The 72089-nt window shown below is 45.7% G+C and overlaps 2 protein-coding genes and 1 pseudogene across 3 annotated transcripts; 1 reads left to right on the forward strand and 2 right to left on the reverse strand.

The window, feature by feature from the left end:
- The first annotated feature begins 4298 nt into the window (after nucleotides 1–4298).
- LOC119292916 lies at nucleotides 4299–15872 on the forward strand (annotated as a pseudogene).
- Nucleotides 15873–15956: 84 nt separating this feature from the next.
- Nucleotides 15957–24474, reverse strand: LOC119291866. 2 transcript variants are annotated; one of them, XM_037570677.1, is made up of 6 exons: nucleotides 23025–24474; nucleotides 19689–19854; nucleotides 19476–19555; nucleotides 17180–19000; nucleotides 16944–17106; nucleotides 15957–16853 (listed from the first exon to the last, which is right to left on the reverse strand). In XM_037570677.1, the coding sequence occupies exons 2-6, from the start codon at nucleotides 19765–19767 to the stop codon at nucleotides 16222–16224; spliced, it is 2775 nt and encodes a 924-aa protein (XP_037426574.1). In that variant the 5' UTR covers nucleotides 19768–19854; nucleotides 23025–24474; the 3' UTR covers nucleotides 15957–16221. The 2 variants fall into 2 exon arrangements, with proteins under 2 accessions (XP_037426574.1, XP_037426573.1); XM_037570676.1 differs by lacking the exon at nucleotides 23025–24474 and adding an exon at nucleotides 20369–20635.
- Nucleotides 24475–24578: 104 nt separating this feature from the next.
- LOC119291868 (cancer-related nucleoside-triphosphatase) lies at nucleotides 24579–26961 on the reverse strand. The gene is made up of 6 exons (XM_037570678.1): nucleotides 26822–26961; nucleotides 26655–26742; nucleotides 26473–26563; nucleotides 25714–25798; nucleotides 25383–25539; nucleotides 24579–25089 (listed from the first exon to the last, which is right to left on the reverse strand). Exons 1-6 carry the CDS (start codon nucleotides 26864–26866, stop codon nucleotides 24974–24976), a joined length of 582 nt encoding a protein of 193 aa, XP_037426575.1. The 5' UTR covers nucleotides 26867–26961; the 3' UTR covers nucleotides 24579–24973.
- Between the last annotated feature and the right edge of the window lie 45128 nt (nucleotides 26962–72089).

A 72089-nucleotide genomic window follows, 5' to 3' on the forward strand; every position in this document is an offset into this window, starting at 1 on the left:
TACCTTAATTTGTTTACACAGGCATATTAGACCAAATAGAAGTATCATGCTAAATTTTGGAATTATTCCGGGTTCGTTTGGCCGTTTTTGTACATTAATATAATTTTTGGGCATTTAATGTGCATAATTCAAATTTGAACTACAAGCACATGCTTCAGTGCACCAAAGTTGGTTGAAAAATCACATGTGTGTCCTTGGGTGAATTTCTAGGTCACATGTAAGAAATGAGAATGAAATTCAAACATCTGGGTGTTGTGGCTCGGCCGAAAAGATTGAGAAACTTCGTTTTTAATTCCTATAAATCCAAAACACGCCTGAAAATCATGAAACTTGGCATGGTGTCATGATATGGCACCAACATGTTGTGGTAATTTTTCTGTCCAATTTGCGAAGGTGCGCACATTAAAAATCAACAAAGTAATTTTGGAACAAGTGTTGTCACGTTACAAATTGGAAACACAACTATTATTGAAACCGTGGGGGTTCTACTTACCAATTATGTGTTGCCACGTGTCCCTTTTTTATTGGCTAGAGGTGCCGTGCGGGGTAGCTATTTGAGTATGGGGGCCGTGCGATCAGACCCCTGCGTGTGCTCATCGGGAGGAGAGCCCCACACACCTCCCTCCCAATGTCTCCATTAATGGCGCCCGAGCCCCTGTTTCACGGCGTGACTATGTCTCACTGGACTGAGATTTAAGAGAGAAAAGTGAAAATCTAAAAAGAAAGTTTTACACGGATCTAGATGTAAGATCCAACGGACCTATATAGCATCGACTGCGACTTATAGCAAGCATGATGAATATAAGGACGATGATAGTGGATAGTAATTGTCTTACATATCTAGGAAGATAACTAAAAAAGCCACATGCGGCTATGCCTGAAATACACAAGGGCAAAAGAAGAAGGAAGACGCATACAACGGTCTAGCTCGCTGATCTCTACTTTCTTGATGCGCTGCAGGTCGCGGAGACTAGTTCTCGCCGCGAGCGGTGATGATCTCTTTCATCAGTTTCATGTCCTTAATACGCTGCTCGGAAGCAACCGCGGATTCCTCCACCAGCCTTTCACGCTCGATGCGAAGCATGGCATTCTCGTCCATAAGTTTCTTGACGATGACGCCCGTCCTCTTCAACAAGGCAGCGGTCTCCTCCGCCTGCTCCACCCTTCCGGCGATCTTCGCCCTCAGCAGGTCGCGGTCAGCCCAGAGTTGTTCAAACGAGGCATTCAACTCGTCCTGCAGCGTTATCCAGCCGGAGATCTGATCCATCTAGCTATGGACTATCACATGCATGCACCTGTACGAGTCCTCGCCTGCCCGCGAGAGATTTTCCCAGGCCGCCGCGGCGCGGGAGGACATCTCTACTGCATTCACAGCGCGGCAGGACATCTCTGCTGCTTCCACGGCGCGACAAGACTAGTCTGCTGCATCGACGACGCGGCGGGACCTCCGTGCTGCTTCGGCGGCGCGGCGGGACATGTCGGCTGCTTTCACGGCTAAACGGGACATCTCTCATGCTTTCGCTTCCATGCTCGCCTCTCCGTGGTGGTAATCTCTCGACCGAAAACTCAATCTGGCCATGGCAGACGCAAGAGAACGATGCTGAATGACTTCTTTGCTTTTGTGGATGAGGAGGTGAGGAAGGAATGTGCAGTCTTCTTGGCATAGTACAGTATTTATAACCGAGTATTAATACGCTCCTAAGTGGGAAACCGTTTAGGTTTTAATCGGTGTGAACAGGTTTGCAATTTGGAAGGTGACAGGACGCAGGCTCAGAATTTATTGACGGTTCTATAATTTCTAAGTGCGGCACTATTCTCGGATGGCGTAACGTGGGCACGCTTTCTCGGCCACGTACGTGGCATTTGGTGCACCGCAATAGGCAATGTCAGCACACGTCTTGTTCCAAGAACCGTGCGCGGTCATTATTACCATCGCGCACGCTTCTTTTAATTAGAATGTGTGCCCGTCTAGCGCACAAACATTGATGTGTCTAACTGTTTCTGTTTGTTGTGGCTAATTGCAAACAGTTCATCTATGTGAAGTGTATGCCATCAACCGCACACATCTTTGATCTGGCTGATCATTTCTGTTATGTTGCCTAATCGCAAACAATTAATCCTTCTGAAGCGTATGCCCTCAGTCGCACACACCTTTATCTAGCTGTCCATTTTTGTTGTTCTGCCTCATCACAAACAGTTAATCCGAGTGAACCGTATGTTGTGTATCGCACAAGCCTTCATCTGGTTGCCCGTTTCTTTTGTTCCTCCTCATCGCAAATAGTTCATTGAACTGAACCATATGTTGTGCATCGCACACGTAACTAAAATCTGAACCGTGTTTGATGCATCTGTCATCGCAAACGTTTTGGACATTTTTGACGGTTCTCTGATACCACCATTTGTGATTATTGCATCGCACACAGTTTCTCGAAGGGTCTCTGATCATAGTGTCGCATTAGCAGCATCCTGCAGTAGTGGATTGCTTTCGAGTAGATCTATTTTGAGCATTGCAAATTCAATACCAAGCATCTTTTAGATTTTCTCCCTCCCTTTGTTTAAAGTTGAGGACCTCATTATCGGGAGTGTTAACAATTGTAGGAGGACTAGAACTGAAGGCGAATCAAGCGATCTAGCACACGAGCACACAAGAAGCAAGCGAAAAAGACGAACGGAAGAGATGCAAAGAAAAGGAAAATCTTTTCGAAAATTGTTTCAGAGGTGGGGGAGAGGAAAACGAGAGGCGAATGGCAAATAATGTATTGCAAGAGAGGAGAGTTTATGATGGGTACTTGGTATGGCTTGACTTGACGAAGATCTCCGCGGCAACGGCGCCAGAAATTGGCAAGTTGACGGGAGACAAATCTTACTTGACTTGGCGTAAATCTTCCCATCAACGGTGCCAGTCTTCTTGCTACCTCTTGAATTTGCGTTGGTTTTTCCCTTGAAGAGGAGAGGGTGATGCAGCAAAGTAGAGTAAGTATTTTCCCTCAGTTTGAGAACCAAGGTATCAATCCAGTAGGAGACAACGCACAAGTCACCGAATACCTGCACAAACAATCAACAACTTGCACCCAACGCGATAAAGGGGTTGTCAATCCCTTCACGGTTACTTGCAAAAGTGAGATCTGATAGAGATAGATAAACGGTAAAGTAAATATTTTTGGTTTATAGATCAGAAAGTAAAAGATAGCAAAATAGTACATCGGAAACTAGTATGATGGAAAACAGAACTTATATGATGGAAAAGAGATTCAATATAATGGAAAAGATACCCGGGGGCCATAGGTTTCACTAGTGGCTTCTCTCAAGATAGCAAATATTACGGTGGGTGAACAAATTACTGCCGAGAATTTCATAGAAGAGCGCATAGTTATGACGATATCTAAGGTAATGATCATGAACGTAGGCATCATGTCCGTGTCAAGTAGACCGAAACAATTCTGCATCTACTACTATTGCTCCACACATCGACCGCTATCCAGCATGCATCTAGAGTATTAACTTCATAAAGAATGGAGTAAAGCAAAGATGATGGGTATTGGGCCGTCTCTCGCTGACCGTACACGGGCGGTGCAGGCGGATCTGCATATTTGGGATCGCGATATTCTGAAGGGACCGAAAAAAAGAATTAACAAACTAAAAAAGAACTAGAGAGGCTGCGGAGGGGACCTATGGGTGCGGAGTCTCAAGCGCGACAAAAGGAGATTCTTGTCCTCATTGAAAATCTGTTGGAACAAGAGGAGATTTACTGGCTACAACGTGGTCGTGCAAACTGGCTATTGCATGGGGATCGTAACACCTCCTTTTTTGCATAATGCGGCAACGGCCAGAAAGAAAAGAAATTAGATTAAAAATTGTTGGATGATAATGGGCTATGGGTGCAAGGTATAGAGATGAAGAATCATATCATGGCATATTTCTCAAACCTCTTTACATCAGAAGTTTCCCATCCTAACTTGGAGGTTTTATCTCTTGTCCAACGAAAAGTGACCGATGAAATGAATGATACTCTTCTAGCCCCCTATACGGCCGAGGAGGTTCGAAAGGCCCTATTTGATATTGGTGATTTAAAAGCGCCAGGTCCTGACGACCTCCATGCTATTTTTTACAAAAGATTTTGGTCTATGTTGGGAGATGACTTGACCGAAGAGGTTCTTCAAGCGGTAAATACTTGTTCTATACCAACTGGGTGGAATGATACTGCAATTGTAATGATCCCAAAGATTAACTCTCCTGAAAAGGTAACCCAATTTAGACCAATCAGCTTGTGCAATGTGGTGTATAAGGTCATTTCAAAAATGATTGCTGCTCATCTAAAGATAATCCTATCAGATATTATTAGCCCAACTCATAGTGCCTTTGTGCCTGGAAGATTGATTACAGACAATATATTGGTGGCATATGAATGTTTCCATACAATAAACAAAAGGGCGGGTAAAGAGGGTTTGTGTGCCATCAAATTAGATATGCACAAAGCATATGACCGAGTGGAGTGGTGTTTCTTAAAGGAAATTATGATGAAATTGGGTTTCAAAGAGAGTTGGATGAACTTAATTATGAAATGTGTATCCTCTGTGGAGTACCAGGTCCGTATTAATGACGATGAGACGGAGAGTTTTAAACCAACTAGAGGATTGAGGCAGGGAGATCCCCTTTCTCCCTATTTATTCTTGTTATGCACAGAGGGTTTGACCGCCCTGTTAGCTAATGCGGAGGAGAATGGAAACATCTCCGGTATAAAGGTTTGCAGAGATGCCCCATCAATTTCTAATCTCCTCTTTGCTGATGACTCTTTGATCCTTATGCGAGCCAATCCCATGAGCGCGGAGGCGTTGAAATCACTCTTGGATTCGTATTGTGTCACCTCAGGGCAAATGGTTAGTGCTGAAAAATCTAGTATATTCTTTAGTCCCAGTACTAAAGTGGAAGACAAGGCACAAATATGTACAATTCTAAATATTATGACCGAAGCCCTCAATGACAAATATTTGGGTTTGCCGGCAAATGTGGGCATGGACAAAAGTGACTGTTTCCAGTTCCTGATCGATCGAATTATTATGAAAATTAGTGGATGGAAGGAAAAATTGTTATCCTCTAGAGGGAAGGAAATTTTGCTCAAATCTGTTGTACAAGCCATCCCCACCTATGCCATGTCCGTCTTTAAAATTCCTAAAAAAATCTGCAAAGGAGTTATTGATGCGACGTCGTAATTTTGGTGGGGTGACGAGGACAATCAGAAGAGGATGCATTGGATGGCATGGTGGAAAATGTGTGTTCCAAAAGATCAAGGAGGTATGGGCTTCCAAGATATACACTGTTTCAACCTGGCTCTATTAGCTAAACAAGCGTGGCGTCTTCTTGATAGTCCTGAATCTTTATGTGCAACCATAATTGAGAGTTAAATATTTCCCTGAGGAAGATTTGATGAACGCAAGGTTAAAGAAGGGATCTTCATTTACTTGGCAAAGCATTATGGCGGGAGTGAACTCTTTGAGAAATGGTTATATCCAGCGAGTTGGAAATGGACAAAACATTTATATTTGGAGAGATGCATGGATTCCGAATTGTGCGAGTAGGAAAATTATTACTCCTAGAGGTGGGCAACTTCTGTCAAACTTGATCCAATCACGAATTCTTGGGATGAAGATTTGGTGAGACAAACTTTGTGGCCAATTGATGTGCAAAGGGTCCTTGTGATTCCCCTTAGTATGCATAATATGTCGGATTTCATTGCCTGGAGCTATACAAAAAATGGTGTATTCACTGTTCGATCAGCTTATTCGGAGGAATGGAACCAACAACACGGGACGAAATTGCAATATACTAATGGTATGGGTCGTACCAATGTCAATCCTATTTGGGGGGAGATTTGGAAATTATCGTGTCCGGCAAAGGTAAAAATATTTATCTGGCGAACGTTGCATGGAACTCTACCATGTCGTGTTACACTTGCCAATAGACATATGAAAGTTTCGCCCCTTTGTCCATCATGCTCAAATGGGCAAGAAGATACAAAACACATCTTGTTTTTGTCTGAGAAGGCAAAAGAGGTTTGGGGTAAGCTGGGGATGTACGAGGTAATTAAGAAAGCTTGTGTTATTGATTGTGCGGGTGAGGCGGTTCTTGAACTCTTACTTCTTATGCCACACCAAGAACTATCTATATTAGGATGCCAGAATGCAAGTGAATTAATCGTGATAACCGCTTGGTATTTATGGTGGGAGAGACGCATGTTGGTTCATGAAGGGAAGTCTCAAGATGTGAACCAGATTTCGATGGGGGTTCTTGCTATAACGGCAAACTATGTGAATGCCCACTCCCCTAGTGCGTCTAGTAGAAAAGAAGGATGGAGCCGACCTCCTATGGGTTTTGTTAAACTAAATGTTGATGCTTCTTTTGACCATGATCTGCTCAGGGGCACGGTAGGTGCTGTACTCACAGATGACAAAGGAAAATTCATTTTTGGCAGAAATGGGAAGATCGATTGGTGTGCTGATGTACTAACAGCAGAAGTGATGGCTCTGAGGTTTGGTTTAATTCTTGCACAAAAGGCGGGATGCAATCATCTTATTATTAACTCTGATAATATGGAAGTTATTGACACAACGAAAAATGGAGGACAATCGGCGGGAGTTGCAGCGGCAGTCTTCGAGGATTGCTACTTCATGGCATGTGATTTTCCATTGACTAGATTTAAACATTGTAATAGGATAGATAATAAGGTTGCTCATGAACTTGCTAGGCTAGCGAAAGTTTCTGTAACTAGAGATTGGTTTGAGGAGCCTATGGAGAATATTGTACCTCTTCTTATAGATGATGTAACCATTATTTCCAATCAATAAAGTGCATGTTTTCTTTCAAAAAAAAGATGACATGATGTAGAGGAATTAACTCAAGCAATATGATGAAAACCCCATCTTTTTTTCCTTGATGGCAACAATACAGTACATGCCTTGCTTCCCCTACTGTCACTGGGAAAGGACACCGCAAGATTGAACCCAAAGCTAAGCACTTCTCCCATTGCAAGAATAACCAATCTAGTAGGCCCTAAACCGATAATTCAAAGAGACTAGCTTGCAAAGATATCAAATTATGCATATAAGAATTCAAAGAAGACTCGAATAATATTCATAGATAATTTGATCATAAATCACAATTCATTGGATCTCGGCAAACACACTGCAAAAGAATATTACATCAAATAGATCTCCAAGAACATCGAGGAGAACATGGTATTTAGAATCAAAGAGAGAGAAGAAGCCATCTAGCTACTAGCTATGGACTCGTAGGTTTGTGGTAAACTACTCATGCTTCATCGGAGAGGCAATGGTGTTGATGTAGAAGCCCTCTGTGATGGAATCCCCCTCTGACAGGACGTCGGAAAAGGTCCCTAGATGGGATCTCACGGTAGAGAAGGTTGCGGCGGTGGAAAAGTGGGTTCTGGTTCCCCTGGATGTTTTCAGGGTATAAGAGTATATATAGGCGAAGGAACTAGGTTAGGAGAGCTCCGAGGGTCCCATGAGGTAGGGGAGCGCCCTAACCCCCTGGGTGCGCCCTCCGCCCTCGTGGCCGCCTCATTGAGTCTCCAACTTCATCTCCAAGTCTCCTGGTTTGCTTCTGGTCCAAGAAAGATCATCGCGAAAGTTTCATTGTGTTTGGACTTCGTTTGGTATTCCTTTTCTGCGAAACTCTAAAACAGGCAAAAAAAACAGAAACTGACACTGGGCTCTAGGTTAATAGGTTAGTCCCAAAAATAATATAAAATAGCATATTAATGCATATTAAACATCCAAAACAGATAATATAATAGCATGGAACAATCAAAAATTATAGATGCATTGGAGATGTATCAGTGTTGTATTGTTGTGCGACACCATTGGAGCTGAAGAGAATTGGAGAATTAATAGTCGCTGCCCAAAATAGCATGAAGTACATCTGCCTTTGTAGCTTGGCCTAGGGTCAGTTGAATGCTCAAGACATGGGTAGTTCTGGGAGATGGTGATTAGGGACTGTTTTGCAATACATCATCCTCTGTTTTTACACATAGCTGTAAAAGAAAATGCTTTTACTTGTTGCAAGTCGTGACTATCATGCGTATGTTATGAATTTAGAAACTATAACATGTTTTTTTGCCATGGTGAAGGAGTAAACTGAACAATTAAGTTGCTAGCGAGGTGATGAAGTGATGACGGCCAATTTCCTTCTCCTTCCCCTTCTGCATTTTTCCTTTTTTAGATGAAGTGATGTACTAATTATCATCATCCTAGCCTTTTCAGAGTAAGTAAGAAAGAAAAAAATCAGTCTGAATCCTGTGATTTGGTTACCTATATTTATCTAGCTTCTGGAGGATTTTCCTATATTTACTTATATCCATATAAATCATTCTGTTTATGAGTGCAAGCTGATGTCACATGCAGGTTTAAGTTCTTACATACTATTCTTAATTGAGGGGTCATATTGTTCTGATCCTTTTATTATGTTTGTCACATGCAAGTTTCCTCATTCTTGTTCTCTTCATACTAAGCCTTCCATACTTTGAAGGTGCTGTGATTTAGGGCAGAAGGAAGGCAGAACAGGAGGTGTTTGATTCGTGTGATAAACAGGCTTGAACCGTGTCTAGGAATGTGTCGGATAGCTCAGGTATAGGTGAATCAACTGATGAGTTGTTGCAAACATCGAACAGTAGGCGGGCTAAAGTTTGGGAATACTATGAGCCAAATTTGGTAGAGGTGGACAATGTCATGAATGTCATGTGTAAGTACGTATTGTTCCATGAAATTAGCATGTAAGTCTGGGACGAGCAGCCTTAGAAACCACATTGGTGCGTCATGCCCCAAAATCGATGATGAGTCCGGAAATAGGTTTCTTGCAACAACTAAGAAAAAACCATCAGATGTGGGGTTTGTTTTCGATGCTCAGAGAAGTCTCCAACTCATGATCAAATATTGCATTCACACCGAGGTTCCATTCAAGAAGTTTGAGGATCCTTACTTTGACGAGTGGATGGACTCGATGCAGCCAACCTTTAAAGTCATTCGATGCCACACTGTTCGCAATGACTGCGTTGATGCATATGAGCAAATGAAGGATCAACTGTGCATTGAGTTCGAGTCTCTTGATTCTCGTGTTTGTTTGACCTCGGACATGTGGACCTCTGTACAAGAACTGGGCTATATGTGCATTACCGCTCACTACATTGATGGCAATTTCAACCTGAAGAAGAAGGGCATATCCTTCAAAAAAGTCAAGTATCTGCACACAAGTGCAGCCATTGAAGAGACTTTGTGCAAGTGTTTGACTGAATGGGGCATCAAAAGGAAATGTTGACTTTGACCTTGGACAATGCATCAAACAATAAACCGGCAGTTGACTCATTTGTGCAACATCAAGACCATGGCATGTTGTTTGGTGGCATGGATTTTCATGTAAGGTGTTTGGCACACATCCTTAATATCTTAGTTCAAGATGGAACAAGATATGTGCACAAGATCATAGAAAAAACCTGTGAACTTTTAAGGCATGTCGCTTCGTCGCCATCAAGAATTCAATCCTTCAATGCAATTGCCACAAATTTGGATCTTCTTGAAAAGGTTGGTGGCATAAATCTTGATATTCCAAACCGTTGGAACTCTACATATCTAATGATTGGAGAAGCTATAGAATACAAGGGAGCCCTCAATAATTATGCAAGTGGCAATGGTGAAATAGCACCGAACGATGTGGAGTGGACTAATGCTGAAGTAATGTGCGCATTTCTGAAAGCTTTTGAAGAAGTGACGAAGTTAGTATCAGCCGATAGAACACCAACGACCCATGTTTTTTGCACATGGTGTTGTGTATTCGTCATGCGCTAAGGGACCCTCAGTGCAGCATGAGTGGAATAGTGTCAAACCTTGTCTATGCTATGGGCCAAAAGTTTGATAAATATTGGAAAGAGTCAAAACTGAATGTTGCAGTTGTCATTGCAATGGTGTTAGATCCAACAAAGAAATCTGACTTCTTGGAATTCTTCTTTGAAAAGTATTGTGAAAATGTGGATGCTATTGACAAGTGTCTAGAAGGTGTAAAAGACATGATGAGGCTGTATTATGAGAAATACGAGGAAGCCAGAAGAACCACCGAGCGCTCGGTATCTCGTCAAGTCAGCGCCAATATGGGATCACCGGTTCTTGGCAAAAAGAGGCTGGAAGAAGAGTTTGCTCAATACAAGTCAAGAAGAAGGTCCTACATGCAACCAAAGTCAGAGCTGGACATGTATTTGGAGTAAAATTTTGAAAGCATCAAGGAAAGTTTTGATATTTTGATTTGGTGGAAAACACATGCTAAAAAATATCTTGTTCTCTCAACCATGGCTCGTGATTTCCTTGCAATACCTCTTAGCACCATGTCATCTGAATCAGCATTCAGTTGCAGTGGAAGGACTTCAGGAGAGACACGATGCTCAATGACACCCGAAACGCTTAACACATTAGTTTGCACAAAAGATTGGCTGATCAAAATTCCAAATGATGAAGGTATGATACTATTTTCTCACTTTAGTTTGAGGATCAAGCTTTATGTTGCTTAACATGTATTTTGAATGTGCAGGTCCAAGCAATATGGTTTAATGGAGAAAAGGTTTAAGAGCTAATGATATCAATTTGGTAAGTTGAACAATACCATCCCTTGGTTCTTTTTCCTATTCCTAAGGAACAATATCATTTAGGGGAAATATCATAGAACCTGATATATAAGGAATATATCAGTAGTTAGTTAAGATGTTTGTGGTTTGGGCTATTTGGCATGAAAGGATTGCTCGCATCTTCGACAATAAAATCACTCCAATTCTGCAGGTCGTCCACTGGCTTAGGGCTGATGATGGTTTCTGGTCCAGGAAACTTTAGGTCCTCTTTTTTAGTGTAGTTTGTTCGGTTTCCCTCTGCTGCTCTCTCTTTCAACCTCCCTCTGTTGAAGATCCTCCCTCCAGAAAACTACTGCTCCTTTTCTTCCCCAAACATTGGTGTTGTTGCTCCTCTCTGTCTCTTTCTCTTTGAAATTCCGATAGTATTGAGATGTGTAAGACAATGTACTGATCAGATGTTACAAGTACTTGCACCTATTAATTGTCCAGTCCAGATTTGTGCTTGTTTACTACTTGTTGCTTCTGCTCCTCTTGTTGCAAGACATATCGTATATGTATGCATTTGTGTGTTTTGGTGCATCTTTACTCTAGAATTATTGACTGATTATTTTGAAATTGTTTGCAGTGTGTAGCAGAGCAAAGCTAACGTAGATACAGTATATGGATGTGGTGCCGATGTTGCTGCTGGAGCTTGGAATGGCTTGAGAACCTGAAGCCGCTTATTGCACCTTTTTTCCAAGACAATTTTTGTAGTTCAGAAGTGAGGAATAGAATTTGTCTATGTGAATCAGCGACAGACTCTTGTGACCTAGAGATTCAACTGTGTGAATCAGTTGAATGAGTGATAATTTGTAATAGATGAGTTGTATCGTTTGAATTTAATTGTATGCATGCAACACTTAATGGTATTATTGTACAATTCGTACTGAGCATGCATCGACAATAGCCAGTAGTAGTGCTCAGTGCATGCATCAACAGCTATCTATGTGCACATGTCCATAGTTTCAAACTTTGAGATCAAACCGACTCTAGGGAATGGACTGGATTGGTTTGGCTTAAAACACGAGCAGTTTCAGTTTGGTTTAGACTACATCACTTAAAGTTTGGATTGATTTGGTTTGATTGCTGGACTTGTGCATGTATGGGTTGGTCTGGATTTCAAACTATTGCCAGGTTTAAGCGCACCTCTTGAAGGCCTTGTCAGTCCTCACCCCACTAGCTTTGATCGCACATATCTTGTTAAGCGCGAAAGTGGAGAGGAACGACTGCCATTTTATGTTGTTCCACCTGCCATCCTTCTTCTCCTTTGTGGCTGCCTTTTGAGCAGCAGCGTGAACAACAACATTGGGCTGAGCCAGCACAAATGGAGGAACCATAGGTGGTACCTTGAAGCCCGAAGTACACTGCAACTACTCCTCAAGCCCCAAGTGGACATGCGACAAGAGCTCGGAGTATAGGACAAGCATTCTACGTTCGTCACCATGTACACTACAACTACTCCTCAAGCCCCAAGTGGACATACGACGATAGCTCGAGCATGTGCCATTGGACTTGAGGTAAACTCGCTCCTATCAAAACCTTCACTTTTCGCATGTGAGACATGTATGCTACCTCAAGCGTGAACCTTGTGCATACTCAGGTACACCCAAGATGACCATGGAGGAGCTCGGAGTTGGACAAGCCACCATAGATACGGACCAAGAAGTTCCACAAGTGGAGTCGCCGTGGAGCTATAGTGGCCGGACATCCGGTCAAAGCTCGAACACCCAGCACTAACAAGCAGAGGAAACCCAAAGGAAAACTGGCGCCAAGCGACTCTACAGCGACCGGACATCCGACGCCTGTCGACCGGACGGGCATCTAGCATCACCCCGAAAATCCGGCGCCGACTATTGATAACCCACAAGTATAGGGGATCGCAACAGTTTTTGATGGTAGAGTATTCAACCTAAATTTATTGATTCGACACAAAGGGAGCCAAAGAATATTCTCAAGTATTAGCAGCTGAGTTGTCAATTCAACCACACCTGAAAGACTTAATGTCTGCAACAAAGTATTTAGTAGCAAAGTGGTATGGAAGTAGCGGTAATGGTGGCAAAAGTAACAATAGCAGTTTTGTAGCAATCGTAACAGTGGCAACAGAAAAGTAATGAAGCAAAGATCAATATGTGAAAATCTCGTAGGCAATGGATCAATGATGGATGATTATGTCAGATGGCATTCATCATGCAACCGTTATAACATAGGGTGACACAGAACTAGCTCCAATTCATCAATGTAATGTAGGCATGTATTCCGAATATAGTCATACGTGCTTATGGAAAAGAACTTGCATGACATCTTTTGTCCTACCCTCCCGTGGCAGCGGGGTCCTATTGGAAACTAAGGGATATTAAGGCCTCCTTTTAATGCAGTACCGGACCAAAGCATTAGCACTTAGTGAATACATGAACTCCTCAAACTACGTTCATCACCGGGAGTGGTCCCGACTATTGTCACTCCGGGGTTGCCGGATCATAACATGTAGTAGGTGTCTATAACTTGCAATATCAGATCAAGAACACTAATATATTCATGAAAACATAATAGGTTCAGATCTGAAATCATGGCACTTGGGCCCTAGTGACAAGCATTAAGCATAGCAAAGTCATAGCAACATCAATCTCAAAACATTGTGGATACTAGGGATCAAACCCTAACAAAACTAACTCGATTACATGGTAAATCTCATCCAACCCATCATCATCCAGCAAGCCTACGATGGGATTACTCACGCACGTCGGTGAGCATCATGAAATTGGTGGAGGATGGTTGAGGTTGACGATTGCGACGGATTCCCCTCTCCGGAGCCCCGAACGGACTCCAGATCTGCCCTCCCGAGGAAGAACAAGGCTTGGCGGCGGCTCCGTATCGTAAAACATGATGAATCCTTCTCTCTAATTTTTTCTCCCCGAACGTGAATATATGGAGTTGGAGTTGAGGTCGGTGGAGGTCCAGGGGGCCCACAAGGTCGGAGGGCACGCCCCAGGGGGGTGGGCGCAACCCCCACCCTTGTGGCCAGGGTGTGGGCCCCTTCACTTGATTCTTTCGCCAATATTTTTATTAATCCCAAAAATAAGCTTCGTGAAGTTTTAGGTCATTCTGAAAACTTTTTATTCTGCACAAAAATAACACCATGGCAATTCTGCTAAAAACAGCGTCAGTCCAGGTTAGTTCCATTCAAACCATGCAAGTTAGATTCCAAAAAAAGGCAAAAGAGTTTGGAAAAGTAGATACGATGGAGACGTATCAGCTATCCAGAGAAGGAGCGGATTCGACCGGCCGCTAGGCCGGACAACCGATGCCCCACGAACGGCCGGACATCCGACACCTGTGCGTAGCATTGGGTCGAAGTGCCTTGTAATACCCTCTCTCACCACATCTCGCCCTACACGATAAATAGACCTTCTCCTCCTTGCTAGGGTTAGCAAAGTGATAGCTTAGATTGGAGAGAGAGAGAGAGAGAGAGAGAGAGAGAGCTTTGCTCATATCTACCCCTCTCCCGTGGAGATCAAGGCCTCCATGTGAGAAGACCCCCCCTAGTGGGTATCAAGACCCCTTCTAGGTAAGATCCATCCCTAGAAGGAGGGTAAACCTACTTCCAAGGTGATGCAACAGTTGCAACAGTCGCAACAGTCGCAAAAATGAACAGTCGCAATTATGTTCAACAGTATGCAGCAACAGTATGCAACAGTATGCAGCAACACACATTGTGTTAGGCGTTATGGAAGGTGATGCTGAGAAACTTGTCGAGCTGGAGTAGGAGTGGAAATGATGGTAGCGATCTGGGGGATATGAATGATAGAAACCAAGGGAGATGATGCGACGAGCGAAGGAGAAAGATGGGGAGATGAGGAAGGAGGGAGGGAGGGAGGCGATGAAGCTGAGAGAAAGGAGGGAGACACCAAAGGAGTTGGCATATGATGAAAGCGAAGTTGCGCGCCAAGGCTAGATCGTGATCATGTTGCGACTGTTCCCTTTCCATCAATGCTCGCGTTTATTGTATTTTTTAAAGTCCACAACTTTGACAACTCTACACAATTTGTTGTCGAGGAAGATGGTAAACTCATTTAGGATGATCATTGGGGTTATTGTGAAGCTCAATGTTTGGTGGAGCAGTCCGGTGATAAAGAGAAGAGGACGTGCCATTAGACATGAATAACTGATAAATTTATACAATCACTTCCGCTTTGTGTAGGAACATTGGATATAATTGATTTGGTAAAGAAATGATAGAAGAGACTATGCTTAATGTGGACCTTTAGGTGAAGGAGAATTACATCATTGTGATATGAAATAATTGTTCATTGATTGTTTGTTCAAGTTGTTGAAACATGAGAGACATGATTGATGTATGATGATAAATTTGCGATGTGGAGTATGTATCTAAGAGTATCGTTCTTTGATTTATTTGTTTTGTCAAATCTCATGTGCCTGATTTTGTTGTTGTTGTGTCAATCACTTTTTGCATTGCAGGAGGTCGAAGGTAGGGACGGCAAGGCCGAGCCATGTACGAGTGGGAGCCGGGGAGCGAGTCCGAAACTTAACCGGGGGGCGGCCAACACGACGGTGGGGGGAGGTTGAGCGGAGAGCGGTTAAACCTAGGTAGGCCACGGGGAAGGAGGAGGAATCGTCGCAGGAGAGGAGCAAGAAGGTGTGGGAGTAACAAGATGAACATGTGATGCCGTGCTCCTAGCCGTTGGATATTGATCTGATGGCCAAAAGTATAAGGGACGGGCACGAGAAGTTCGGCACGGTGCGAGTGTGAGGGTGCGCCGTGCGGCGGACCTGCGCGCATGGACCTGACGGGAAGTGCGTTTTCGTTCCGACCTGCGCGTGCTATCGGGACTGCTACTATAGCTGTGCCATTGGCAGGTGGCATGGCGTGCGCCCAGAGCGCGCGCCCCGGCGCCACCGCTGCACCGAGAGTGGCCGAGCGGGCACCCACTTGGCGTCCATGCATGCACCCACGCCCGTCTTTCATGCCAAGCTTAAACGGCCATCGACCACCTGCTTCTGCCGCTCTGCAAGGTGACTGTTGTCTGCTAGAGATCCTCCTGATAACCGAGCCAGGCCTCGTCCCTCGGCCGTGGCGCACACCACCTGCACCTGCGGCGAGCACTGCTCCTGCAGGCCGTGCTCCTGCGGCCGGCTCGGCTCCGGCGACGGCGACGGCAGGGCCGACTGCACCTGCGTCGTCTGCACCGCCTGATCAACCCATCCGACTAGTCGTCGTAGCGTACCGTGTGTTTGTTGCTTCAGATGGACTGTACCACTCTGTCAGCCAGTGTACTCATGGCATGAATAAGAATCCTTCATCTTCAGTCTCCCTGTGCATTTTCTCTGGACAGATATCTTCGGTATCCTTCCACGCACAAGCGCACACACACAAGCTTAGTTACATCTCTCACTCGCTCACTCACTCACCAACATCTCATCACAAATCCGGCAAAAGCACTCCGAAAGAACACAAGAAGAACAGAGAAAAACACACCCCAAAATGTACTGTACAAGTATGCATGCTCTGAACACCAAGCTCAATCACACAGTCAGTCAGTCAGTCAGTCCCCTACGTTGAGCAGCACGTCCCACAGCGTCTCGTCGACCAGCTCCGACAGGATCTCCGCCTCCATCTCCTCGGCGATCCCGTCGACGTCGTCGCGGAACACGCCGCTCCAGGGGGACACGCCCATGTCGCGGCCGATGAGCCCGTCCACCGAGTTGGCGTCGCGGTCGACGCCTGGCGGTTCCAGCCACGTCTGAACGGATCTCCACAGCCCGTCGAGCAGCCTCCTGTCCGCGGACGCTCTTCTCGGCGGCGCCGCGTACCACTTGCTGAACACGCACAGTGTCGTCGAGCCCCGGGCGGCTCCGGGCAGCGCCTCGTTTATCAGGTCGAAGAGGAGGCGGTGGTCGACGTCATGGCCGTCTGAAACGGCTTCCGGAGGTGGTGTCGAGGAGGTGACTTGCTCGAACGCCCACTTGGGGATCGGCTTGATCGGTTGGCAGGTTAACGAGAGGTGATCGCCGGAGTTCTGGCCGTGCATGCCGGCAACGACGAGGACGGCTCTGATGAAAGCTTTTGTCGGGTGATCCACCTCGGCCGTGTCGTCGTCATCATCGTCCTGGACTGCTGAACTTGCTTGTGGGATTTCTTCAGCTTGATCTTGCTCCATCCATGAAATTCCTGGTTCTGAGACAACATTTTGTCAGAAACATAACCCCTGAACATTATTCTGAAGAAAATTCAGACATGAGCAGCAGTTGCTACTGCTCTACTTACCAGAAGCACTTGAGCTCGCCGCCGGCTTCAACGGAGACCGGTGCTCACCGAAGGAAGCCTCCAATGGCGATACGGGGCTCGGGTAACCTCCGCGGATCATCATTTCATCAGGCGGGCTGCTGCACCACGACGCCGGGCTCGGTGGCACCTCGGTGGAGTTCTCCTGAACATTCCCATGTCAGATTGATGGCGCTCGCTCTGAATTCTGAAACAACAGCAAGTGTTCGATCCCTCACCTGCAGGACGCCGGGGTGGATGAGGACGGAGGGGGCGGTGACCAGCGTGCCCATCGGCGGGAAGTCGTCGAGGAAGAACGATGACGACGACTCGTCGGCGGCGGCGGAGTGGAGCTTCTTGCCGAACAGCTTCGCTCTAAGCCCGAGGTTCTGCCGCAGGTTGGACACCTTACCCTTGATGCCGAACCCGTCCTTCCTCCCTTTCGGTGCCCTCTCCTCTTCCGGCGACGGCCGTCCGCCGTAGTAGTCCCCGTGTCCCTCGTGTTTCAGCTGCACCCGCGCTCCGGCGAGCACCTTTGGCTCCCCCTCCGAGAGGAACTTCACGAAGTTCCCGGACACCGGCGCCGAGAACGACCTCATCAGGTTCCTCGGCGACGCCGACTCATCGGAGGAGTCGACGACCGCCCCCGTAGCGGAGCTCTTGTACCACCCGTGTCTGAAGGACCGGACTTCGGATGACTCGATCGCGCGCTTCTTCTCCTCCTTGCTCCTGATCTTCTTGTCGCCCTTCCTCGCCACGTCGCGCCTCGGGCTCGTCGGCTTCGGCCGCGGCTCTTCGTCCCACGGCGAAGACGACGGCGTCGAGGCGGCCGGCCGTCTCCGGTGAGAGCCGAACGGCGACGGTTGGTCGGCCTCCGGCTCCCTCCTGAGCACGTTCCTGAGCCGGTCGGAGAGCTGCTTCCTGGCGTCTCTGCAGATGTAGTCCATCTGGCTCTGCACGTCGCTGCTCCGGTACGAGCGCGTCGACTCCGACCGCAGCAGCGCCGGGTGGTGCATTTCCTTGGTGACGCTCTCCCTGATCTGGTCGGCGATGTTCCGCGCGATCTGCTTCGGGTCGGCGGGGACGTCGCCGCTGCCGGCGGGCCACCGGTCGGCCGCCCTGTCGTCGGGGGCCATGTGCCCTTCGAGCTCGATCTTGAGCCGCATCTTCACCTCCTCCAGGAACGCCTCCATGTTGTTCTCGTTCTTCATCAGCTCCGGCGATCCCAGCGACGACTCGTCGACGTCGTCGGCGCTCAGCTCCGGGCAGGGCTTCAGGATCACGATCCTCGTCGGCGACAGCGGCTTCTCCTCCTCCTCGTAATAGAATCTCGAGAGCGGCAGCCTCGCGGAAGAACCATCATCCGCGCTCGTCAGAGAGAACGTCCGGCTGCCGGAGATCGACGGGCCGCCGCCGCCGCCCTCCTTGCCCCTCCTTCTCCAATGCGCGTCGCCACTGCCATTGTCGTGCACGCGCCTGTTGCCATCTCTCCCTCTGCGATCCTGCTGGTGGTACCTGTACGGCACGATCTCCGAGGACCTATCACCGTCGCCGTCGTCAACGTGCCGGCTGTCCAGCTCCAGAGCCCTGGACTGCTCCCACACCTTGCTGGCCTGCCACGCCGCGAACTCCTTCTTGAACTTCTGCAGCTCCTCCTCCTGCGGGTGCTCCCGCGGCACCGGCTTGCTCCACTCATCACCACCACCACCGCCATTACTCCTCTTGGTCAGCTGAGCAAGAATGTCCCTCTCGTCGTCGCCGGCGTCGTCGAAGGTGTAAATTTCCTGTTTCGCCGTATGCCGGGCAGGATTCTTCTGCTGCGCGAAGGAGACATGCTTGGTCGGCACCGGCCTCGCGACGATCATCGCCTGCCTGGCATCATCAGCGTGGGTGGCGAGCTCGGAGTTCATCGGCGGCGAGTCCATGCCCATCAACCTGGCGATGACGCTGGGCACTCTCTTGTGCCTTTCATTTTGCCGGAAGGACGCGTCCTCATGGATCAGCTTCTTGATGGGGGCCGAGGAGGACTTTGGGTACTGCCTCATGCTGTTGCAAGAGTACTGCAGAGAGTTGTACATGAAACTTGGTCAGGACTCAGAACAATGCCAGCAGCTCAACATATGGCCTCCTACTTATTGATGGACAAAAGATGGCAAGCAATGATGCAGAGAATGGCCAGGTAATTAAGGGGCAACGTGATTGTGCCCAGCAGTAGATGGCGGTCTACTGTTTGTTTGACAGCATTATTAATAGGTGTTTCGTGCTGTCCTCTCGGGCAACAACAGTCAGGTACAAGTACACCTAGCAGCAGAGCTGCCAAGGACGGACGGACAATACATATCATCTGTCAAGAAAGATCTACCCACCTAACTGAAAATTGGACAGTAGTATGAGACTGGAATGAAAGAAAGAAAAAGGCATTCCAGGTCCTTTTTCTGGAAACAAAAGAATTTACCAGACGCATAGCATAAAAGGATGCAGTGAATTACTCTGTCAGATAGACAGAATGAACAGGGAAGGGATTGTACTACTCACCGGGACGTCCTCTTGGAAGACGCCGTAGTTGTGGGGCGCCTCCATGGAGAACTCCATGCTGTTCCTCGGAGCATCGAAACCTGCAATTAAGCCCAAGGACGATCTATTAAACTTGCTGCGAACCCAATCACCAACCAAGACGAAAATGGCGCGCAGAGGTTCCTGGAGATGGTCGAATTTCGGAATTCAGCATGTATGTATGTATGTATGTACCTTGGCCCGGCTGCCTCTTGCTGCTGGCCGTCCACTTCTTGGAGGTGCTGGCCTGGGAGAAGTCCAGGTACTGCATCATGGTCACAACTGCCAGAGAGATCCTGCAGTCTGCTTCGATGGCGAGGCTAGGATCTTATCAAGGCCGGTTGGGATTGACCTCGCTATCCTGTAAATTTTTGCAGGAAATCAAGTCATACTCTGACCTTCTTTTCTTCTTCTCTGGCAGAAACTACAGAGTAATCTAGTAGAGATTTCTCATTAGCAAAATTACAGAGTAATCTAGCAGATATTGCAGAGCATTTACTCAAAAAGAAAAAAAGAAGTTGCAGAGTAATCTAGTATGTAGTTTTAAAAGAATTTGGGAGGGAAGCAAAATTCAACGGAATCTATCCTCCAAAGAGGAGACGCCGGAGGAAATAAGGAACCAAGTTCCTGATCACCATGTAGCTAGTAAATCAGGTTCATGAGAGGAAGCAGAGGAGGAGATGAACATGAGAGGATGGGCGATGGTCCGGAGGCGTCAACGTGGGTGGTGGGGAAGCTGAGCTGCCGAGCCCCACCACGTGCACGCAGATCGCACGCATTTCCTTCAAGAACAAGGAACGAACCAGACGCAAATGCTAGTAATAAACAAGAAGAATCAACCAAGAAGAAGGAGGCATCGTCGACGAGGAACGAACCGATGAATCGGCAAGAAGAGCATCCAAGGGATCGATCTTCCCGGTGCCGCCGGCGTAGGCACGCCACCACGCCGCGCGCGGCTCTCGCAGGCGAAGAACCACGGCTAGCCGGCCGTACGTCGCCGGCGGGTCAGCGAAGAATGCCTTATAGCTCCCGCGGAGGAGCAGAGAAGAGAGGAGATGGCGCTACGCGAGCCTGCTCGAGCCTTATGAATGGCGGTAGTTGTAGTGGCGGCAAGCGGGACAGGAGCCCAAAGCATATGCATGGACGGGACGGGACGGGGCGGGAGGGAAAGCAACAGCCGGGACAGCGAAAGCCTCGCCAAAAGCTAAGCCTTCCCCGGCCGCTTTCCCACCCTGCTATTGGTTTTCCGTTTCCCCCTCGCTGTAAAAACCAGTACTATCCGATAATCGGAAACGCCATTGCCGTCGTGCTGCTGCCATTTCTGCAGCCGCCGTGTTAGCGTCTACCTGTTGGACGTTTTCAGCGGATGCCGGGGGAGATTCCCCCTGGCGTTATTTTTAACAGTTTGTTTATGCTGAATTTTTTAGGGTTTATTAATAACAGTGTTATGTGATTGATTGAAGAGGACAGCTTGGTGCTGCGAGGACTCCCTCTCTGGCTAGCTAGAGAGGACTAGGAGTGGTTGGTGCGGCACACGCTTTCCGTTACCCGGCCCGCACGAGCGGAGGCCGTTCCATTTGGCGCCGTTGTGCTGCGAGTGCTGCCTCCTCGTCCGTTTCCGTCCCGGACAGCCCTGTGCGTGCTGGCCATCATGGAATGGATCATCATGTGGGAATTGGATGAGAAGGATGTACCAATTCTCTCATCTTTTAATTAGTATTATTATTAATATATTAATAAAAGGCGGGAGAATCGTTCCCGGCACCCAAAGCCCGCCGTACAGCAAATCCGCCAAGGCCAGCTTACAAAAATGGCCACATTGGGCGGGTGGAATGGAACACGCACTACTCCCAGCTTGCACCGTGTGTCCGCAGCTTAGAAATGATTGTTTGATGGCGATGACACGCACACACGCGATCTGCCTAACAATATGGCCTGAGTGATGATCGACCGGGACGGGCATCCGGCCTGATACCTGCCCTGCCTCTTTCTCAACAATCTAGGCCACTCTCCGTCCATGCCGCAAGCGAGCGAGCGAGCAATACGGCCGGAAAAGGCAAAGCATATGCCGTACCCGTATATTACCAGCAGGCCTATCGACATGAAGTGGCAGCGGCAGCAGCAGCGTCACCACGGCTGTTTGCTGGTGGCCGCGCAGCCGGAGCCGCTGAGCACCGGCCGCATTGATTCATTCAATGGCGACCTCCTCCCCGACCGGCAGGAGTACAGCACCACCGGCGCCACCACGCCCCACGCCCACGCCGTCGACCGGCCGGACCAGTGTCGTGCATGCGCCAGTGCCCCACGCGCGACGGCGACGGGCGGAAGATTTCCGCGTCGCCTCACCTCACCTCACCGGAATGTCCCTCGCACATGCCCGCGCACACGCACGCACATGCTCCTGCCCTGCCTTGACCCGGCCGGCTCAGCGTCAGCAGCTAACAACTGTCTGCTCTACGTCTTGTTTACTAGTTCTACTACTAGCTACTGATGGTCTGATCTCTGATGGACGTGGCTGGCTTGGGGTTTAGTTAGTTGGTTGGTTAGTTAGTTGGTTAGCGGCTGCCACTGGCCAAAGCCAGCGCCGGCCGGTGCGTGCTGTGAGTGATAATAATACAAAGGGGCGTGTACATTACATCGGAATGGTCCATGATGGTGCGGTATGATGGCCATGATGCGGTAGTGGGCATCATATGCCCTGTATGTATGTATTATTGTCAAGGTCGCCTCCTCGTTAATTCTCTGCTCTATATACATACTACATGTATATATGTATCTATCCGAACTACTGCCAACTGACACAGATACTGCGGTTCCACACACGCCCATGCGTCCTCACCCACAATCTAGTGTAAAATAAAAATTCTATGGCATTTGATTGAGAGGTGTTAGGAAAAGAAAAACAAGGATTGGGCCGGAGATCAAACCAAGCATGCATCATTCCCTGGAGGATACACAAATGGGCAGCCGCTGCTTTCGGTAGGAAGACCGAACCTCTTTCTGTTTTGTTTAGTTTGGTTGGGGCTATGGTTGGTTATCAAATGCATGACGTGCGCGCATGCACAGCCATCATTCCGCCCTACTAAACTAAGCATGCAAAGGGGCAGGGAAAATCATGCCACATCCATGGTGGAGTTTATAAACTACCCTACCCAGCAAAAAAAAAAGGAGGAGCTTATAAACTAGTTAACCCTGTGACCCCTCCTGGATCAAAGACATCACATGGTGGGGTGCCCCATCGAATCAATACCACCCCCTCCCCTCCCCACAGCCCACATTGCCTAAAGCCAAGGGCAATCCCTGTGCTGTCGACCCGGGCCAAAAGTTAACCCAGGATTACTCTATCTATTCTCCAGTGACATTATCCTACAGCAGAACAGTAATGTGAACACACACAAGTCGGCAAATGTTTATGAGTTCGCAAGTTGAGGATTGTTTGTTCATCTTCAATTACTATGGTGAGAGAATGAATTCAAGGATACGGTACGAGAATTTTCTTGATAATTGGGCTTGTAGGTTCGTTCAACCAACCTTTGTACATTTGTCCGTGGAGCCCTCTTCGGTCCTTCCAGCTCCATCTCGCGTCCATGCCGCATGTATCCGGTCCGCAACCCTGCATCCGCATAGATCTGCATGTACAAGCACTTACCTTTGCATATACGGGCGCCGTATCTCCCAAGAGATTGCCTTGAGCTTTCTGCCTTCAAAAGCACTGCCAACAAGTGTAAAGGAGTTTGCAATAGTTAAAACACCACCATAAAAAAAATCAGCCCAGATGGTCCTCGAATCACTGGCATTTTGCTAATATAAGCAAGCAGACTCGGAGCATTGGCGTCTAATGGCGTCTTTCTGCAGGGGCTTAAAGGGGAACCGGGTCTCCTAGGTTGTAAAGGGGAAGCCATGATCAGCGCAGCGTGCTTTTAATTCCGCGCCCACCTCAATGAATAATAGCTTGTTGCATCTTCCGGTGAAAATTCCCGCCGATCGTTCAGATCAGGAGAGCCCCCTACAAGGTGTCTGAGCAGTAGTGGTCCAGAAGACTAGAGCAATTGTGAATGTAGGAGCAAAGAACCCATCAATCATCTCTTTGCCCGGTCAGACGGTAACCTATGCATGAGTTTTACATGCATCTTATTGCGGAATTGATATATCAAACTTGTGCTCCAGTTTGTTTATAGGCGCGATCATTGTGCATGACTGCTGCTGCTGGATTCTGAGATATAAAACCAGTCTGCTCTTTAAAAAAATGGATGGACTGGGATCTCCATGTGCTGTACTTCATAATCAGAAATCATATCTCAAATAAGATTTATTTTGATTGCCAAACTACTAAGAGATTGCCTATTAATAAGTTGCCTGACCAGTCATATGTCTAAACCACCATCCCAACCTAGCTTCATTTATAATGTATACAGATCAGAGAGTCCAGTTATGTTTGATAAAATTGAACAGTTTCTGCAGCTTCAGGCTAAATGGCATGCAGTTTTGGGTGACTAAGATTTACACAAGATCCAGGACAGTGAGAATAAGCAAAACGGTTATACTAATTGGTCATCTCAAACACCTTGAAATGCAGTCTCGAGTCTAACAAACACCTTGAAATAATAGAACGTGCCACCTCCCTTAGGAATAGACCTAAATCATCTCAAAATATTCACAGTTCAATTGGTCATTATCAATCATTGTAAGTGCTTGCAAACTCTCACAAGGAGAAGCCACAGGTTCTTATCGGCGAGGATATGATTTGAAGTGTCTCTATCAAGTTATGTCATATGCATTCTTATTATTCATCTAGGCAACAACTTGGCCATCTTTCAAAGACAGTGCAAGAGTAAGAACAACATGAACAACTAACAATAGCAAGCAAATGTCCAAATAATGTGAAATGTACAGTGGGGGAGGGAATACCGTGCTGGAGTTATCATTCATGTGCCCACTATATGCAAAACAATGATGGCCTATTAGTAAAACTTGGGCAGATCATGTGATGCTTGTTGTAGAGGTCACCACATGCTTCATTACAAGCTATAACTGCTGTGACTAAATGTGTATACATGATTGAAGAACCAAACGAAACCCACAAAAAATTGAAATGCTTATTATATATTCAGATTAACCAGTAACGTACACGAAAATAACTTGCCGAGTGGTCTATCCATAGTCAGTGAACATACAAAAGATGACTAGGCCATGCAGGTACACCACTTGAAGGCACAACCAGACTGTATGTTACAAGCTAATGGTGGGATATTACTGAAGTAAAAACCTCTAATGTTCTACCTTCTTTTGCTCAAAGGAAGATGTAATTTTCTGCATTACCCAAGTCCCAAGACTAACAAAATCATCACAATAAAAGGGTAGCATGTCACCTCTTCTGCATCAATCTGCTCAACTGACTTGTACATACAGTCCCTCTTGGTATCCTGTTACCAGCATTTGAGATAAGAAAAACTTCTCCAATCTGCTCCTAATTCAGGTATTCACCTCTTCTGCATCAATCTGCTCAACTGATTGTAGATACTCTCTCTCATGGTATCCCTGTTGCCAGTATTTAAGGTGAAAACATCTGCTCCAGGATGATTCCTCAACCTTGCAACTGCATTTTATAGGGGAGAATGTTTAGTCACGATCCAAGGAGAAACCATAGTCAGAAGATTGACTCACATGCGTCTACAGAAAAGCATGGGGTAGTAAAAATATATCTTGTTCCCATGCTGGAGATATCTGTTAATTTCTTATATGTATAACATAGCATACTGGGGTACACTGTAGCAATAGTAGTTATAAAAATGTGCCCATGACTGAACCAGGTACTAAAAGACAATTGATGCAATGCTCTTTATACAATATCATGTACAGTCAAGCTCCCAATTTGGAAAAAAATGGTACCTCCAGGAATGTCTCTGCCATATCTTGGTAGTGGTATGGTGGCCAGCACAGGGATGTTGGACTCCATAACTCTCATCACAGCAGGGAAAAATGCTGGACTGAACAACTCCATTTTACCCACTTCATCAATGATGAAGAGATCTGTATCTTCTTTGACCTGATAAATCAACAAGAAATATAAAGCTGTTGGCTACATTTCGATAGTAAACAGTGATCTGACAGACTGGTCTAAATCTTGGGTTCATGATTATCACACATGTCTGGCATGTATGAACAAACTAGGAACCTACCATTCGAACTAAGGTCAGGGAAATATCTCGGAACCGCTTACCTGCAACTCAGGCAATGCTAGCGATTCCAAAGATGCTGTATCTACTTTGTACTTCCCAACAGTAGGCCATCTAGCAGACTCAGGGCTGCAAGATACACAAACTTAGATGCCATGATCCACAATGATAAAATAGTTCAATGAGCATACATAAGGATAGAATCAACAAAGCACTAAAATAAACTACAAATTATCTAACAGAGACCATACCTTAAACCTTTTCACTGAGCTTGATTAGAAGCTATACAGTAACATGACAGAAAACAGGACACGGAAAGACGCAAAATTATGTGAAGATGATACTTCTTGAGCTATGTATTCTAACTAATTGTTACTCGGCATGGTAAAAGTGTGCCAAAATGAGAAGAGCCAAAATCTACCATATGCTTCAGATTACTGGCAGTGGCATTAACCAGTCTCACATCAAGTGGAGTTTAGAAACCAGATGTTTATCGACAAATCCAAGACACAAGCAAGTGGCCTAACAAGCTGAATATCGGTGTCAGGAGGCATTCATCTACCATCAGCGGCATTTCAAATGTAAGCAAGTGTTAAAAGTGCAACATAGACAGGTTTAAGGAAGTTCTGAAATGTTCCATCACTTGGAGAGAGAACTCTGTGCACGATCAGACAGGAATTTTAACAATGATCGCAAACAAGTTTATTGAAACTAGATGCAGTTAACTCGAGTGTAAGAATCTATTGCCGTGCATATGCTAGCCAAGGAATTCAAATCAAGCATAGGGGCAAGCTGAGGGCAACCTTGAAATCCTGGATGATGCGAGCGGTCCGCTTCGCCCGTCGAGCGTCACGACCTCGAACCCGACCCTCTCCCCATTCTCCCTCACCTCCCCTGCAAACAGAAAGCACGACGGGAGTGAAATTTCTGGGGGCAAACTGCACGGGCAAACGAATCGGAGATCGGAGTTCGAGGGGGGCGGTACGGGTGTAGAAGCCGCGGACGGCGAGGTGCGGGTGGGACGACCTGAGGGTTTCCAGCACCCGCATGACCAGCGTCGTCTTCCCCACGCCCTGCAGGCAGCGGCGGCCGTTAGCCGCTTGTCAAGGCGGGAGGAGGATTCTGTGCGGGGTTCGACGGATTACTGCTTACCGGTGGGCCGGTCACGAGGAGACATCTCGATGGCGCGGCGGGCATCGGCGAGGCAGGCGGCGGTGCCGGGTGGCGACGGCGGCCGCGGCTGGTGGTGGTGCGGTCTGTGGCGCCGTCCAGACTGCCTCCCGGCCCAAACAATAGACAAAACGGGCTATGCGGGCCGCAAAATGCTCATGCGGATATTCTTCTATTGGTACGTACTCTCAGTATACCGGCCCAGTAAACGATCACTTCATTATAAATCCCTCCCCTAAAAAAAACTTTATTAAATCCATAAAATAACGAGAATCCGCGTCTGAGCCCGGGCTCAGATGCTCCCGCTCAGGAAAAAAAATTAAAACAAATACTAGAAAAAATCAGAAAAATCCAAAAAAATATTGTGTAGTAGATACTTTGATGTGTGAGGTCCGCTGCAAATTTCAACTCATTTGGACGTTTGAGAAGCTCTCGGCAAAAAAAGACAAATCGGGTCAAAACAGTTCGTGAACAATAATTTTTTTTACAGAACCCGATTTTGTGACTACTGACTACGAAGGCGTTCGTGACAACTTTCTCAATCCCAAGTAGATGTGAAGGCTCAGTTTTTCACAGGTGATCATAGGAGAAATAGGGTGTGCGTGCATGCGTTCATATGGGTGAATGCATGTGCGTGTGTATGGTCGCCCATGTCTATATCTATATCTATACCTGCTATTAAAGGGAGGTGATATTCTTTGTTTTGTCCCATTTTGTTTGGTTCCGCTTCAATTAATTTCACGTACGCTATTTGGTTTCGTTACTTGCCACCCGTATTGGCCCAACGGAGGAAGCCCATCTGGCGGCGCACTGTGGCCCGGGTCCGGAGAAAAATAAAATTGCCGCTGGGAGGGTTCGATCTCAATTGACGCAGCTAGAGATATGAGTAACAAAAAACAAGTCTGTTTTCCCCTAGTTTTCTAGGGTTCCACCCTTCCCCTGGCGATCTGCGCCAGAGTCCACGTCAAACCTTGCCGATCGTCGATTTCCTTCGGCCGCCGGTGAGATCTACCACATCCCGTCGTGCACGCTCGCTTGCATGACGGATCCAACGCAATAGGAGCCAGGGAGTCAGGGGGAAGAGATGGCGGGGGAAGTAGGGTTAGGTGTAGGGGGCGATCAGATCTGAGGCAACGGGGTTTTTAAGGAGGGAGAGAAGCCAAGATAGAGCCATGGCAGCGGATGGGGGATGAATAGCTCGCAGGCAAGAAGGAACGCATCTGATGGAGGGGAGGATGAGCATGGCGCATATTTTGGACCGGGGCCAGACCTTAAAGATCAGTTCGCCGGTATGAAGTTGCACGGGAAGGAAGAGGAGGATTTGGATTTCTCGGGGGAGGTGGAGGACTTGATCAAGGATGTACGCTGGTTAGCACTGTTTCGAGTTCATACAACAAAACCATTTAGCCATGCGGCGCTCTTGACGCAAATGCGTAATGCCTGGTCGGCGGCACAGGGGGTCACTGATAACCCACAAGTGTAGGGGATCGCAATAGCTTTCAAGGGTAAAGTATTCAAACCAAATTTATTGATTCGACACAAGGAGAGCCAAAGAATATTATTGAGTATTAGCAGTTGAGTTGTCAATTCAACCACACCTGGATAACTTAGTATCTGCAGCAAAGTATTTAGTAGCAAAGTAGTATGATAATAAAGGTAACTGTGGCAAAAGTAATAGTTTTGGGTTTTGTAGTAATTGTAACTATAGCAACAGAAAAGTAAATAAGCGAAGCACAAGATGTGAAAAGCTCGTAGGCATTGGATCAGTGATGGATAATTATGTCGGATGCGATTCCTCATGTAATATCTATAACATAGGGTGACACAAAACTAGCTCCAATTCATTAATGTAATGTAGGCATGTATTCCGAATATAGTCATACGTGCTTATGAAAAAGAACTTGCATGACATCTTTTGTCCTATCCTGCCGTGGCAGCGGGGTTCTTACGGAAACTAAGGGATATTAAGGCCTCCTTTTAATAGAAAACCGAAACAAAGCATTAGCACATAGTGAATACATGAACTCCTCAAACTACGGTCATCACTGAGAAGTATCTCGATTATTGTCACTTCGGGGTTGTCAAATCATAACACATAATAGGTTATTATAGACTTGCAAGATAGGATCAAGAACACACATATATTCATGAAAACATAATAGGTTCAGATCTGAAATCATGGCACTCGGGCCCTAGTGACAAGCATTAAGCATAGCAAAGTCATAGCAACATCAATCTCAAAACATAGTGGATACTAGGGATCAAACCCTAACAAAACTAACTTGATTACATGGTAAATCTCATCCAATCCATCACCGTCCAGCAAGCCTACGATGGAATTACTCACGCATGGCGGTGACCATCATGAAATTGGTGATGGAGGATGGTTGATGACGACGACGGCGGCGAATCCCCCTCTCCGGAGCCCCGAACGGACTCCAGATCAGCCCTCCCGAGAGAGATTAGGGTTTGGTGGCGGCTCCGTATCGTAAAACGCGATGAAACTTCCTCTCTGATTTTTTTCTCCGCGAGACGGAATATATGGAGTTGGAGTTGAGGTCGGTGGAGCTCCAAGGGGCCCACGAGACAGGGGGCGCGCCTAGAGGGGGCGCCCCCCACCCTCGTGGACAGGGTGTGGGCCCCCTGGTCTTGATTCTTTCGCCAGTATTTTTTATATTTTCTGAAACTTGCCTCCGAGGATTTTCAGGACATTCCGAGAACTTTTGTTTTCTACACATAAAACAACATCATGGCAGTTGTGCTGAAAACAGCGTCAGTACGGGTTAGTTTCATTCAAATCATGCAAGTTAGAGTCCAAAACAAGGGCAAAAGTGTTTGGAGAAGTAGATACGTTGGAGACGTATCAACTCCCCCAATCTAAACCTTTGTTTGTCCTCAAGCAATTCAGTTGATAAACTGAAAGTGATAAAGAAAAAAAATTACAAACTCTGTTTGCTCTTGTTGTTGTAAACATGCAAAGCCAGCATTCAGGTTTCAACAAATATTATAAACTAACCATACTCACAATAACACTTAGGTCTCACAATCACTCATATCAATGGCATAATCAGCTAGCGAGCCATAACAATAAAACTCGGATGACAACGCTTTCTCAAAACAATCATAACATGATATAACAAAATGGTATCTCGCTAGCCCTTTCTGAGACCGCAAAACATAAATGCAGAGCACCTTTAAAGATCAAGGACTGATTAAACATTGTAATTCATGGTAAAAGAGATCCAGTCAAGTCACATCCAATATAAATCAATAGTAATGAATGCAAATGACAATGTGCTCTCCAGCGGGTGCTTTTTAATAAGAAGGTGATGACTCAACATAAAAGTAAATGGATAGGCCCTTCGCAGAGGGAAGCAGGGATTTGTAGAGGTGCCAGAGCTCGATTTTAAAATAGAGATTGAATCACATTTTGAGCGGCATACTTTCACTGTCAACGCTACAACTATGAGATGGATGTATCTTCCATACTACATGCATTATAGGCAGTTCCCAAACAGAATGGTAAAAGTTTATACTCCACCACCACCAACAAGCATCAATCCATGGCTTGCTCAAAACAATGAGTGCCTCCAACTAACAACATCCCTGGGGGAGTTTTGTTTAATTATAGGGCTTATTCCATATGTGCCCCCAATTCCTTAGTTGTGCTTAGTTTTCCCCACGCTCCAAAGTTTTGCTCACTTTTCCCACTCTCTTAGCTGAAACTCTCACAAATGTTCATAGCAGACGTTTGCCGTCTTGGCCGTTAACTGACTTGTGGGGCCACGTTGGACTCTGTTGGCTGTGGCTGTGGCTTCGCTGGTTGGGCCGTCTTTGTGTTCATAGGATGGGCCTGTTAGTTTGTTGGTAATAAATTAAAAAGGGAGCACAATTAAAAAAGCTTGCTATCGATGGATGCAGCCTGCTATGCATGCCCGGCTTTGGCATCGATGTGGCCTGCTATGCATGCGAACGCCGCCACGCACGCATCTAGTGACCTGGACCTAATCGCATGCATGCACGCCGACACACACACATCAATCTATGCCGCACGGTTGCTGACACGACATGCATGCCACACGCACACATCGTGTTGCATGGTCGCTCCGAGCGTCGTTTCACGCATCGCAGACATACGTGCCGGTGGCAGAAGGGGAAGGCTGCACGCTCGCGTCCATATGTCGAGGCATCGGTTCAGTTGTGGGAGGCAGGCAGTCGCCGACGCAGAGCACGCAGAAGGGGGAGGCAGGCAGCCGCCAACGCAGAGCACACAGAAGGGGGACGCAGGCAGCCGCCAACGACAGAGCATGCTCGCATGGATTCACGTTCACACATTGGTTCACGCCACGCTCGCATCAATTCACGGTCACATCGGTTCACGCACACACTAAGTCACGATCGATGCCGTTTCCGCGTGTACCCTCTTCGTCTCCCCCGGCTATTTAAATCGCCCTTCGTTGCCTCTTCTTCTACAGATCCATCTGCGCCTCCCCCTTCTCTTCTTCCCCCAAAAGGCAAATCAAACACTCAGCGAAGTGAGAAAGATGCAGTACAATGGGCCAACGTTCCAAGAGCCGCCCACCGTGTCGGAACGGCGGTACCCCGCCAACGTCATCGTGGAGGCATCGCTCCGCGTGTGGGCGTTCTCACGCTGGAGGGGTAGCACTGAGCTTGCACGGGGGTTCCTCCGTGCGGGCTTCCACCACCTCCCGGCGGGCTTGCAGCCCATGTTCAACCTCATGGAGCAGTGTCCCCATGCCAACGCTCCAGTGGAAGGGCTCGTCGTCCACTTCACCAACAGGTTCGATGCCTACTACCTGCTCGGCAAGGTGTATTGGTGTGGGTGCGAGTTCATCGCATTCACCACATATAACATCTTCACTGACTTTGAGAGCGTCTTCCCCACTCGCAACCGCATGCACAGCCTTCGGTACTACCTCGGCGAGAACGGCCTTGAAGAGGAGTAGTACTGAAGCCGGCGGCGAAGAAGACAGTGAAGCCGGCGATTAAGGTGAAGACGACGGTGAAGACATGGCGGTGTTGCCCTAGCTACCCTATCTACTATGTAGTGTGAGTTTGGTGTGTGTGTTGCCCAAGCTAGCTACCCTATCCCATCTAAGTAAGGTTAATTATCTATCGGTATCGTGTTATATGTAAGAACTTGTGTTGCCCTAGCAACCATATCTAAGTTAAGTTATGTGTGTTATGTTAATGCTTTATTATGTTTGTATTTTGTTTGTCCCAAGTTTAGACACGGCTAATTGATGTGGGCAAAATTAACCAAACTAACTAAAAATGATGTGTTTATAGATGCCTTCTAAAAATAAGAACATATTGTACACGGCTTTGGTTTGGGAGCTCTGTATTTTTTAGGTATTCCAAGAATACTTTGGTTTCCAGAAATATTGAAGTATCAAATACTTTGAGATGTTTGGCTTTAGTCAAAAGTGTAGTTTTATATACTTTAATATGTAGAAAACTACACTATTTTTGAAGTATATAAAAAAGAGGGTTGGACCTCTTTTTCCAATACTGAAGTATTGGTTCGCTAGGCATAATAATACTGCGGTTTGCAAATACTTTGATTCTAAAATTACTTCACCGCCAAACTAAGCCAGGTTGTGAGCAAGCAAAACAAAAGCACATACGGTGAAGAGAAATCAAATCAAAAAAATGAAGGGACCCATAAAGGAAAGCCAAAAAAATTCCTCAATGAAATAGAAGAGATTGGGCAATCAAATTAATGAAAAATCAATCAGAAACAAAAAAGAATAAAGCAATCATTCCTAAACAAAAAAAGAAACATCGCTTGTTTCTGGGCCTCATTTATTCTTTGTGGGCCTATTGCAGCTTGATTCTCTTTGGGCCCGCGAAGTAGGTTTTTTTCTAACATAACTGACGAACTCGAGGACAAAAGTTTGGCAAGTGTGAGAGAGAAGAGATGAACTTGATGTATATCCCTTGTGCTGCTCAAGTACTGCTTACTGTCGAGCTAGGGTATGATCCAACACTCGAGGTTATTAGCTAACAAAATAATCCTATCACTGAACTGGTAGTTGTCTTCTGCCAAACTGAAAGTGTCGAAACATAACAGTAAACTACATACATTCAGAGATCGACAGTTGCACTAAACAGAGTTGCATTTGAGATAAACAGACTTGGATTGCTAATTGGCAACAACATTAGACAAACATCTCTAAGGAGAGATTCCCATCAAGTAAAAAATTCCTAGAGCAAGTATTCCTAAAGCTATCAGATTGGATTGCTTCTTCAACTCAATCAGCTGCTTGAAGTTCTTGTTCATCTTCTTCAATTCCGTCTTCAGTTCGACATCTACCACCATAGGGTATTCTGGACGTGCTGCTGCTGCCGAAGCGGCACTATCATGGGGCAGATTAAACTCGCGGATTGCATTCCCCCTCGAATCCAGCAAGCCCAACCCTTGAAGCCTCTGGATGTAATCATCCATCCACTCGAAATGGTGGCATTTCTTCACGATCTGGAAACGAAATCACGTAACCTAAATTCCAAATCTAACAGATTTTTTTGAGAAATTAGAGAAAAAGGATGCGAGGAAAACTCAGATCTAACCTGCCCCTCCGGCTTGCTCTCGCATTTGACGAACTCGCACCCAAAGTTCCCATTCTTCTCCCCCTTCGAAGTCAACCGCTTCAGTGGCGCAGTCCGTGGGCAGTCAGTGCATCGAGTCATCGGCACTGGACCATACACCGGCCACGTGGAATGAGGGGCTGACGAGGAGGTCGACATATCGCCGGAGAGGAAGAACCAGAGGAATTGCTCGAGAGGAAGAAGAACGAGAAGATGGGGAAAGAAACAAAGGAACTGCTCGAGATCTGCTCGATGCCTTTGTCTGTCAGATGGAGAAGAGAAGAAGGGGAAGCTATATTGACGATTTGCCACATTGTATTTTGCAGTTTGAATATTTGAACCAACTCATAACACTGACATGTGGTGGTCATGTGTGAAAAATACAATTTCATATGTAAAGTGGGGCAGATTGTAAAAGGGAGTGCAGTAGCCAATCAGGATGCGTCACGCGGATCGCGCATGCCTGCCCCCACATCTGACGGGTCGTGTTTGGCGCTTGGTAGGATCCGACGGCGGACGTTCGACGCTAGGGTTTGGAGCATTCCTGCGGGGTTATGAGCCAGTCAACGGGGTTATTAGGGTTTGACCAGATTTCAAATGGCCATAACTAAATTAGAAAAAATCGCAAAAATATAAAAAAAAACGTAGTTCGTCCGTTTATGAGACCTAGTTACCATAAAAAAATATAAACTCGGTATAGGGGCGTTTTTTTGAAAAAATATTTTTTGAAGTGATCTGTCGAAATGAAGTTCAAATGTTTTTAAAAAATTCAAAAAAAATTAAAATGTTGTAATTCTTGCGCACATAGCCGTCATATGTGACAAGGTTATGAGAAAAAAATATAAACTTGGTGTAGGTCATTTTCATGAAAAAAAGGCTTCACACAAATGAGCTATCACCTGTGAACATGTTCAGAGTTTGTAGAATAGGGAGAGAGGGTTTAGGGTTTGAAAAAAATCAAATAATTCAAAAAAACAGAAAAATCTCCAATAGCTTCATTTTGGAGTGAATAAGAAGGATCTGAACTTACCTTTTCATTTTCATATCTAAAACGTGTTATTTGATGGTTTTGAATTAAAAGCATATTTTTTCAAAAAAAATGTAGTAATATGAATATTAATCAATAAATAGTGAGACTTTGTTTTTACCCTATATATATGGAACAAGTGTTAATAAAAATATATATGCCACATTTAGACAAGGTCAAACAAAACTTGATTTCAAATAGGGCTGTTTACCCTAGCTTTCGAGCTCGTTTGTAGCACATTTCTCATTCGGACTGTTCACCTACGAATATTGGACTTCAAATGCTCGATCAAATACACCGCATAGAGCAATGAACCTCCAATGTTCAACTTCAACTTTGGCTCGAATCCAAATTTTGTCCCAAATTCAAATATTGATTTAAATTCAAATTTTGATGGAAATTTGAATTCTGACTCAAATAAGAAACCAAAGTAGAAGCAACATTATTACAACTGATAAGTTTTCACAGTAGCTCAAATCTACCAAGTTTGAAGATGCCAACATCTTAATACAAATCTACCAAGTTTTAAGCGATCGACTCGCCCTCAAATTGACAACACAAACATTTCCCAACAACTTAATTCAAATTTTTGACTTGCTCCTTGTGTTTGCAGCTGGCTTCACCGTCTTGCTCCTGGTTTTCCTAGTTGATATGCTCTTTTCTTTCATACTCTTGTTCCTTTTGATCTTTACTTGGGGTTTTCGCCGTGGAGGTGCTGATGGAGTAGTTCCACTCGCCGAGCACTTGACGACCATTTGACGGTCATCTATGGGTTCAGTAATCTTTAAAGGCACAATTGGAAAAATTACCCCCTCCTCTTCCTCTCTTATAGCTTCAAAACCATCAAAGGCCATGGTTTCAAAATCTTCTGCTTCTTCATCTCTTGGCCTTTTCTCCCTAGAGCTGGTAAATAAAATTATAAGCCATAGGCAAAAAAGAGAACAAATGCAAACAAAAGGGTAGCTGCATTCTACAAATGCAAACACATACCAAGATGCTTCATTTGCTGTTGCATTCTCCACTGCTTCAATTGTTGTTGCATTCTCCACTGCATCTTCAGTCTCCATTGCTGATGCATTCTCCTCTGCATCTTCAGTCTCCATTGCTGTTGCATTCTCCTCAGCATTGGCTGCTGTCCATCTTTCCTCCTCTCCAAATGATGCATCCACTGCATTGGTACAAAGCCTAGCAATATGCCCCAGAACTCCACATTTTTTGCAAGCACGCTTCTTTGGTAGATGACCCTCCTCACTTGCTCTAATCCTCTAGTTCCTTGGTCTTCCTGGTGGTCTAGTAATGACAGGAGCGTGGAGTTTGAACCCTGGATCTACTATGTTCCATTGATCTTTCCCCAAGAGTGTAGGCACATTGTCAGCATAAGCAGCCATAAATTTGGCAACAGAGAAATACTCAGAGCAATATTGATCAACTTCACCATCTGCACCCCCGATAACGGTCATCAGATGTAGGGCATGTATGCATGGCTTCCCACGGATCTTCCATTGCCTACAAGTACATTCTCTAGTACTTAGGTTCATAGGATACCTCCATACCCTATTTTTAGTGTCAGTTAGGTAACCTCTCCCTCATATATACCAAATCGAATACATTTCATCTTCAGTCCTCTTGCCTTCAAGTGCAATGCCTTAATCAGTGATGGGAGCATTTGATGACCAACATATTGTGTTTCTACAATTCTATTGTGAAGAGCCATCTTTATCGTGATCATTTGCCTCATCTTGTCAAATGCTTGCCATAACAAGAGCCCTTTCACTGACTTGAACTTTGAATTGAAGCATTCTGCAAGGTTACTGGTCACATAATCTACTTTGCAGATTTCGTTGAATTTGCTTCTTGACCAAACCTTGCCATGATGTGCATCCATGTACTCCTTCACAAGAGGATTTTGAGCATACAACACTCTCAAATGGTGTTCATGCTTCCTTTTGCTGCATGTGTATGATGCTGGCCATAAATTCTCATCATAAACTTTACCTTTGAACTTCTTTTTGAAATTATGCGCTAGGTGTCACATACATTCCCTATGCTCCACTCCAGGGAATACAATTTCTACTGCACTCTCTAAACCCTTGCAAGCATCTATGTGTATAGCTAAACCTGGGGGTGTGCCTACAATGGTGCGCAACTGCTGCAGAAACCAAACCCAACTTTCCTTAGACTCTGCCTCCACCACACCAAATGCAACTGGGAATAGCGAGTTGTGTCCATCAACTGCAGAAGCTGCTACTAGCTATCCTCTCCATCTTCCAGTCAAATGTGTAGCATCAACAGCCAAATAGGGCCTGCAACCATCTAGAAACCCCTGCCAGCAAGCCTTGAAACAAACAAAAGCCCTTCTGAAGCACTCCTTCTCAAATGACTTTCCTTTTATTTTGAATGGAACTGTATGCTTGTCAATCTCTACAACACTCCCTGGACTTGCCATCTCCACTTCAGCTTTGAAAGTGTAAAGCAGCTGAAAACCGTCATTCCATTGACCATTAATTCTATCAAGAGAGCCTTTTCCCTAGCATTGAAAATTCTCATATAAGGAATTTCTATCTTGTACTTCTCAAAAAGCATCCCATGGAGTGATGTTGGACCAAGTCCAGGTTCTTCTCTCAGCCAATCCAATATAACATCTGCCACCCACCTAGTTTTTGCTAGCTTGGTTTTGGCCTTCCCCCCCGCTACGTCTTGAGCTAGCGTTGGTTTTCCCCAAAGAGGAGAGGGTGATGCAGCAAGTGTAGCGTAAGTATTTCCCTCAGTTTTTGAGAACCAAGGTATCAATCCAGTAGGAGGCTCCTCTAAAGTCCCACGCGCGTACACAAACAAACTGAGAACTCGCAACCAACGCAATAAAGGGGTTGTCAATCCCTTCACGACCACTTGCGAAAGTGAGATCTGATAGAGATAGTATGATAAGATAAATATATTTTTGGTATTTTATAATATAGATGCAAAAAAGTAAAGATGCAAATAAAAGTAGATTGAAAGCAAATATGAGTATAAGTATTACGGTGGGTGAACAAATTACTGTCGAGCAATTGATAGAAAAGCGAATAATTATGACGTTATCTAGGCATGATCATGTATATAGGCATCACATCCATAACAAGTAGACCGACTCCTGCCTGCATCTACTACTATTACTCCACACATCGACTGCTATCCAGCATGCATCTAGAGTATTAAGTTCATAAGAACAGAGCAACGCATTAATCAAGATGACATGATGTAGAGGGATAAACTCATGCAATATGATATAAACCCCATCTTGTTATCCTCGATGGCAACAATACAATACGTGTCTTGCAACCCTTTCTGTCACTGGGTAAGAACACCACAGGATTGAACCCAAACCAAACCGATAATTCGAAGAGACTTGCGAAGATAACTCAATCATACATAAAAGAATTCAGAGAAGATTCAATTAATATCCATAGATAAATCTGATCATAAACTCACAATTCATCGGATCTCAACAAACACACCGCAAAAAGAGATTACATCGAATAGATCTCCACAAGAGAGGGGGAGAACATTGTATTGAGATCCAAAAAGAGAGAAGAAGCCATCTAGCTAATAACTATGGACCCGTAGGTCTGTAGTAAACTACTCACAACTCATAGGAGGGGCAAGGATGTTGATGTAGAGGCCCTCCGTGGTCGATTCCCCCTCCGGCAGAGTGCCGGCGAAGGCTCCAAGATGGGATCTCACGGATACAGAAGGTTACGGTGGTGGAAATTGTGTTTCATGGTGCCCCTGGATGTTTTCGGGGTCCGTAGGTATATATAGGAGGAAGAGGTACGTCGGTGGACGCCCGAGGGTCCCATGAGACAGGGGGCGCACCCTACAGGGGGGGCGCGCCCTCCTATCTCGTGGAGGCTCCGGCTGTTTCTTGACTTACACTCCAAGCTCTCCGGATCTTGTTCGTTCCAAAAATCATGCTACCAAAGGTTTCATTCCGTTTGGACTCCGTTTGATATTCCTTTTCTTCGAAATACTGAAATAGGCAAAAAAACAACAATATGGGTTGGGCCTCCGGTTAGTAGGTTAGTCCCAAAAATGATAATAATGTATAAAATAAAACCCATAAACATCCAAAACAGGTAATATAATAGCATGGAACAATCAAAAATTATAGATACGTTGGAGACGTATCAAGCATCCCCAAGCTTAATTCCTGCTCGTCCTCGAGTAGTTAAATGATAAAAAGATTTTTTTTGATGTGGATTGCTACCTAGCATAATTCTCAAAGTAATTTTCTTTAATGTGGCATGAATGTTCAGATCCAAATAATACAAAATAAAAGTTCATATTGACATAAGAAATAGTAATACTTCAAGCATACTAAGCAAAGTAATCATGTCTTCTCAAAATAACATGGCCAAAGAAAGTTATCCCTACAAAATCATATAGTCTGGCCGTTGCTCTATCTTCATCACACAAAGTATTTAATCATGCACAACCCCGATGACGAGCCAAGCAATTGTTTCATACTTTAATAATATCAAACTCTTTCAACTTTCACGCAATACATGGGCGTGAGCCATAGACATAGCACTATATATGGAATAGAACAGTTGTTGTGGGGAAGACAAAAAGGAGAAGATAATCTCACATCAACTAGGCGTATCAACAGGCTATGGAGATGCCCATTAATAGATATCAATGTGAGTGAGTAGGGATTGCCATGCAACGGATGCACTAGAGCTATAAATATATGAAAGCTCAATAAAAGAGAAATAGTGGGTGTGCATCCAACTTGCTTGCTCACGAAGACCTAGGGCATTTTGAGGAAGCCCATCATTGGAATATACAAGCCAAGTTCTATAATGAAAAATTCCCACTAGTATATGAAAGTGACAACATATGAGACTCTCTATCATGAAGATCATGGTGCTATTTTGAAGCACAAGTGTGGAAAAGGAGATACTAGCATTGTCCCTTCTCTCTTTTTCTCTCATTCTTTTTTTTTCTTTGGCCTTTTTTTGGCCTTTCTCTCTTTTTTTCCTTTTTTTGGCCTTTCTCTTTTTTCTTTTCTTTTTGTAAAGTCCGAAGTCTCATCCCGACTTGTGGGGGAATCATAGTCTTCATCATCCTTTCCTCACTAGGACAATGCTCTAATAATGGAGATCATCACACTTTTATAGATTTACAACTCAAAAATTACAACTCAAATCTAGAACAAGATATGACTCTATGTGAATGCCTCCGGCGGTGTACCGGGATATGCAATGAATCAAAAGCGACATGTATGAATATTATGATGGTGGCTTTGCCACAAATACGATGTCAACTACATGATCATGCGAAGAGCAATATGACAATGATGAAACGTGTCATAATAAACGGAACGGTGGAAAGTTGCATGGCAATATATCTCGGAATGGCTATGGAAATGCCATAATAGGTAGGTATGGTGGCTGTTTTGAGGAAGGTATATGGTGGGTGTATGGTACCGGCGAAAGTTGCACGATACAAGAGAGGCTAGCAATAATGGAGGGGTGAAAGGGTGTGTATAATCCATGGACTCAATATTAGTCAAAAGAACTCATATACTTGTTGTAAAAATTTAGAAGTCATCAAAAACCAAAGCACTACGCGCATTCTCCTAGGGGGGTAGATTGGTAGGAAAAGACCATCGCTCGTCCCCGACTGCCACTCATAAGGAAGACATTCAATAAATAAAATTGTGCTCCAACTTCATCACAAAGCGGTTCACCATACGTGCATGCTACGGGAATCACAAACTTCAACACAAGCATTCTTTAAATTCATAATCACCCAACTAGCATGACCTTAATATCACTACCTCCATATCTCAAAACAATTATCAAGCATCAAATTGATCATAGCATCCAATTCACATCCTATGATAGTTTTTATTATACCCAACTTGGATGCTCATCATTCTAGGACCAAATTATAACCATAGCAAATACCATGCTGTTCTAAAATACTCTCAAAATAATATAAGTGAAGCATGAGAGACTAGCAATTTCTTCAAAATTAATCCACCACCATGCTCTAAAAGATATAAGTGAAGCACTAGAGCAAAAACTATCAAGCTCAAAAGATATAAGTGAAGCACATAGAGTATTCTAGCAAATTCTAATCAAATAGGCTTATCCCAAAAAGGTGTGTTACAGCAAAGATGATTGTGGTAAACTAACAAGCAAAGACCAATATAATACACGGCGCTCCAAGCAAAACACATATCATGTGGTGAATAAAAATATAGCTCCAAGTAAAGTTACCAATGAACGAAGACGAAAGAGGGGATGCCTTCCCGGGGCATCCCCAAGCTTAGGCTTTTGGCTATTCTTGAATATCTTGGGGTGCCTTGGGAATCCCTAAGCTTAGGCTCTTGCCACTCTTTATTCCATAGTCCATAAAAGCTTTACCCAAAACTTGAAAACTTCACAACACAAAACTCAACAGGAAATCTTATAAGCTCCGTTAGTGAAAGAAAACAAAACCACCACATAAGGTACTGCAATGAACTCATTCTTTATTTATTTTGGTGTTAAACCTACTGTATTCCAACTTCTTTATGGTTCATAGACTGAATTACTAGCCATAGATGCATTGAAATAAGCAAACAACACACGGAAAACAAAATCTGTCAAAAACAGAACAGTCTGTAGCAATCTGTAACTAACGCAAACTTCTGGAACTCTAAAACTCCTACCAAAATAGTTCGTACTGGAAAATTTCTTTATTGATCAGCATCAAAAATAATAAATTCAAAATCACGTTTCTGTGATTTATTGAATTTTTTCTCGTGAGCACAAAGTTTCTGTTTTTCAGCAGAATCAAATCAACCATCATCATAGTTTATCCTATAGGTTCTACTTGGCACAGACACTAAACAAAAGATAAAAACACATCTAAACAGAAAGTAGAAACAAAATTTAACACTAAACAGGAACAAAAACAAAGAACATAAAGAAAATCGGGTTAGCCTCCCAACTAGCGCTATCGTTTAACGCCCCTAGCTAGGCATAAAAGCGAAGGTAGATCTAACGAGTGCCATCTTTGGCACTTGATTCATAAGTAGCACGCATGATAGATTCGTAAGGTAATTTGACTTTCTTTCTTGGAAAGTGCTCCATGCCTTTCTTTAAGGGAAATTGGAATCTAATGTTCCCTTCTTTCATATCGATAATCGCACCAATCGTTCTAAGGAAAGGTCTACCAAGAATAATAGGGCAAGAAAGATTGCAATCTATATCAAGAACGATAAAATCTACGGGCACCAAATTTCTATTTGCAACAATAAGAGCATAATTAATCCTTCCCATAGGCTTTTTAATGGTGGAATCCGCAAGGTGCAAATTTAACGAGCAATCATCAAGATCATGGAAATCTAGAATATCACATAAAGTTTTCGGAATTGTGGAAACACTAGCACCCAAATCACACAAAGCAAAACACTCAAAATCTTTAATTCTAATCTTTATAGTAGGTTCCCACTCATCATTAAGTCTTCTAGGTATAGAAACTTCCAAATTAAGTTTTTCATCATAAGATTGCATCAAGGCATCAACAATATGTTTGGTAAAAGCTTTGTTTTGACTATAAGCACGAGGAGAATTAACAACGGATTGCAACAAGGAAATACAACCTTTTAAAGAGCAATTATCATAGTCAAATTCCTTGAAATCCGAGATAGTAGGTTCAACATCATTAGAAGTTGAGGATTCTCCAATCTCTCTTTTACCAAATTTAGCATTAAGATCTAAAGACTCCGAATTCTTGGGACGCCTTCTAGGCAAAGTTGATTCATCATCAGTCCCATAATCATCAAAATTCATATTGCAAAACATAGATCTAATAGGAGACGCATCAATAACTTTAAGATCCTCGTCATTATTTTCACGGAAACTAGAAGAACACGCTTTTATAAAGCTATCTTTCTTAGCACGCAATCTAGCAGTTCTTTCCTTGCACTCGTCAATGGAAATTCTCATCACTTTGAGAGACTCATTGATATCATGCTTAGGAGGAGAAGGTCTAAGTTTAAGAGAATCAACATGAAGCAAAAGTCTATCAACGTTCCTAGCCAAATCATCAACTTTGAGCAATTTTTCTTCAAGCAAAGCATTAAAATTCTTTTGAGAAATCATAAATTCTTTAACACTATTATCAAAATCAGAGGGCATCTTATTAAAATTACCATAAGAATTATTGTAGGAATTTCCATAATTATTAGAGGAATTACTAGGGAACGGTCTACCATTAAAATTCCCTCTATAAGCATTGTTTCCAAAACTATTCCTACCAACAAAATTCACATCCATAGATTCATTATTATTCTCAATCAAGGAAGACAAAGGCATATCATTAGGATCAAGAGGAGTATTTTTAGTAGCAAACATCTTCATAAGTTCATCCATCTTTCCACTCAAAACATTGATTTCTTCTATAGCATGCACTTTTTTCCTAGAAGATCTTTCGGTGTGCCATTGAGAACAATTAGCCATAATATTATCAAGAAGTTTTGTAGCATCTCCTAACGTGATTTCCATAAAGGTGCCTCCCGCGGCCGAATCTAAGAGATTTCTAGAAGCAAAGTTCAAACCGGCATAAAATTTTTGTATGATCATCCATAAATTCAAACCATGAGTAGGGCAATTGCAAAGCATCAATTTCATTCTTTCCCAAGATTGGGCAACATGCTCATGATCAAGTTGTTTAAAATTCATAATATCGTTCCTAAGAGTGATGATCTTAGCGGGAGGAAAATACTTAGAGATAAAAGCATCTTTGCACTTGTTCCAAGAATCAATACTATTTTTAGGCAAAGACGAAAACCAAACTTTAGCACGATCTCTAAGTGAAAATGGAAATAACTTCAATTTGACAATATTGTTATCCGTATCTTTCTTCTTTTGCATATCACACAAATCAACAAAATTATTTAGATGAGTAGCGGCATCTTCACTAGGAAGGTCGGTGAATTGATCTTTCATAACAAGATTCAGCAAAGCAGCATTGATTTCACAAGACTCAACATCATAAGAGGAGCAATCGGAGTGCTAAGGAAATCATTATTATTGGTGTTCGAGAAATCACACAATTTGGTATTATCTTGCGCCATGGCAACAAGTAATCCAACACACAAGCAAACAGAAAAACGGCAAGCAAAAAGAGAGGAGGAGATTGGGAAAGAGAGGGCGAATAAAATGGCAAGGGTGAAGTGGGGGGAGAGGAAAATGAGAGGCAAATGGCAAATAATGTAAATGCGAGAGAGATGGGTTTGTGATAGGTACTTGTTATGTCTTGACTTGAGCGAAGACCTCCCCGGCAATGGCGCCAGTAATCCTTCTTGCTACGTCTTGAGCTAGCGTTGGTTTTCCCCGAAGAGGAGAGGGTGATGCAGCAAGTGTAGCGTAAGTATTTCCCTCAGCTTTTGAGAACCAAGGTATCAATCCAGTAGGAGGCTCCTCCAAAGTCCCACTCGCCTACACAAACAAACTGAGAACTCGCAACCAACGCAATAAAGGGGTTGTCAATCCCTTCACGGCCACTTGCGAAAGTGAGATCTAATAGAGATAGTATGATAAGATAAATATATTTTTGGTATTTTATAATATAGATGCAAAAAAGTAAAGATGCAAATAGAAGTAGATTGAAAGCAAATATGATAAGAGATAGACCCAGGGGCCATAGGTTTCACTAGAGGCTTCTCTCGAGAGCATAAGTATTACGGTGGGTGAACAAATTACTGTCGAGCAATTGATAGAAAAGTGAATAATTATGACATTATCTAGGCATGATCATGTATATAGGCATCACATCCATAACAAGTAGACTGACTCCTGCCTGCATCTACTACTATTACTCCACACATCGACCGCTATCCAGCATGCATCTAGAGTATTAAGTTCATAAGAACAGAGCAAAACATTAGCAAGATGACATGATGTAGAGGGATAAACTCATGCAATATGATATAAACTGTTGGAAATATGCCCTAGAGGCAATAATAAAAGCATTATTATTATATTTCCTTGTTCATGATAATTGTCTTTATTCATGCTATAATTGTGTTATCCGGAAATCGTAATACATGTGTGAATAACAGACACCAACGTGTCCCTAGTGAGCCTCTAGTTGACTAGCTCGTTGATCAACAGATAGTCATGGTTTCCTGACTATGGACACTGGATGTCATTGATAACGAGATCACATCATTAGGAGAATGATGTGATGGACAAGACCCAATCCTAAACATAGCACAAGATCGTATAGTTCGTTTGCTAGAGTTTTACAATGTCAAGTATCTTTTCCTTAGACCATGAGATCGTGTAACTCCCGGATACCGTAGGAGTGCTTTGGGTATGCCAAACGTCACAACATAACTGGGTGACTATAAAGGTAGACTACGGGTATCTCCGAAAGTGTCTGTTGGGTGACATGGATCAAGACTGGGATTTGTCACTCCGTATGACGGAGAGGTATCACTGGGCCCACTCGGTAATGCATCATCATAATGAGCTCAGAGTGATCAAGTGTCTGGTCACGGGATCATGCATTACGGTACGAGTAAAGTGACTTGCCGGTAACGAGATTGAACGAGGTATTGGGATACCGACGATCGAATCTCGGGCAAGTAACATATCGATAGACAAAGGGAATAGCGTACGGGGTTGATTGAATCCTCGACATCGTGGTTCATCCGATGAGATCATCGTGGAGCATGTGGGAGCCAACATGGGTATCCAGATCCCGCTGTTGGTTATTGACCGAAGAGTCGTCTCGGTCATGTCTGCTTGTTTCCCGAACCCGTAGGGTCTACACACTTAAGGTTCGGTTACGCTAGGGTTGTAGGGATATGTATATGCAGTAACCCGAATGTTGTTCGGAGTCCCGGATGAGATCCCGGACGTCACGAGGAGTTCCGGAATGGTCCGGAGGTAAAGATTTATATATGGGAAGTCCTGTTTCGGGCATCGGGACAAGTTTCGGGGTTATCGGTATTGTACCGGGACCACCGGAAGGGTCCCGGGGGTCCACCGGGTGGGTCCACCTGCCCCGGGGGGCCACATGGGCTGTAAGGGGGTGCGCCTTGGCCTAATGGGCCAAGGGCACCAGCCCCACATAGGCCCATGCGCCTAGGGTTTAAGGGGACAAGAGTCCTAGGAGGGTAAGGCACCTCCTAGGTGCCTTGGGGGGGAGGGAAACCTCCCCTTGGCCGCCGGCCACAGGAGATTGGATCTCCTAGGCTGCGCACCACCCCCCCTTGGCACCCCTATATATAGTGGGGGGGAGGAGGGACTTCATACCTGAACGCCTTGGCCTTTGGTTGCCTCCTTCTCCCTCCCCAACACCTCCTCCACCTCCATAGTGCTTAGCGAAGCTCTACCGGAGTACTGCAGCTCCATCAACACCACGCCGTCGTGCTGCTGCTGGTGCCATCTCCCTCAACCTCTCCTCCCTCCCTTGCTGGATCAAGAAGAGGAGACGTGGCTGTTCCGTACGTGTGTTGAACGCGGAGGTGCCGTCCGTTCGGCGCTGGTCATCGGTGATTTGGATCACGTCGAGTACGACTACATCATCACCGTTCTTTTGAACGCTTCCGCTCGTGATCTACAAAGGTATGTAGATGCATCTAATCACTCGTTGCTAGATGAACTCCTAGATGATCTTGGTGAAACGAGTAGGAAATTTTTTGTTTTCTGCAATGTTCCCCAACAGTGGCATCATGAGCTAGGTCTATGCGTAGTTCTTCTTGCGCGAGTAGAACACAATTTGTTGTGGGCGTAGATTTGTCAACTTTCTTGCCGTTACTAGTCCTTTCCTGCTTCAGCGGTATTGTGGGATGAAGCGGCCCGGACCAACCTTACACGTACGCTTACGTGAGACCGGTTCCACCGACTAACATGCACTAGTTGCATAAGGTGGCTGGCGGGTGTCTGTCTCTCCCACTTTAGTTGGAGCGGAATCGATGAACAGGGTCCTTATGAAGGGTAAATAGAAGTTGACAAATCACGTTGTGGCTTTAACGTAGGTAAGAAAACGTTCTTGCTAGAACCCTAATTCAGCCACGTAAAACTTGCAACAACAATTAGAGGACGTCTAACTTGTTTTTGCAGCAAGTGGTTTGTGATATGATATGGCCAAAGTTGTGATGAATGATGAATGATCTATATGTGATGTATGAGATGTTCATGCTATTGTAATAGGATTCACGACTTGCATGTCGATGAGTATGACAACCGGCAGGAGCCATAGGAGTTGTCTTTATTCTTTTAATGACCTGCGTGTCATCGAGAAACGCCATGTAAATTACTTTACTTTATTGCTAAACGCGTTAGCCATAGTAGTAGAAGTAATAGTTGGCGAGCAACTTCATGGAGACACGATGATGGAGATCATGATGATGGAGATCATGGTGTCAAGCCGGTGATAAGATGATCACGGAGCCCCAAGATGGAGATCAAAGCAGCTATGTGAAAATGGCCATATCATGTCACGTTTATTATTTGATTGCATGTGATGTTTATCATGTTTTGCATCTTGTTTACTTAGAATGACGGTAGTAAATAAGATGATCCCTCACAATAAAATTCAAGAAGTGTTCCCCCTAACTGTGCACCGTTGCGACAGTTCGCTGTTTCAAAACACCACGTGATGATCGGGTGTTTTATTCAGACGTTCACATACAACGGGTGTAAGACAGATTTACACATGCAAACACTTAGGTTGACTTGATGAGCCTAGCATGTACAGACATGGCCTCGGAACACAGAAGACCGAAAGGTCGAGCATGAGTCGTATAGAAGATACGATCAACATGAAGATGTTCACCGATGTTGACTAGTCCGTCTCACGTGATGATCGGACACGGTCTAGTTTAACTCGGATCATGTAATACTTAGATGACTAGAGGGATGTCTAATCTAAGTGGGAGTTCACTAATAATTTGATTAGTTGAACTTAATTATCATGAACTTAGTCTAAAATCTTTGCAATATGTCTTGTAGATCAAATGGCCAACGTAGTGCTCAACTTCAACGCGTTCCTAGAGAAAACTAAGCTGAAAGACGATGGCAGCAACTATACGGACTGGGTCCGGAACCTGAGGATCATCCTCATAGCTGCCAAGAAAGATTATGTCCTACAAGCACCGCTTGGTGACGCACCCATTCTCCCTGCAGAACAAGATGTTATGAACGCTTGGCAGGCACGTTTCGATGACTACTCCCTCGTTCAGTGCGGCATGCTTTACAGCCTAGAGCCGGGGCTCCAAAAGCGTTCTGAGAGACATGGAGCATATGAGATGTTCGAAGAGCTGAAAATGGTTTTCCAAGCTCATGCCCGGGTCGAGAGATATGAAGTCTCCGACAAATTCTTCAGCTGTAAGATGGAGGAAAACAGTTCTGTCAGTGAGCACATACTCACTATGTCTGGGTTGCATAACCGCTTGACTCAGCTAGGAGTTAATCTCCCGGATGATGCGGTCATTGACAGAATCCTCCAGTCGCTTCCACCAAGCTACAAGAGCTTTGTGATGAACTTCAATATGCAGGGGATGGAAAAGACCATTCCTGAAGTATTTGCTATGCTGAAATCAGCGGAGGTAGAAGTCAGGAAGGAACATCAAGTGTTGATGATCAATGAAACCACTAAGTTCAAGAAAGGCAAGGGTAAAAAGAGCTTCAAGAAGGACGGCAAGGAGGTTGCCGCGCCCGGCAAGCAAGCTGCCGGGAAGAAGCCAAAGAATGGACCCAAGCCCGAGACTGAGTGCTTTTATTGCAAGGGAAGCGGTCACTGGAAGCGGAACTGCCCTAAGTACTTAGCGGATAAGAAGGCCGGCAAAACCAAAGGTATATGTGATATACATGTAATTGATGTGTACCTTACTAGTGCCCGTAGTGGCTCCTGGGTATTTGATACCGGTGCAGTTGCTCACATTTGTAACTCAAAGCAGGGGCTGCGGAATAAGCGGAAACTGGCAAAGGACGAGGTGACGATGCGCGTCGGGAATGGTTCCAAGGTCAATGTGATCGCCGTCGGCACGCTACCTCTGCATCTCCCTTCGGGATTAGTTTTAAACCTTAATAATTGTTATTTAGTGCCAGCTCTGAGCATGAACATTGTATCGGGATCTCGTTTAATTCGAGATGGCTACTCTTTTAAATCTGAGAATAATGGTTGTTCCATTTTTATGAGAGATATGTTTTATGGTCATGCTCCTATGGTGAATGGTTTATTCTTTATGAATCTCGAACGTGATGCTACACATGTTCATAATGTGAGTACCAAAAGAAGTAAAGTTGATAATGATAGTCCCACATACTTGTGGCACTGCCGCCTTGGTCACATAGGTGTCAAACGCATGAAGAAGCTCCATGCTGATGGACTTTTAGAGTCTCTTGATTATGAATCATTTGACACGTGCGAACCATGCCTTATGGGTAAAATGACCAAGACTCCGTTCTCAGGAACAATGGAGCGAGCAACCGACTTATTGGAAATCATACATACCGATGTGTGCGGTCCAATGAGTGTTGAGGCTCGCGGTGGCTATCGTTATGTTCTCACCCTCACTGATGATTTAAGTAGGTATGGGTATATCTACTTAATGAAACACAAGTCTGAAACCTTTGAAAAATTCAAGGAATTTCAGAATGAGGTTGAAAATCAACGTGACAGGAAAATCAAGTTTCTACGATCAGATCGTGGAGGAGAATACTTGAGTCACGAGTTTGGGGCACACTTAAGAAAATGTGGAATAGTTTCACAACTCACGCCGCCTGGAACACCTCAGCGTAATGGTGTGTCCGAACGTCGTAATCGCACTCTATTAGATATGGTGCGATCTATGATGTCTCTTACCGATTTACCGCTTTCTTTTTGGGGCTATGCTTTAGAGACTGCCGCATTCACTTTAAATAGGGCTCCGTCGAAATCCGTTGAGACGACACCGTATGAATTATGGTTTGGGAAGAAACCTAAGCTGTCGTTTCTAAAAGTTTGGGGATGCGATGCTTATGTCAAGAAACTTCAACCTGAAAAGCTCGAACCCAAATCGGAAAAATGCGTCTTCATAGGGTACCCAAAAGAAACTATTGGGTACACCTTCTACCTCAGATCCGAAGGCAAGATCTTTGTTGCCAAGAATGGGTCCTTTCTGGAGAAAGAGTTTCTCTCGAAAGAAGTAAGTGAGAGGAAAGTAGAGCTTGATGAAGTATTGCCTCTTGAACCGGAAAATGGCGCAACTCAAGAAAATGTTCCTGAGGTGCCAGCACCGACTAGAGAGGAAGTTAATGATAATGATCAAGATACTTCTGATCAAGCTCCTACTGAAATTCGAAGGTCCACAAGGACACGTTCCGCACCAGAGTGGTACGGCAACCCTATCTTGGAAATCATGTTGGACAACGGTGAACCTTCGAACTATGAAGAAGCGATGGCGGGACCAGATTCCGACAAATGGCTAGAAGCCATGAAATCCGAGATAGGATCCATGTATGAGAACGAAGTATGGACTTTGACTGACTTGCCCGTTGAACGGCGAGCCATAGAAAATAAATGGATCTTTAAGAAGAAGACAGACGCGGATGGTAATGTGACCATCTATAAAGCTCGGCTTGTCGCTAAGGGTTATCGACAAGTTCAAGGGGTTGACTACGATGAGACTTTCTCACCGGTAGCGAAGCTGAAGTCCGTCCGAATCATGTTAGCAATTGCCGCATTCCATGATTACGAAATATGGCAAATGGACGTCAAAACGGCATTCCTTAATGGTTTCCTTAAGGAAGAATTGTATATGATGCAGCCGGAAGGTTTTGTCGATCCTAAGAATGCTGACAAAGTGTGCAAGCTCCAACGCTCGATTTATGGGCTGGTGCAAGCATCTCGGAGTTGGAACATTCGCTTTGATGAGATGATCAAAGCGTTTGGGTTTACACAGACTTATGGAGAAGCCTGCGTTTACAAGAAAGTGAGTGGGAGCTCTGTAGCATTTCTCATATTATATGTAGATGACATACTCTTGATGGGAAATGATATAGAACTCTTGGACAGCATCAAGGCCTACTTGAATAAAAGTTTTTCAATGAAGGACCTTGGAGAAGCTGCTTATATATTAGGCATCAAAATCTATAGAGATAGATCAAGACGCCTCATAGGTCTTTCACAAAGCACATACCTTGATAAGATATTGAATAAGTTCAATATGGATCAATCCAAGAAAGGGTTCTTGCCTGTGTTACAAGGTGTGAAATTGAGCTCAGCTCAGTGTCCGACCACGGCAGAAGATATAGAAGAGATGAGCGTCATCCCCTATGCCTCAGCCATAGGTTCTATTATGTATGCCATGCTGTGTACCAGACCTGATGTTAACCTTGCCGTCAGTTTGGTAGGAAGGTACCAAAGTAATCCCGGCAAGGAACACTGGACAGCGGTCAAGAATATCCTGAAGTACCTGAAAAGGACTAAGGAAATGTTTCTCGTTTATGGAGGTGACGAAGAGCTCGTCGTAAAGGGTTACGTCGACGCTAGCTTCGACACAGATCTGGATGACTCTAAGTCACAAACCGGATACGTGTATATTTTGAATGGTGGGGCAGTAAGCTGGTGCAGTTGCAAGCAAAGCATCGTGGCGGGATCTACATGTGAAGCGGAGTACATGGCAGCCTCGGAGGCAGCACATGAAGCAATATGGGTGAAGGAGTTCATCACCGACCTAGGAGTCATACCCAATGCGTCGGGGCCGATCAAGCTCTTCTGTGACAACACTGGAGCTATTGCACTTGCTAAGGAGCCCAGGTTTCACAAGAAGACAAGGCACATCAAGCGTTGTTTCAACTCCATTCGTGAAAATGTTCAAGATGGAGACATAGAGATTTGTAAAGTACATACGGACCTGAATGTAGCAGATCCGTTGACTAAACCTCTCCCTAGAGCGAAACATGATCAACACCAGAATTCCATGGGTGTTCGATTCATCACAATGTAACTAGATTATTGACTCTAGTGCAAGTGGGAGACTGTTGGAAATATGCCCTAGAGGCAATAATAAAAGCATTATTATTATATTTCCTTGTTCATGATAATTGTCTTTATTCATGCTATAATTGTGTTATCCGGAAATCGTAATACATGTGTGAATAACAGACACCAACGTGTCCCTAGTGAGCCTCTAGTTGACTAGCTCGTTGATCAACAGATAGTCATGGTTTCCTGACTATGGACACTGGATGTCATTGATAACGAGATCACATCATTAGGAGAATGATGTGATGGACAAGACCCAATCCTAAACATAGCACAAGATCGTATAGTTCGTTTGCTAGAGTTTTACAATGTCAAGTATCTTTTCCTTAGACCATGAGATCGTGTAACTCCCGGATACCGTAGGAGTGCTTTGGGTATGCCAAACGTCACAACGTAACTGGGTGACTATAAAGGTAGACTACGGGTATCTCCGAAAGTGTCTGTTGGGTGACATGGATCAAGACTGGGATTTGTCACTCCGTATGACTGAGAGGTATCACTGGGCCCACTCGGTAATGCATCATCATAATGAGCTCAGAGTGATCAAGTGTCTGGTCACGGGATCATGCATTACGGTACGAGTAAAGTGACTTGCCGGTAACGAGATTGAACGAGGTATTGGGATACCGACGATCGAATCTCGGGCAAGTAACATATCGATAGACAAAGGGAATAGCGTACGGGGTTGATTGAATCCTCGACATCGTGGTTCATCCGATGAGATCATCGTGGAGCATGTGGGAGCCAACATGGGTATCCAGATCCCGCTGTTGGTTATTGACCGAAGAGTCGTCTCGGTCATGTCTGCTTGTTTCCCGAACCCGTAGGGTCTACACACTTAAGGTTCGGTTACGCTAGGGTTGTAGGGATATGTATATGCAGTAACCCAAATGTTGTTCGGAGTCCCGGATGAGATCCCGGACGTCACGAGGAGTTCCGGAATGGTCCGGAGGTAAAGATTTATATATGGGAAGTCCTGTTTCGGGCATCGGGACAAGTTTCGGGGTTATCGGTATTGTACCGGGACCACCGGAAGGGTCCCGGGGGTCCACCGGGTGGGTTCACCTGCCCCGGGGGGCCACATGGGCTGTAAGGGGGTGCGCCTTGGCCTAATGGGCCAAGGGCACCAGCCCCACATAGGCCCATGCGCCTAGGGTTTAAGGGGACAAGAGTCCTAGGAGGGTAAGGCACCTCCTAGGTGCCTTGGGGGGGAGGGAAACCTCCCCTTGGCCGCCGGCCATAGGAGATTGGATCTCCTAGGCTGCGCACCACCCCCCCTTGGCACCCCTATATATAGTGGGGGGGAGGAGGGACTTCATACCTGAACGCCTTGGCCTTTGGTTGCCTCCTTCTCCCTCCCCAACACCTCCTCCACCTCCATAGTGCTTAGCGAAGCTCTGCCGGAGTACTGCAGCTCCATCAACACCACGCCGTCGTGCTGCTGCTGGTGCCATCTCCCTCAACCTCTCCTCCCTCCCTTGCTGGATCAAGAAGAGGAGACGTGGCTGTTCCGTACGTGTGTTGAACGCGGAGGTGCCGTCCGTTCGGCGCTGGTCATCGATGATTTGGATCACGTCGAGTACGACTACATCATCACCGTTCTTTTGAACGCTTCCGCTCGCGATCTACAAAGGTATGTAGATGCATCTAATCACTCGTTGCTAGATGAACTCCTAGATGATCTTGGTGAAACGAGTAGGAAAATTTTTGTTTTCTGCAACGTTCCCCAACATAAACCCCATCTTGTTATCCTCGATGGCAACAATACAATACGTGTCTTGCAACCCTTTCTGTCACTGGGTAAGAACACCGCAAGATTGAACCCAAAGCTAAGCACTTCTCCCATGGCAAGAAAGATCAATCTAGTAGGCCAAACCAAACCGATAATTCGAAGAGACTTGCGAAGATAACTAATCATACATAAAAGAATTCAGAGAAGATTCAATTAATATCCATAGATAAATTTGATCATAAACTCACAATTCATCAGATCTCGACAAACACACCGCAAAAAGAGATTACATCGAATAGATCTCCATAAGAGAGGGGGAGAACATTGTATTGAGATCCAAAAAAGAGAGAAGAAGCCATCTAGCTAATAACTATGGACCCGTAGGTCTGTAGTAAACTACTCACAACTCATAGGAGGGGCAAGGATGTTGATGTAGAGGCCCTCCGTGGTCGATTCCCCCTCCGACAGAGTGCTGGCGAAGGCTCCAAGATGGGATCTCGCGGATACAGAAGGTTACGGTGGTGGAAATTGTGTTTCGTGGTGCCACTGGATGTTTTCAGGGTCCGTAGGTATATATAGGAGGAAGAGGTACGTCGATGGACGCACGAGGGTCCCACGAGACAGGGGGGCGCGCCCTACAGGGGGGCACGCCCTCCTATCTCGTGGAAGCTCCGGCTGTTTCTTCACTTGCACTCCAAGCTCTCCGGATCTTGTTCGTTCCAAAAATCACGCTCCCGAAGGTTTCATTCCATTTGGACTCTGTTTGATATTCCTTTTCTTCGAAATACTGAAATAGGCAAAAAAAAACAGCAATATGGGCTGGGCCTCCGGTTAGTAGGTTAGTCCCAAAAATGATAATAATGTATAAAATAAAGCCCATAAACATCCAAAATAGGTAATATAATAGCATGGAACAATAAAAAAATTATAGATACGTTGGAGACGTATCACCCCCTCCCCCTCGAGGTGGACAAGTGTGCTTGTGTGGGTTTTTCTTTATCTGAAACAAAATAAAGGGTAAAAAACAGTTAAGAAACCTTACTCAATGATCTGAAACTAAATTACTAACTGAACTTGGATTACGTGAATATATTTGCTCTTTCTCATATGAGATGCATGCAACTTCCACCTACACCTAGGATATGGACAAAAAACTGTAAACCTTGCTGGCTCACTCCTTTTAATCTTATAGGTGTTTTCAGATATAATGCACCATGTTGTGATTGCATTCCGACAGTCCACCAATGATTGGAAAATGGTACCTACACTAAGCTCGGGTTTTTCCCTGTTCCACTCAATTGTTGGCATGTCATCACCATCGTATTCATCCTTGATTAAGCTATCCATGTTCTCCACCTTCTCTTCATCGTCAGTGTCATCAAACCTAGCTTGGCTGGTGGGCTCTGTCGGTGTCAAAACCGGCGGATCTCGGGTAGGGGGTCCCGAACTATGCGTCTAAGGCTAATGTTAACAGTAGACTGGGGACACGATGTTTACCCAGGTTTGGGCCCTCTCGATGGAGGTAATACCCTACTGCCTGCTTGATTGATCTTGATGATATGAGTATTACAAGAGTTGATCTACCATGATATTAGAGAGGCTAAACCCTAGAAGCTAGCCTATGGTATGATTGTTGTTCTGTCCTACGGACTAAACCCTCCAGTTTATATAGACACCGGAGGGGGCTAGGGTTACACAGAGTCGGTTTATAGAGGAGGAGATCTACATCCGAATCGCCAAGCTTGCCTTCCATGCCAAGGAGAGTCCCATTCGGACACGGGACGGAGTCTTCTGTCTTGTATCTTCATAGTCCAACAGTCCGGCCAAAGTATATAGTCCGGCTGTCCGGATACCCCCTTATCCAGGACTCCCTCAGTAGCCCCCGAACCAGGCTTCAATGACGATGAGTCTGACGCGCAGATTGTCTTCGGCATTGCAAGGCGGGTTCTTCTCCAAATCCGGTGCACCCATTGTAGCGAATGGTGTTCGGCCTCCCAGTAAGGTTGTACTCCTCGGCTTCTGTGCTTCAATAATGGCCACCTCCCCGTGTCGATCGAAGACGAGGGGCCGGGGCATTTTTGCATTCACCACCCTAATCTCGTAAGTGAGCCGTCTATTTGAGGAGACGGGGATCTTCAGATCTAAATCACACCATCTTCCCCCAAGCAAGCATTCCGTAGAGCACGCCCCAAAAGAGGCCATCCCATGATGACCGGTCGCTGCAGCCCTGCTCGCCGCTCCCCCAGCTCGAAGCCAGGGGATTGGGGAAAGTGTTCCATCCCTCATAGCCGCCTAATAGAGATGCAGACCAAAGGGTTCCTTCCGCCCGCATACATGGTCCTCGTCCGATCCGGACTAGCCACCTATAATGGCGGGGAGCAAGCAGAGAGATTCCCTAACCCATCTCGGGGGGAGCGGGTATGCCTTGTCCCATATCTGCTAAGAGGCGTCGGGTTTCCAATCCACCCATTCCTCCGCGGGCTCCTGGAGTTCTACGGTCTTCAGTTGCATAATCTCACCCCCGCCTCCATACTGCACATTGCAGGCTACGTTGCCCTCTGCGAGCTATTCCTGGGCTGCGAAGCTCATTTCGAGCTATGGAAGAGGTTATTTTGCCTCGTCCCCCGCAACCAGGAGGGATCTATATATCAAGTGGGCGGAGCCAAAATATGGTGCATCGCCCAGACCGGATACCTGTCTGGTACTCCCAAGAAGGCATCCGAAGACTGGCCCTTGGAGTGGTTTTATGTTGATGACGTTCCCCTTCCGGACCCAGTCCAGACGGGCCTTCCTGAGTTTACCAATACTCCGCTGAAGAAACGCCAAAGCTGGCGCCCTCGAAGCCCCCAGGAGGAAGAAAACAGGGAAGTCTTCTATCTGATGAGCCGGATACAAACCCTGGCCAAATTAGGATTGACAATAATCGAAGTTATGTCAATATGCATAATAAGGGGAGTGCAACCACTTCAATATAGGGGAAAACCCATGTGGCACTTCAATGGAGAAGACGATGCCTCCCGCAGTCCAGCTGCGGTCACAAAGGTCCAGACTCCGCCACATCTTTGGCGAGGATACTATCCGAATTGTACAAGGGATAATAAGAGGAGTTCCTCCGCATTAAACTGCGGGATGGATTTTCCATGTACAACCCCCGAAGCTGGGTAAGTTGTCATCCCTTACTCAACTCTATTCTTTCTTACCTTCTTTGCCACAATTATTTACCTTGTTGTTTCAAAACAAGGAAGGCCGTGAAAGAGTTCAACAGCCCCTCTCCGCAGCCAGAGGATCCCGACCGGGCTCTCGACCCCGGATTTGAAGAAGATCCGAATATATCCATGGAATTCGTCGACGGGACTTTCTATCAGGCAAGCAGTGGCGGCTCTTTAGTGGCCATCATCGCGGATTATCCCAGACTGCTTCCCGTGTCGCATGTAAGTAATGTCGGGGTTCCAAGCTTCCGAAAGGATTCCTTCGCTTTGCCGTACCTTATGATCACACGTCGTGTTTTTATAGAAACGGCGGTCGGGATGCCGTGCGGAACCTGCGAGGGCCTCACAGCAAGAGGCGCCTAGACAAGGTAGGCTTAAAAGGAAGGCGGTTAGGAGCGGCACATAGGCGCAGAGGTATTTATTGAACTTGACCCATGGTCTATTTGGTCTATTTGTCGAGGCGTGACGGCTTTAATTATGTCCTGTCAGGAAGCGCCGGACTATGTCTGGGGACCCTACCGGCCACACCTCCAGTAGCCGGATTCCTGGACCGGATTCACACGCGAAGGCTGATGTGGGGACAGTGCCAAACTGTCCTCCTGCGGAGGATACAGATATGCTTTCCGCCACAAATTCAAAAGTGGAGAGCGCCATGAATCACCGGCACCGACGGGCCGTACTCCGCGGTGGTATTTTTTCCGAAGAGGCGTTCAATGCCTTCAATTCTGGACACGCCTATATCCGCGCTGCTCAAGATGGACTTGCCAGAGCAACGGACCAGTATGTGAAAGATATACAGGTAAGAGAATTTAATAAGTATGTGTAGTAGTAGCCCCTGAGACTTGAAACAGTTGGCACAACTGATTTAAGGATCATTAAATGCATAGGCTCTTGTAGAGAAGAATACCTAGTTGTCTCAAGAGCTGGAGGAGTGTAAGGCCCAGATGAAGGCTAATGTAGTCGAACAAGAGGGATCCAAAAAGATTTCTTCTGGTAACAATTTCCTTCTACCAGTTTGCGTGTTCGGCATGGTTTATAAACCTGACGAAATATTCGGTAGACAATCTCGGAGGAAATCCGGAGACTGTGGGAGATAATGAGCTGCATCTGCGAAGTCAGCTGAAGGCGGGCGAACGTGTGCTGATGCAGTCTATTCAAGAGAGGAATAAGCTGCAAGATGCTAATCTCCAACTGAGCGTCGAATTGAAAGATGTTCGGGCTCAGCTTGCGGACTCCGTGAAGGAGAACCGGAGGCTTTGACGCGGCATTTATAGTAAGTGCTTGAACGAACTGTGGTATAGTTTGGCGAGGAGGCGTATTGACAGAGTTATGTCTGCAGGTATGTTGACGGAACGCCCTGAAGAGGAGATGCCCGGTTCCGCAGGCGATATGCTGCAAGAGCTTTCACAACTGCACAAACGAGCTCAGCAAGTGATGCAGGTTATTGCCCAGGCTTTGTGCCCGTCCGCTTTCCTGCCAAGAGGCATGAGCGAACTTGTAGAGATGCTCAAAGGAGCACGGCGGCGCTTCCGATTATGGAAGGTGTCAGCTTGCTGGCAAGGTGCGAGAGAAGCTTGGGCCATGGTGAAGACGCGATACGCCAAGGCTGACCCGAACCATATGGCCGAAGTTGGACCGGCTGGGCCAGATGGACAAGAGATATCCGTTAGTTTGGTGTATGATCAAGTAGCGTTAGCTGCAAAGTATTCCCAGCAGGATTGTAAGTTAGACAGCCTGTTGGATGGTATAGAGGAAGAGTATGGCCAGTCGATATGATTATGTAATTTGAACGGGCTCATGTACTCCCTAGCCGGATTGAAAATCATTTGTCATGGCGGACCTTTTTGCTTCAGCCCCCGGATCCGACAATCTGGGGTGTATCCGAATACCCACACAGTTATGAAAAACCGGGGTATGCGTGGAAACCAGGCGTAGGGGTCATAAGTGCTTGAACAGACAAGTACCCAACTAGTTATATTATATTACATGGATAGTAAGAAACATCTTCCAGAGAGAATAGTTTCATTAGGGGTTCCTTTCTCTGGGTACGCATGCATCAATGTGCATGTCCAAACTGCGAACAGAAGCGCAGGAAACAAAACATCTGGGTATTTTCGTTGTTATGAACGAGAACATCTTTTGTTCACCGACCGAATATTCCCTTAAGAATGCTAGCTTTCGGCTTCACCCAGTCTGAGGTACACATCCGGCTCAACCGGCAGTAACAATCGCAGAGGTGCTCCCCTTATGCCCTAGCCGAATTAACGGGAACGTAGGGCATAAATACAAGAGCCAGGCAACCCAGCATGGCCAAAACTTAAGTCATATCGATGCATATAATGGTGAAGAAAAGGCACATATGGAAAGAAAAATGCATATGTGTCTGGCAAGAAGCCATTAAAAGTGGTGATATTTAGCTTCCGAATAGGAAGCCCCCAGGGATAGTGTGCACGCATAATGCGGCCGGAGTGCTCAGGGCATCTGTACAGTTTTAAGGCTGTAAAAAAAGGGAAAAAAAGAAAAGGGGAGAGAAAGGAGGAAAGGGAACATAATTGAAGAAGCGGAGTGAAGGAGACGAACACTGGGTTTGGTGCTAGGCGTAGAATCTCCGGAGTCTGGCCGCATTCCATGGGTTCGGCTCGAGTCTGTTATCAGATGCGTTGCGCAGACGATACGCTCCTCCGGTGAGAACTTTATCAATGATGAATGGGCCCTCCCACTTGGGTTTGAGCTTGTCCTTCTTCTTCTCAGGTAGGCGTAGAACGAGTTCACCAATGTTATAAGTTTTGGCCCGTACTTCTCTGCTTTGATACCTTCGAGCCTGTTGCTGATAGAATGCGGAACGGGCTTTAGCGACATCACGCTCCTCCTCCAAAGCATCTAAGTTGTCCTGCCGGTCTAGCTCGGCTTCCTTCTCTTCATACATGCGCACGCGAGGTGAGTCATGAATTATGTCGTAGGGCAGCACTGCTTTTGCGCCGTACACCATAAAAAATGGTGTGTATTCGGTGGTGCGATTCGGCGTGGTCCGCAGCCCCCAGAGTATGGAGTCGAGTTCCTCGACCCAATGCGTGTCTGATTCCTTCAAGGATCACACTAGCCTGGGTTTGATGCCGCTCATAACAAGACCATTTGCACGTTCGACTTGACCGTTTGTTTGGGGGTGATAGACAGAGGCGTTGTTGAGCTTAATGCCCATTTTGCCGCACCAGGCTTTTACCTCTTCGGCTGTAAAATTTGAGCCATTGTCAGTGATGATACTGTGGGGGACACCGTAGCGGTGTACAACCTCCGATATGAAGTCTATCACTGGTCCAAATTCGGCCGTTTAAATGGTTTGGCTTCTATCCATTTGGTGAACTTGTCCACCATGACCAATAAGTATTTTTTCTTATGGCTTCCCCCTTTAAGGGGTCCCACCATATCCAGCCCCCAGGCCGCAAAGGGCCAAGTTATGGGGATCATTTGGAGAGCGGTAGGGGGCATATGGCTCTGATTGGCGAATAGTTGACAGCCAACGCAATGTTGGACGAGGTCCTATGCGCCCGCCCGGGCTTTCGGCCAGTAGAATCCTGTCCGAAAGGCCTTGCTCACGAGAGCTCGGGCTGCCGCGTGGTGCCCGTCTAGTTCGGAATGGATTTCGGCTAAGAGCTGCCGCCCTTCCTCTTTGGAGATGCATCGTTGGAGCACTCCGGTGGCGCTCTTCTTGTAGAGCTCTCCTGCATGGACTTTGTAGGCTTTAGAGCGTCGTACAATACAACGTGCCTCATTTTGGTCCTCGGGGAGCTCTTGCCTATTAAGGTAGGCCAAGAAGGGCTCGGTCCACGGGGCGATGACAACCATTATTTCATGGGCCGAAGATGTTATTTCAGTGGCAGAGCCTCCGATTACGTCAGAAGGTTCAGAATCTGGGGTTGTGTTCGAAGCCAGACTAATAGTGCCGGACTCCCCTTCCCATTCCATGGACGGCTTGAACAACCTTTCTAAGAAGATATTAGGTGGGAGGGGGTCGCGTCTAGCGCCGATCCGGGCGAGGATATCAGCCGCTTGGTTATTTTCTCTGACCACATGGTGGAATTCGAGCCCCTCGAACCGAGCTGACATTTTGAGGACGACATTGCGATAAGCCACCATTTTTAGGTCCTTGGCATCAAAGTCTCCATTTACCTGAGATATTGCTAGGTTTGAGTCCCCACGCACTTCGAGGCGTTGAATGCCCATGGAGACTGCCATCCGAAGACCATGCGATAGAGCCTCGTATTCGGCTGCATTGTTGGAGTCTATGTATAATATTTGGAGGACGTATTGCATCGTGTCTCCGGTGGGGGATGTCAGGACGACACCTGCCCCCAATCCGGCCAGCATTTTAGAGTCATCGAAATGCATGATCCAATTTGAGTACGCGCCGTACTCTTTAGGGAGTTCGTCTTCTGTCCATTCGGCGACGAAGTCCGCCAGTACTTGCGACTTAATGGCCCACCGTGGTTTGTATGTTATGTCGAACGGCAGGAGCTCAATAGCCCATTTAGCAATCCGACCTGTTGCGTCGCGTTATTTATTATGTCATTGAGTGGTACTTCGGAGGCCACTGTGATCGAACACTCTTGAAAGCAGTGTCGTAGTTTCCTGGATGCCATGAAGACCGCATACGCTATCTTTTGGTAGTGCGGGTACCGAGATTTGCATGGAGTGAGGACAGTGAACACATAATATAACGGCTTTTGGAGCAGGAACTTGTGTCCGTCTGCCTCTCGTTCGACGACGAGCACTGCGCTCACAACTTGGTTTGTTGCGGCTATGTATAATAGCATGGGTTCGCCAATGTTTGGCGCGGTCAGGACTGGGTTGGTGGCCAAGAGTGCCTTTATTTCTTCCAGTCCGGACGTGGCCGCATCCGTCCACTCAAAGTGTTCGATGCGTTGAAGAAGGCGATAAAGGGGTAGTGCCTTTTCTCCTAAGCGGGAGATGAAGCGGCTTAAGGCAGCCACACATCCAGTTAGTTTCTGGATCTGCTTGAGGTCTGTTGGGATAGCCAACTGTGACAGAGCTCAGATTTTTGCCGGATTGGCTTCAATTCCTCTATTGGAAGCGATGAAGCCGAGCAATTTTCCGGAGGGTACTCCAAAGACACACTTCTCCGGGTTGAGCTTGATGTCGTATGTTCGGAGATTATCGAACGTAAGCCTCAAGTCATCATCTATTAAAGTTTCGACGTGTCTTGTTTTGATGACCACGTCGTCTACGTAGGCCTCTACTGTCTTGCCGATTTGTTTTTCCAGGCATGTCTGAATCATGCGTTGATAGGTTGCACCGACGTTTTTGAGCCCGAAGGGCATGGTGTTGAAACAGAAGGGGCCGTACGGAGTGATGAAGGCCGTTGCGGCCTGGTCGGATTCCGCCATCTTTATTTGATGGTATCCGGAGTATGCGTCGAGGAAACACAATGAGTCGTGTCCTGCGGTGGCATCGATTATTTGATCAATGCGGGGGAGGGGGAAGGGGTCCTTAGGGCAAGCTTTATTGAGGTCTTTGAAATTGACACACAAGCGCGAGGATTTATCCTTTTTGGGTACCATTACCAAGTTTGCTAGCCAATCCGGATGTTTGATGTCTCTCATGAATCCGGCCTCGAGTAGCTTGGCTAGCTCTTCCCCCATGGCTTGCCGCTTAGGCTCTGAGAAGCATCTAAGAGTCTGCTTGACCGGCTTGTATCCTTTTAGTATATTGAGGTTGTGTTTGGCCAGCCTGTGTGGGATGCCCGGCATGTCTGAAGGATGCCAGGCGAAAATATCCCAATTTTCACGCAGGAAGTCTCGCAGTGCGGCGTCTATTGTGGGGTTCAGCTGTGTCCCGATGGAAGCTGTCTTCGAAGGGTCTATTGGGTGGACCTGGAATTTGACTATCTCGTCCGCTGGTTTGAAGGAGGTGGATTTAGGTCGCTTGTCGAGTATCACGTCGTCTCTGTCCACTGTTGTTCGCAGTGTTGTAAGTTCTTCGGCCGCGAGGGCTTCTGATAATGCCTCTAAGGCGAGGGCGGCAGTTTTATTTTCGGCACGGAGTGCGACGTCCGAATCGCTAGCTAGAGTGATGATTCCATTAGGCCCGGGCATTTTGAGCTTCATGTACCCGTAATGGGGTATAGCCTGAAAGCTCGTGAATGCGTCCCGCCACAAGAGGGTGTGGTATCCGCTTCTGAACGGGGCCACTTGGTGTTGGGGAACGTAGCAGAAATTCAAAATTTTTCCTACGAATCACCAAGATCTATCTATGGAGAGACCAGCAACGAGTAGAAAGAGAGTGCATCTACATACCCTTGTAGATCGCTAAGCGGAAGCGTTCAAGTGAACGGGGTTGATGGAGTCGTACTCGTCGTGATTCAGATCACCGATGATCCTAGTGCCGAACGGACGGCACCTCCGCGTTCAACACACGTACAGCTCGACGATGTCTCCCACGCCTTGATCTAGCAAGGAGAGAGGGAGAGGTTGAGGAAGACTCCATCCAGCAGCAGCACAACGGCGTGGTGGTGATGGAGGAGCGTGGCAATCCTGCAGGGCTTCGCCAAGCACCTACGGGAGAGGAGGAGGTGTCACGGGAGGGAGGGAGGCGCCAAGGGCTCAGGTATGGATGCCCTCCCTCCCCTCCACTATATATAGGGGCAGGGGAGAGGGGGGAGGCGTAGCCTTGCCCCCTCCTCCAAGGAAGGGGTGCGGCTAAGGAGGGGGGAGGAGTCCATCCTCCCCAAGGCACCTCGGAGGTGCCTTCCCCCTTTAGGACTCTCCCCTTTTTCCTTTATCTTGGCGCATGGGCCTCTAGGGGCTGGTGCCCTTGGCCCATGTAGGCCAAGGCGCACCCCCTACAGCCCATGTGGCCCCCCGGGGCAGGTGGCCCCACCCGGTGGGCCCCCGGGACCCTTCCGGTGGTCCCGGTACAATACCGATGACCCCGAAACTTGTCCCGATGGCCGAAACATGACTTCCTATATATAAATCTTTACCTCCGGACCATTCCGGAACTCCTCGTGACGTCCGGGATCTCATCCGGGACTCTGAACAACATTCGGTAACCACATACAAACTTCCTTTATAACCCTAGCGTCATCGAACCTTAAGTGTGTAGACCCTACGGGTTCGGGAGACATGCAGACATGACCGAGACGTTCTCCGGTCAATAACCAACAGCGGGATCTGGATACCCATGTTGGCTCCCACATGTTCCACGATGATCTCATCGGATGAACCACGATGTCAAGGACTCAATCGATCCCGTATACAATTCCCTTTGTCTAGCGGTATGGTACTTGCCCGAGATTCGATCGTCGGTATACCGACACCTTGTTCAATCTCGTTACCGGCAAGTCTCTTTACTCGTTCCGTAACACATCATCCCGTGATCAACCCCTTGGTCACATTGTGCACATTATGATGATGTCCTACCGAGTGGGCCCAGAGATACCTCTCCGTTTACACGGAGTGACAAAATCCCAATCTCGATTCGTGCCAACCCAACAGACACTTTCAGAGATACCCGTAGTGTACCTTTATAGCCACCCAGTTACGTTGTGACGTTTGGCACACCCAAAGCACTCCTACGGTGTCCGGGAGTTGCACAATCTCATGGTCTAAGGAAATGATACTTGACATTAGAAAAGCTTTAGCATACGAACTACATGATCTTGTGCTAGGCTTAGGATTGGGTCTTGTCCATCACATCATTCTCTGTGATCCCGTTATCAACGACATCCAATGTCCATGGTCAGGAAACCGTAACCATCTATTGATTAACGAGCTAGTCAACTAGAGGCTTACTAGGGACATGGTGTTGTCTATGTATCCACACATGTATCTGAGTTTCCTATCAATACAATTCTAGCATGGATAATAAACGATTATCATGAACAAGGAAATATAATAATAATCAATTTATTATTGCCTCTAGGGCATATTTCCAACAGTCTCCCACTTGCACTAGAGTCAATAATCTAGTTCACATCGATATGTGATTAACACTCAAGGTCACATCCCCATGTGACTAACACCCAAGAGTTTACTAGAGTCAATAATCTAGTTCACATTTACCATGTGATTAACACTCGATGAGTTCTGGGTTTGATCATGTTATGCTTGTGAGAGAGGTTATAGTCAACGGGTCTGAACCTTTCAGATCCGTGTGTGCTTTACAAATCTCTATGTCATCTCCTAGATGCAGCTTCCACGTTCTATTTGGAGCTATTCCAAATAACTGTTCTACTTGGAGCTATTCTAAATTGTTGCTCCATTATACGTATCCGCTATCTCTACTCAGAGCTATCCGGATAGGTGTTAAGCTTGCATCGACGTAACCCTTTACGACGAACTCTTTTACCACCTCCATAATTGAGAAAATTCCTTAGTCCACTAGTTACTAAGGATAACTTTGACCGCTGTCCTGTGATCCATTCTTGGATCACTCTTGTACCCCTTGACTGACTCATGGTAAAGCACACTTCAGGTGCGGTACACAGCATAGCATACTGTAGAGCCTATGTCTTAAGCATAGGGGACGACCTTCGTTCCTTTCTCTCTATTCTGCCGTGGTCGAGCTTTAAGTCTTAACTTCATACCTTACAACTCAGGCAAGAACTCCTTCTTTGACTGATCCATCTTGAACACCTTCAAGATCACGTCAAGGCATGTGCTCATTTGAAAGTACTATTAAGCGTTTTGATCTATCCTTATAGATCTTGATGCTCAATGTTCAAGTAGCTTAATCCAGGTTTTCCATTGAAAACACTTTCCAAATAACCCTACATGCTTTCCAGAAATTCTACGTCATTTCTGATCATTAATATGTCAACAACATATACTCATCAGAAATTCTATAGTGCTCCCACTCACTTCTTTGGAAATACAAGTTTCTCATAAACTTTGTATACACCCAAAATCTTTGATCATCATCAAAGCATACATTCCAACTCCGAGATGCTCACTCCAGTCCTCAGAAGGATTGCTGGAGCTTTGCATACTTATTAGCATATTTCAGGATAGACAAAATCTTCCGGTTGTATCACATACAACCTTTCCTCAAGAATCGTCGAGGAAACAATGTTTTGACATCCTATCTGCAAGATTTCATAAATAATGCAGTAATTGCTAATATAATTCCAACAGACTCTTAGCATCGCTACGAGTGAGAAAGTCTCATCGTAGTCAACTCCTTGAACTTGTCGAAAAACATCTTAACGACAAGTCGAGCTTTCTCAATGGTGACACTTACCATCATTGTCTGTCTTCCTTTCAAAATCCATATGTACCTAACAACCTTACGACCATCAAGTAGTTCTTCCAAAGTCTACACTTTGTTTTCATACATGGATCCTCTCTCGGGTTTTATGGCCTTGAGCCATTTATCGGAATCCGGGCCCACCATCGCTTCTCCATAGCTCGTAGGTTCATTGTTGTCTAGCAACATGACTTCCAAGACAGGATTATGTACCACTCTGAAGTAGTACGCATCCTTGTCATCCCACGAGGTTTGGTAGTGACTCGATCCGAAGTTTCATGATCACTATCATAAGCTTCCACTTCAGTTGGTGTACGTGCCACAGGAACAACTTCCTGCGCCCTGCTACACACTTGTTGAAGTGACGGTTCAATAACCTCATCAAGTCTCCACCATCCTCCCACTCAACTTTTCGAGAGAAACCTTTCCTCGAAAAAGGACCCGATTCAAGAAACAATCCCTATTGCTTTCGGATCTGAATTAGGAGGTATACCCAACTGTTTTGGGTGTCCTATGAAGATGTACTTTATCCGCTTTGGGTTCGAGCTTAATCCTGAAACTTTTCACATAAGCGTCGCAGCCCCAAACTTTTAAGAAATGACAGCTTAGGTTTCTCTAAACCATAGTTCATACGGTGTCATCCTATCGGAATTATGTGGTGCCCTATTTAAAGTGAATGTGGTTGTCTCTAATGCCTAACCCATGAACGATAGTGGTAATTCGATAAGAGACATCATGGTACGCACCTTATCCAATAGGGTGCAACTATGATGTTCGAACACACCATCACACTATGGTGTTCCAGGCGGTATTAATTGTGAAACAATTTCCACAATGTCTTAATTGTGTGCCAAAACTCGTAATTCAGATATTCATCTCTATGATCATATCATAGATATTTTATCCTCTTGTCACGACGATCTTTCAACTTCACCCTGAAATTACTTGAACCTTTCAATAATTCAGACTCATGATTCATCAAGTAAATGTACTCAACATCCACTCAAATTATCTGTGAAGTAAGAACATAACAATATCCACTACATGCCTCAGCACTCATTGGACTGCACACATCAAAATGTGTTACTTCCAACAAGTTGCTATCTTGTTCCATCTTACTGAAAACGAGGCTTTTCAGTCATCTTGCCCATGTGGTATGATTTGCATGTCCCAAGTGATTCAAAATCAAGTGAGTCAAAATGGTCCATTTGCATGGAGTTTCTTCATGCATATACACCAATAGACATGGTTCGCATGTCTCAAACTTTTCAAAAACGAGTGAGCCCAAAGATCCATCAATATGGAGCTTCTTCATGTGTTTTATACCGATATGACTTACGTGGCAGTGCCACAAGTAGGTGGTACTATCATTACTATCTTTTGGCATGAACATGTGTATCACTACGATCGAGATTTAATAAACCATTCATTTTAGGTGTAAGACCATTGAAGGTATTATTCAAATAAACAGAGTAACCATTATTCTCCTTAAATGAATAACCGTATTGCGATAGACGTAATCCAATCATGTCTATGCTCAACGCAAACACCAAATAACAATTATTTAGGTTTAACACCAATCTCTTTGGTAGAGGGAGCGTGCGATGCTTGATCATATCAAGCTTGGAAAAACTTCCAACATATATCGTCAGCTCACCTTTAGCTAGTCTCCGTTTATTCCGTAGCCTTTTGTTTCGAGTTACTAACACTTAGCAACCGAACCGGTATCTAATACCCTGGTGCTACTAGGAGTACTAGCAAAGTACACATCAACACAATGTATATCCAATATACTTCTATCGACCTTGCCAGCCTTATCATCTACCAAGTATCTAGGGTAATTCTGCTCCAGTGGTTGTTCCCCTTATTACAGAAGCACTTAGTCTCGGGTTTGGGTTTTACCTTGGGTTTCTTCACTAGAGCAGCAGCTGATTTGCCGTTTCATGAAGTATCCCTTCTTGCCCTTGCCCTTCTTGAAACTAGTGGTTTCACCAACCATCAACAATTGATGCTCCTTCTTGATTTCTACTTTCGCGGTGTCAAACATCGCGAATACCTCAAGGATCATCATATCTATCCCTGATATGTTATAGTTCATCACGAAGCTCTAACAGCTTGGTGGCAATGACTTTGGAGAACCATCACTGTCTTATCTGGAAGATCAACTCCCACTCGATTCAAATGATTGTTGTACTCAGACAATCTGAGCACAAGCACAACAATTGAGCTTTTCTCCTTAGTTTGCAGGTTAAGAAAGTCATCGGAGGTCTTATACCTCTTGACATGGGCACGAGCCTGAAATCCCAATTTCAGCCCTCAAAACATCTCATATGTTTCGCGATGTTTCAAAAACGTCTTTGGTGCCTCAACTCTAAACCGTTTAACTGAACTATCACGTAGTTATCAAAACGTGTATGTCAGATGTTCGCAACAACCACAGACAACGTTCGAGGTTCAGCACACTGAGCGGTGCATTAAGGACATAAGCCTTCTATGAAGCAATGAGGACAATCCTCAGTTTACGGACCTAGCCCGCATAATTGCTACTATCAACTTTCAACTAAACTTTCTCTAGGAACATATCTAAACAGTAGAACTGTAGCGTGAGCTACGACATAATTTGCAAAAACCTTTTGACTATGTTCAGGATAATTAAGTTCATCTTATGAACTCCCACTCAGATAGACATCCCTCTAGTCATCTAAGTGATTACATGATCCGAGTCAAACTAGGCCGTGTCCGATCATCACGTGAGACGGACTAGTCATCATCGGTGAACATCTTCATGTTGATCGTATCTTCTATACGACTCATGCTCGACCTTTCGGTCTCTGTGTTCCGAGGCCATGTCTGTACATGCTAGGCTCGTCAAGTTAACCCTAAGTGTTTCGCGTGTGTTCCGAGGCCATGTCTGTACATGCTAGGCTCGTCAACACCCGTTGTATTTGAACGTCTGAATAAAACACCCGATCATCACGTGATGTTTTGAAACAGCGAACTGTCGCAACGGTGCACAGTTAGGGGAGAACACTTCTTGAAATTGTTGTAAGGGATCATCTTATTTACTACCGTCATTCTAAGCAAATAAGATGTATAAACATGATAAACATCACATGCAATCAAATAGTGACATGATATGGCCATCATCACTTTGCTCCTTTTGATCTCCATCTTCGGGGCTCCATGATCATCATCGTCACCGGCATGACACCATGATCTCCATCATCATGATCTCCATCATCGTGTCTTCATGAAGTTGCCTCGCCAACTATTACTTCTACTACTATGGCTAACAGTTAGCAATAAAGTAAAGTAATTACATGACGTTTAAGTTGACACGCAGGTCACAAATAAATAAAGACAACTCCTATGGCTCCTGCCGGTTGTCATACTCATCGACATGCAAGTCGTGATTCCTATTACAAGAACATGATCAATCTCATACATCACATATATCATTCATCACATCCTTTGGCCATATCACATCACATAGCATACCCTGCAAAAACAAGTTAGACGTCCTCTAATTGTTGTTTGCATGTTTTACGTGGCTGCTATGGGTTTCTAGCAAGAACGTTTCTTACCTACGCATGAACCACAACGTGATATGCCAATTTCTATTTACCCTTCATAAGGACCCTTTTCATCGAATCCGATCCGACTAAAGTGGGAGAGACAGACACCCGCCAGCCACCTTATGCAACTAGTGCATGTTTGTCGGTGGAACCGGTCTCACGTAAGTGTACGTGTAAGGTTGGTCCGGGCCGCTTCATCCCACGATGCCGCCGAATCAAGATAAGACTAGTAACGGCAAGCATATTGAACAATATCAACGCCCACAACTACTTTGTGTTCTACTCGTGCAAAGAATCTACGCAATAGACCTAGCTCTGATACCACTGTTGGGGAACGTAGCAGAAATTCAAAATTTTCCTACGTAACACCAAGATCTATCTATGGAGAGACCAGCAACGAGTAGAAAGGGGAGTGCATCTACATACCCTTGTAGATCGCTAAGCGGAAGCGTTCAAGTGAACGGGGTTGATGGAGTCGTACTCGTCGTGATTCAGATCACCAATGATCCTAGTGCCGAACGGACGGCACCTCCGCGTTCAACACACGTACAGCTCGACGATGTCTCCCACGCCTTGATCCAGCAAGGAGAGAGGGAGAGGTTGAGGAAGACTCCATCCAGCAGCAGCACAACGGCGTGGTGGTGATGGAGGAGCGTGGCAATCCTGCAGGGCTTCGCCAAGCACCTACGGGAGAGGAGGAGGTGTCACGGGAGGGAGGGAGGCGCCAAGGGCTCAGGTGTGGATGCCCTCCCTCCCCTCCACTATATATAGGGGCAGGGGAGAGGGGGGAGGCGCAGCCTTGCCCCTTACTCCAAGAAAGGGGTGCGGCCAAGAGGGGGGGAGGAGTCCATCCTCCCCAAGGCACCTCGGAGGTGCCTTCCCCTTTGAGGACTCTTCCCTCTAGGGTTCCCTAGGCGCATGGGCCTCTTGGGGCTGGTGCCCTTGGCCCATGTAGGCCAAGGCGCACCCCCTACAGCCCATGTGGCCCCCCGGGGCAGGTGGCCCCACCCGGTGGGCCCCCGGGACCCTTCCGGTGGTCCCGGTACAATACCGATGACCCCGAAACTTGTCCCGATGGCCGAAACAGGACTTCCTATATATAAATCTTTACCTCCGGACCATTCTGGAACTCCTCGTGACGTCCGGGATCTCATCCGGGACTCCGAACAACATTCGGTTACCACATACAAGCTTCCTTTATAACCCTAGCGTCATCGAACCTTAAGTGTGTAGACCCTACGGGTTCGGGAGACATGTAGACATGACCGAGACGTTCTCCGGTCAATAACCAACAGCGGGATCTGGATACCCATGTTGGCTCCCACATGTTCCACGATGATCTCATCGGATGAACCACGATGTCAAGGACTCAATCGATCCCGTATACAATTCCCTTTGTCTAGCGGTATGGTACTTGCCCGAGATTCGATCGTCGGTATACCGATACCTTGTTCAATCTCGTTACCGGCAAGTCTCTTTACTCGTTCCGTAACACATCATCCCATGATCAACCCCTTGGTCACATTGTGCACATTATGATGATGTCCTACCGAGTGGGCCCAGAGATACCTCTCCGTTTACACGGAGTGACAAAATCCCAATCTCGATTCGTGCCAACCCAACAGACACTTTCAGAGATACCCGTAGTGTACCTTTATAGCCACCCAGTTACGTTGTGACGTTTGGCACACCCAAAGCACTCCTACGGTGTCCGGGAGTTGCACAATCTCATGGTCTAAGGAAATGATACTTGACATTAGAAAAGCTTTAGCATACGAACTACATGATCTTGTGCTAGGCTTAGGATTGGGTCTTGTCCATCACATCATTCTCCTAATGATGTGATCCCGTTATCAACGACATCCAATGTCCATGGTCAGGAAACCATAACCATCTATTGATTAACGAGCTAGTCAACTAGAGGCTTACTAGGGACATGGTGTTGTCTATGTATCCACACATGTATCTGAGTTTCCTATCAATACAATTCTAGCATGGATAATAAACGATTATCATGAACAAGGAAATATAATAATAATCAATTTATTATTGCCTCTAGGGCATATTTCCAACACTTGGAATGTAATTTCTTCGGACCTGTAATTCTCTGGCGTGCCGAATACCACATCCAGTGTGATTTTTCCCACGCATTGTGCCTCCCGGCTAGGGATGATTCCCCTGAAGGTCGTGCTGCTCCATTTAATGTGGCTCTTGTCAATTTCCATCTTGTTAAGCGTTTCCTCATAGATGAGGTTTAGTCCGCTTCCGCCGTCCATGAGCACTTTGGTGAGCCTGAAGCCATCCATGATTGGGCTAAGGACCAAGGCGGCTGGTGCTCAGACTGTTCGGAATTGAGGTTCGTCACTGGCATTGTAAGTTATAGCTGTGTCGTTCCATGGGTTTATTGTTGCCGCGTGGCAAACTTCTGCAAGGCTGCGCTGAGCTCGCTTGTGCCTGTTATTTGAGGCGAAATTCTCGAAGATTGTAAATACCGTATTGTTGTCTCCGGCGGGATGTTGCACTGCTGTATGTTTTATGAGGAGATTCTCGCCACTCTTTGCTACCCGTCGGAGTATCCAACATGCTCTAAGGCTATGCGTTGGCATAGTATCCGGTGTGATGTGAATCTTGCACGGCCCGTTTAGCCATTCTTCCAATACGGTTCCGCGCCTTGCGGCAGGCTTTATTTTTTTTGTACTTGAATCGGGTGACTTACGAGAGTTTACCCTTTTAGTTCGGATAGAGGATTTTGCTAGAGCTGGATTGTCCCAAAAATTTGTTTGGGTTTTCCAGGCGCTTTTCATCGCGCAGTATTTTTGCA

Source organism: Triticum dicoccoides, chromosome 4B, assembly GCF_002162155.2.
Source record: "Triticum dicoccoides isolate Atlit2015 ecotype Zavitan chromosome 4B, WEW_v2.0, whole genome shotgun sequence".
Lineage (NCBI taxonomy): Eukaryota > Viridiplantae > Streptophyta > Magnoliopsida > Poales > Poaceae > Triticum > Triticum dicoccoides.

Coding starts and splice junctions, on each gene's coding strand:
- LOC119291866 (XM_037570677.1), bottom strand. CDS start 19,767: ATGATGCAGTACCTGGACTTCTCCCAGGCCAGCACCTCCAAGAAGTGG. Junction 19,556..19,688: donor CAAGAGGCAGCCGGGCCAAG/GTACATACATAC, acceptor GCTTAATTGCAG/GTTTCGATGCTCCGAGGAAC. Junction 17,107..17,179: donor TCCACCCCGGCGTCCTGCAG/GTGAGGGATCGA, acceptor GGGAATGTTCAG/GAGAACTCCACCGAGGTGCC.
- LOC119291868 (XM_037570678.1), bottom strand. CDS start 26,866: ATGCCCGCCGCGCCATCGAGATGTCTCCTCGTGACCGGCCCACCG. Junction 26,743..26,821: donor TCCTCGTGACCGGCCCACCG/GTAAGCAGTAAT, acceptor CGCTGCCTGCAG/GGCGTGGGGAAGACGACGCT. Junction 26,564..26,654: donor CGTCCGCGGCTTCTACACCC/GTACCGCCCCCC, acceptor TTCTGTTTGCAG/GGGAGGTGAGGGAGAATGGG.